At 44.6% G+C, this 72,089-nt stretch overlaps 2 protein-coding genes and 1 long non-coding RNA gene across 3 annotated transcripts; 1 reads left to right on the plus strand and 2 right to left on the minus strand.

Moving 5' to 3' along the window:
* Positions 1–5,028: 5,028 nt before the first annotated feature.
* On the minus strand, positions 5,029–6,977 carry LOC123409069 (12-oxophytodienoate reductase 1-like). Its single transcript, XM_045102057.1, has 2 exons — positions 5,865–6,977; positions 5,029–5,741 (listed from the first exon to the last, which is right to left on the minus strand). The coding sequence occupies exons 1-2, from the start codon at positions 6,355–6,357 to the stop codon at positions 5,203–5,205; spliced, it is 1,032 nt and encodes a 343-aa protein (XP_044957992.1). The 5' UTR covers positions 6,358–6,977; the 3' UTR covers positions 5,029–5,202.
* An 11,834-nt stretch (positions 6,978–18,811) lies between these two features.
* LOC123408745 (aspartyl protease family protein 1-like) lies at positions 18,812–20,978 on the plus strand. Its single transcript, XM_045101791.1, has 4 exons — positions 18,812–19,954; positions 20,025–20,413; positions 20,500–20,571; positions 20,665–20,978. Exons 1-4 carry the CDS (start codon positions 19,023–19,025, stop codon positions 20,883–20,885), a joined length of 1,614 nt encoding a protein of 537 aa, XP_044957726.1. The 5' UTR covers positions 18,812–19,022; the 3' UTR covers positions 20,886–20,978.
* Positions 20,979–57,296: 36,318 nt separating this feature from the next.
* On the minus strand, positions 57,297–60,279 carry LOC123413374. The gene is made up of 3 exons (XR_006613737.1): positions 60,225–60,279; positions 57,585–57,726; positions 57,297–57,481 (listed from the first exon to the last, which is right to left on the minus strand). It is a non-coding gene; the product is annotated as an uncharacterized LOC123413374 (long non-coding RNA).
* Between the last annotated feature and the right edge of the window lie 11,810 nt (positions 60,280–72,089).

A 72,089-nucleotide genomic window follows, 5' to 3' on the forward strand; every position in this document is an offset into this window, starting at 1 on the left:
TAGCCCATAATCTGCCGGTGCTAATTAATTAGTGCGTACCTAGCAAGCATGTTGATGTCGTGGCTAGTCTACGCAAGCTCCGTTGCACTCGGCGGGCGAGGACAAGTGTATGGGCTGGAAGTTGAGGAACATTAGTAGATAAGATGCAATTTACACAGCACATCTCCATCAGTCGGCGCTTCAGGACAAGCACGCATTGATTAACGCCTCCGTCGATCACACGCCGACGACTCATTTGGCCGTGCCTGCTTCCTCCTCGCGTGTCTACCTACTGCATCGATCTGGTCTCGAGAGTGATGGTTCGTGACATGATCATACAAAATAAGAACATCTACATCCATGGCAAATCCGCCCTCTCAATCACCCGCTACGCGTCCGCGTACGTCCATATACACTGATCAGATACGTCTTAAATTATGCTTTTCGGATCTTCTAATCGGACATCATATATTCATACTAGCCGCGAAGACAAGTTGTACGTACTATGAAACGACCGACGCTAGATATGCACATTTCAATCATCAAAAGAACTCCAAAAGCTACTCAAAGTTCTACGATGGACAGTTTCTATTAAGTACTTCCTCCGTAAACTAATATAAAAACGTTTAGATCTCTATTTTAGTGATCTAAACGCTTTTATATTAGTTTACAAAGAAAATACCAAATAACTACAAATTAACGACGGACACGGTGGAGATTCATCACTCCCTCGTCGGGCATTTGCCCTTCCCGTCGACATCGTAGTTGTAGGCATCCACGATGGATGGACGTAATCGTCGGAGGAGTAGGTAGAACCGTCGTCGTCAAAGTCGGAGAGAAGGATCAGCCCCTTCATCCGTCGGACTGCCCTATCATGTCGTCGCTTCAAATTCGCGACCCGAGCCGCCTCCTCCATTGCCTGCTTCGCCACGCGCTCCGACTGCTCAATAGCAAGTAGAAGCGCCTTCGCGTTTTTCACCGGAGCGCCTTTGGGTTCTTCTCCCGTAGGCGGAGAGTGTCCGTCTCCGTTGTAGGCGGAGAGTGTCCATCTCTACATCGTAAGAGACCAGGGATAGACCCATGCAAGGAGCCGCTCGTCCTCGTTGGGCTCTGCCTGCATCCCGCGACGACGGCATGCGGACTGCTCGCCGAGTCCCTCTCCCTTGCCCTTCTCGCGGCTGACGACACGCGCCTCTTATTTCGAAGTGCTCGTGCGAGCCGGCGGCACGGGCAATAGCACCCACCGTTGCCCGCGTGAAGGAGCGGCCGGCGGGTGAAGAGATGAGGTGTGGACAGTGCGGACTGCGTTGTCCTAATAGTTCGAGGCGTCGGATTTTTTTTTTTTAAACAACGATGAGCTCGGTGATGGGTCGGGCCTGTCAGCCACAACGTGGCGGACGCGCTCGGGCATGACTGGACCGTCCATATTGACCCTAGGTTTTAGGCTAGATATGAGGGGCTTTAGATAGACCAGACGTTTGAGCGGTTTAAGATGACAAGATGGATCAAAAAAAAGATTAACCGATCAGTCCGCCCAGACTTCTGAGATTGGTTTAAAACGTCATACTATAGATGCTCTAAGAGCATCCGTGACCATGGTTTACAAATTCGGGACCTCAAACTGTAGAGGCATCCGGGCATGTCCGCATGTACTCACCGGTCAGCCCTCAAATTTGTTCGTACACATTGAACTCTTCTATATTTTATTCCCTAGATCCATACAAAGTCATGCAAAAAAATCATACGTACTACGTATCATCCTACACTTCGTCGGCAGCAGCCGCAGCCTGTGTCGCGTCCGTCGCAACCCACATCGCCTCCATCTGCTGTCGACGAAGAGGCCCAGTGGATGGCGTTTAGGATGGCATGCTGCTCCGCCCACATATCCACGTCCTCCTCCATCGTCGACGCCTCCTCCTCCCTCGCATGCAGTGTTGATGCCTCCTCTGTCAGCTCTTGCTCCTCCTCCCCCACATCCAGCGTCGCCGCCTCCTCCATCGGCTCCTGCTCCTCCTCCTCTTCCTCCTCCACCTCCTCGTCGTCCTCGAAATCTTCCACCGGATCCAGAGGTAGCCCCGCGGCCCGTCAAAGCCACACCCGCTCAAGGAGCCAGAGCCGATGTTGGATCGTGTACTGGCGACGGTGTGGTGGCATGGCTGACGGTTGCGAAGAACGGGAGGAGGAAAATGTGGAGGGTAGGATTTGGATACCGGCGGTTCCGCTTAAATAACCGAGCTAGGATTATGCGGCCCGTTGGTGCGGCGTTCACACTACGATGACCAAGGATGCGTCTCTCTGACTGTTAGGTTTCCGGACAATTTCGTGGGTCCATACAGTCAGGCCAATGTGGCGGGCCCGGTCTTTTCCATATTCGTCGCATATTTAGACTGGATACAAGGAGTGTCAGTCAGTCCAGACGTTTGAGGCCGGTTTAAGAGGCACGATTAAGTTAAAATTTTATGACTGATTAATAATCGTGCGATCTGCCCTGACGTTTCGAGGGGTCTGATTGTAAATGCTCAATCCTCAGATTTATGACGACATCTTGCTCGATCCGTATGATGAAGATGAGCACCTGCTGCTTGCTGGTCTTTGGTCTAGCTTTGCCATTATTAGTGAGACAGATGGAGACTGACGCACCCATCTGCACGCGTGAATCATCACGCCCCTCCGTCGCCTCCTTTCACGTGTGGCTGTGAGACGCACCCTGCTTCCTTCTTTTTTCTTCTTTTTTCCACATGAGTCCTATTTTGTTTTCTACTCCTCTGTGTCTAAATAATTATAGTTAATCTATTTTTTTAACTATAATTGATCTACATACAGAAGGAGTATATTGCTAGCTCTACCGAAACAACACGTGGCAATCCATGCAGAAAACAACTGTCAGAAATAAAATAAAAATAAAAATTTCAGAAAAATAGAAATGCAACATGTGGGAAACAAGTCGATGCTTTGGCTAAGCCTCATTCCGGTTCTCCCTTTTTTTCCTCTTCTACAATTTTAAATACCCCATGTTGCATGAACATTTTCTGTGATGTATCAGAGTTTTCAAATTTGTCTGTTTTCTAGAAACGTGTGCACGTAGGCATTCACATACACATACACACAAGTCTACATATACACGAGCACCTTTAAGAGGCTGCATCGGCAGGTATTCTGAGGTCAACCAAGTCGTCATAGATACATGCATCGTGCACCACCCAAAACTAGGATTCAAATCAAAGTATTCAATATTTACCACAAGGAATCTAACCAACAAAGCCAAGGTCTTTTCGCTAAAAAAAATGCAAAGCCAAGCTGCAGGTACTTCACTCCTTTCAATCATAGATATCCCAAATTATAATAACCAAATTAAGATCTATAGCTTTCTAGTCTGCTAGATGTATGTATATAATGCCTAATGTGGGTACAGATCACATGGGATGACTGAAAACTAACATCATCCATGTCGTTGGCTCATGTTTGTGTGCAGCGCGCGTACAAGAAGCTCAACTCTCGCAATACGCGGATGCGGAAAAGCGGGTCCTGCACGGGCATTCTCGTTTCGGTCATCGCAGTTGTGATCTTTGTCGCTGTGGTCTGGGCTCTGATCAAGTTCTAGCGCACCCAGAAAAGGTCGAGATATAAAAGTTGCAGTGTATAGGGGCAGAAATCGTCCATGTACACTCCAAAACCCACTACCCTTGTTCTAGTCTACGCCAGGTATTAGGTCAAGTGTCGATCTGATCTGTGTGCTGTCCTGCAACTCTCGAATGACTTGTGAATTTTCCCAAGTTTGACTGTGTCAACGCACAAGAATGCTGGACATACGGGTGATTTGCCGATGGACTGAATTTACACACTAACACTTCCCCTGAATTTCACATAGTAGTGGTGTGAGGTTCAGAGTTAATTGAACTGGTAAAAAACAGAAAATGGATTTCAGATAGGAAAGTAGCTGATATGACACGAAGTTTCTAGGGTTCTTAGCCAGTCTCTCAGTCTCAGATGCACGTAAAAGGGGCTAACAGGAACAAGGTAACTAGGGCTTTACTTTACCCAATACAAGGGATATGGTCTCTACCTGCCCAAATGTTTGGACTTAGTTACAGCCATAACAGAAGGAAAGAAAAGTGAAAAAGGCATGAAGTAAACAGTTTCTTGTGCCCAAAATAAAGCTGGACATACAACAATGAATGTTACTGTCAGATTAGGAGTACTGCTTCAAAAATTCTGGGTGGCTGGAAACTCAAGAGTCAAGACTTGAGCTGAAGAAAAATAGTAGGTGGCCTGCAGGTTAATTCAGCGAAACTATAAGGAGGTATTTGCAAAAAGATACAAGCTGACCCGCTAGCACCAGTTGGCAAGCCCTGATTGGATGCGGACCAAATTTGCACATCAGGTACAAGTTATAGGAGTGGATAGGTTCACTTTGCAAGTTTTAGGACTAAAACATCACATTGAGGATAAGTTATAAGACTTGTGCTGCTATCACCCTTTATTAATCTTTGCAGTATTAATATTACAAAATATATTTCTCGATACTACTTTTACTTTCCACGTACCTGCCTTTTATAATATAAAAACATTTTTAACACTATACCAACACGCTATTATAGTAAGAAACAATGGGAGTAACAAATAGATCCACTTACTCGGTCCAGATGTCGATGATAATGTGTACCCGCTATCGTCGAACCCGGCGGGTTAAAACCTATCGGATAAGCCATATGTTTGTAATTTACGAGAACTATACCCATCGGTACGATACAACATATTAGTAGAGCCAACTGCTGGTTAAAAGTCATTGTCATGTTATCTATAGCTTATCTTATAATCAACATGTATAATAATTAATTAAAAAAATGTACTATTTTTTACTCCCTTCGTCCTAAAATTCTTGTCTGAGATTAGTTTAGATATGAATGTATCTAGTCAAGTTTTAATATTTTCCCCGCATAAATACGTAGACGTAGCATTGCTCCCTCACCCACCATCGCGTCGTCACACTCGCATAACACAAATCCCATCTTCCCATCTCGCCTCGCCTGAAATGACCAACAGTGCAAATGTCCAAGATACACTATTTTTGCCCATTCTTGAACAGGGACCGCCGGCCATCATTTACATGGTAAATTAGTAGTGCAAATTGACGAGACGACCAAATTGATTGATGAACATAATCCCCATAAAATTAGCAGCAGCATATATACAACATTCAGGCTAACCAAGGTCGATCATCGATCAGTCGAGGAACGGGTAATCGGTGTATCCGACGGCGGGGTGGACGGCGCCGGCGCCGGCACCGTAGAAGGTGGCGCTGACGCAGTCGTTGAGCGGCGCACCGAGCTCGAACCTCCTCGGCAGGTCCGGGTTCGCCAGGAACAGCCGCCCGTACGCCACCAGGTCGGCGTACCCCTCGCCGACGGCCGCGTCGCCCTCCTCCCGCCCGTACCCGCCGCTGGCGATGAACGTGCCGCCAAACGCCTCCCTGTACGGCAGCAGCCGCCGGGACACCCGCCGCCGGCCTTCCACCTTCGGCTCGATCATGTGGCAGTAGAGCACGCCGAGGTCGTTGAGCCGGCTCACGACGTGGAGCGCCAGCGCGTGCTCGTCCGGCCCGGCGGCGAACTGGTCCAGCCGCAGGCCCAAGCGGTGGCCGCCGATCTCCCGCGCCACGGCCTCCACCACCTCCAGCGCGAACCGGCACCGGCTCTCCGGGTCACCGGCGTCGTCGACGACGAAGTAGCCGTTGGTGCCCTGGAGCTCGACGCCGTCGAAGCCTGCCATGGCGCGGCACGGTTGGTGTTCTTAGTTTCAGAAATGAAATTGGGGAGCTGGGCTCCTTCACTCGGAAAGAGAGAAACTGAAATAACCGTCTCTCACGCACGCACGCACGCACGCACCGGCATCGATGGCGTTCCTGGCGGCGCGTCTGAAGGCTTGGACGACGGCGGGCGCGTCCTTGGCCGCGACCTTCCTCGGCGACGTGAGCTCCTCGCGGCGGCCGTCGAAGCTCATCTGCGGGCTGACCAGCTGCCTGTGCCTGACGGCGTCGCCGTCGCCGGCGGCGGCGTGCCAGAGCTGGCAGAAGAAGACGGCGCCCTCGGCGTGCACGGCGTCGACCACGGGCCTCCAGGCCGCGACCTGGTCCGGCGCCCAGATCCCCGGCATGTCCCTGAACGATTCCGGCTCCTCGTCGTGGCGCGGCGGCGCGACGCGCGTGGCCTCGGAGATGAGGAGGCCGCCGGGGGTGGCGCGCTGGGAGTAGTAGAGGGCGGCGTGCGGCTGCGGCACGCCGCCGTAGGCCCGCTGCCGCGTCATGGGCGCGAGCACCACCCGGTGGGACAGCTCGAACTGGCCCATCTTGTACGGCGTCAGCAGAGGGATGGGCTCCATCTCCGCTCCCCTCGGCTCCTCAGAACTCAGCAGCTGAGCAATGGCGCCTGTGAAGTGATTTACTCCGTCTTGTGTGGTGATCGATCAGTGAGAGATCCAGCGCGGGGCCATTGCTGGAGCAGAGCAAGCTGACGATGCCGGCGGCGATCTCATCTTAATTTCTGGTGTGAAGTATCGGCAGAGACGACCGGCCCAAGACGCGACAAGTACGTGGACATCTTTGTTTTCTGGCAGGGAAGCGAGATTATCCGGCAACCTACTGCGTGTCGTGGTGCAGCGAGGTGGCACGTACGAAAGCTCCGTGGATGCAGCAAGCACCGCACGGCAAGCAACCGCCCTTGCCCGCTGGACTCCTCAAGGGCTTTGTTTGCCAGGTGCGCGTTTGGTCAAATTCCGTGCGTCTGGGGCACATTTCGATCGGATTTCATCAAAATGGATTCAAGTGAAGGAGGTTCATTATGAAAAGGCCAGTGCTCTGCTGCCCAGCGGTGGGTCTGCAAATGCGAACGGGCCAGATTGTCGCGGCCAAGTCATGGTCTACCACTGAAAAAAAGGTTTCCCTCACTTTGTATTACAAAACAAACAACCGATACAATCAACAATAGATGCTAGAACGAAAGCAGCACGGTCACATCAAGTCATGTTCTTTCTTCCCTGCACATGCAAACAGAAAAAAAAATCTCCGCGCGGGCATCCTGTCCGTGCCCGCCCTTTGGTTGTCACATCGCCGCTCGTCGTATGCAGCTCGTTCAGACCAATCAAAAAGAAAAGACCTCCCTAGGTTCGTCGAGCCAGGCATGTCTCCCTCCCCTGGTTGCAGCATCATTGAGTGAGTGTTCCAGCATCGTCGTAACCTGTCACCATACTCGCCATGCGTCCATCACAGCACCGCCATGTAACTTCATCGTCGTCGTTCGTCATTGTTAGCTAGCCGTTCTCCGTTTAAAGCTTTTTCAGCAACGCGTTGTAGCTTTTCTCGATGCAAGTTGCATTTTTTTCGTCGCCGGTAGCAAAAACGACCTCACCGGCTACAGCAAAAGCGCCCTCGTTGGTCGTAACGTGGCTTTATGGTTGTAGCATTTTGTGTCGTCGGTTATAGCAAAAGTGTACGCTGGTAGTAGCAAAATCCATCGTCGTTATCCGACACAGCTCCACCATGATGGATGTAGCAAAATCCATCATGGGGTAGTAGCAAGATCAAACAACGGTTTGCAACAAAAATTCCATCACCGTAGTAGGTCGTAGCTCCGCCGCTATGGATGTAGCAAATTCGACGTCGGTAGTAGCATATGGCGACGATCGCAACAAAAAACTTCGTCGTTTCCAGCAAAGTTCTTGCCGTCGGTTGACTCACTTATTTTGCTTGTACTTCGCCGTCATTGACATGAGGTTGCAACTTTTCTCCACACGATTCCAGCATCATCAACGGTGGGGTGCAGCTTTTCTGCGCTCCTTGTCGGTAGAGCAAAGCTGCAACATCTCACTTGCCGATGGTAGCACTTCGTCGCCGGTGACAGAACTTGCAGTAGTTGCGAGAAGCACGAAGGAAGGTTGCGGTATGTGAAGGACGAGAGCCGCGACAGGCTGTAAGTTAAAGAAAGAGGAAAGGGGAAGGATTGTTTCGCACGTGGACCCACCCATGTACACTTGGCTCACGTGGGGGCAGTTGTTTTGTGGGCGCGTGCGCCAACATGGTGTGCGGGCCGACGGAAAGTTCGGCTAGACTGCTGGCTCGAAATATTTTCCTTATGAAAACGGGCCGTTGCTACTTACTCCCTCCGTTCCTTTATGTAAGATGTATTATTTTTGACACGGTGATCAAAACATATAATTATAGACATGTTCAGACTAAATTATCCTTGATAAATTTGTTGATTAGTGGAAAGTGAATCAATTAGTCCAGAAAAGTGAGAGATACATGCAATCGACAGAAAGGCAGTTTTCTTCTTTTTTTGCTATAAGGAGAGATACACACAATTTGAAAAGAGATATTTTCCTTTTTTAGCAGCGCTAACAAGGGAATTGTGGAGAATTGAAAGAAATGCACCTTTAAATTTTATTAAAAAACAAATACATAGAGGAACCAAAGGAGTAATATGGATTGAAGCGAAAGTACCTTTTTGAGCTCGAGCTCAAATGCACCTACATGAACAGTAAAATTGAAAAAAAAAAGGTTTCTAGAAAATCTAAATTTTCTTTGTGATAAACTCCGACAAATGTTCGAAGTACTTGCAAAGTCTCATCATGAGATCACATTCGTGTAAGGCATGACAAAAAACACAAAATCAGTGTTTCAAAATGCTTTCAAAAATAGCATTTTCGGAGCATCATTTTTGTTTTATTTATCACGCCTTACTCGAATGTGATGTCATAATGAAAATTTGCAAGCACTTAGAACTTTTATCAAAGTTCGTAAAAAAATTCAGAATTGTTTAAATTGGTTTTTTTGTTTCAATTTTACTATTCATTCGAATCCATTTAGGCTCGAGCTCAAATACTCCACGTCCGGATTGGAGCACGTAATTCGGCAAGGATGGACGAAATGTCAGCCCAGTTAGGAAGCGAACAACTGCGCTTTTCACTTTTCGAAAAGCATGTGTTTTTTAATTTTCCGAACCACAACTATGTTTTTCCGTATTTGAGAAGCAAGTCTGTGCTTTTTTACATTGTGTGCTTCACCAGAGAAAACTAAAAGAACAGTTTTTTTTGGTATAACCATACAAAACTTGAAACCCACGAAAAAATGGGTGCATAACTTTTTTAAAACCTGGCATTCCTGATTTTCTATGTGTATGGTGTGTTTGTACGGGTCAAGAGTTTTGTATTATTTCATTATTTAAATACAATCATACTTCCTAAAAAAAACTGTGCTCTGCTGGTGCGCCCAACACGCGTCCTGTGGTGGCGTTGGGGCGCATCATGTGGCACGTTTCCTGTAGTGCTCTTTCTCGTGGGCATTTGGTGTGACCACCCGTTGGGCCAGAGGCCCAGATAATTACATTTTGTGAAAAAATTGTCTTGAACAAAAATGTATATTTGTTTATACAGGAAAGGCACATAAAACATAAAGTTTACAATTGAGATGATCTAATTTATAAAGTTGGCATGATATACTTTACAAAATACGATCCTGTAATTTGTAAATCTCAAATGTGCCGTATTATGTTAAAAAAAGGTACCATGCCCTAATTTATATAAAGAAATAAACTGGTCTGGTGGCAACTATAAAATAAAAAATGTGTATATATATCATAACAAAAAATATAAAAATAAGAGGTGTTTAACATGGCAGACTAAGGAAAAAATTGGTTCCTTTAACAATCGTGGCAAATTTATAAAATTTATGTAGTATTCACATGGCAAAATCTATGTTGCAAAACAAGTTTGTGCTCATGAGAAGACAAAACTTTGCCATGTCAATAAATAAGATAGTATATAAAAACAAGATTTACCATGGTATGTTAATTAAATTTGCCTTTGTAAGTGAAATAAATTGACCATAGTGCAAAACAAAACAAAAAATTCAAAATTCGCCATGGACAAATTAATATAAATGTTATTGTCTAAATCAAAAACTTTTCATGCTAACTACAATGAAACTACCATTGTCTAATTCATAAAGTCGCTATTATCTAGAATTAAAAAATGTCATGGTTTAAATAATGAGTTTGCCATGCTACCCAAATAAACCATCATGGTCTCATTAATAAAATTTCCATGGTCTAAATAATATAACTAACATGCAACCTATAATAATAATTCACACGATAAATTTTGGAATTTTTCTATCATGTGGAAACTTTTGAGAAATTGCAATGGGCACCTGGATATTTTTAGGAATTTTCTTCTTTTAAAACATTCATGGTAGCTTTTGGGAATTTGAAATGGGCACATGGCAACTTTTAGGAGTTTGAAATGGACGCGTGGCAAAGTTAGCGATTTTGTTCTTTAAAAATATAGCAAATATAGGAAGCCATGGACACATGGTAAATTTAAGAAATTTTGTTTTATAAAAAACATTGCACTTTTTTGAAAATTTGTAAATGGGCACATGGAAAATTTAGGAAACTTTTTATTTAACAAAGAGATGGCAAACATAGCGAATTGCCATGGGCACATTGCAAATGTAGGAGATTTGTTTCTTCGAAAAGGATGTCCAAATTAGGAAATTTGCATGGCATGTGCGAGAATTAGGATAGTTGTTCTTTGAAAATATGGTATATTTAGGAATTTGCCCAAGGGAACATGCCAATTTTGGAAATTTTATTATCTAAAAGCATAGCAAATTTAGGGGTTCTGCCCTGGTACAGAAGACAAGTTTGCCACGTGTTGAATAAAGAGTGTGGCCCCATAATATTCAAGTTTAATTTGAATGCCTAAGAAACATAAGCATGCAATCAATCATCTTACTAGTAGAAAACATTTTGTCTTGATGTGGTAAACAAAAGGTTTTCTACATTTCGAAGCATTTAAAAAAATTGTCATATTGTAGACAACACACTTTCCCTAAAATGGCAATGTCATCACTCCAAACAAGTTTTATACAAAAAGAGATGTTGTACGTATCAAAGTTTCCATGCGACTATTACAAATTTTCTACAAACATTGTGATGTAAGAGACAAACTATTTCTAGAATTTTTCGTATGAGCAATCCACACATTCTCTCTTAAAAATTAACCATGTTCGAGAGACCAAGTTTCAATAAATTTACCATTTCACTATTACCAACTTTTGTATTATTTACCATGATGTTGTAGACAAAATTTGCAACATTTATTAGGAGGGCACATTTTATCTAAACATTGCCATATGTCCATAATAAAACCACACAATTGGCAGCTTAATATTGATTTGCTATGCTATATACATTTTTTTGCCATGCGTATTCTCAATGAAATTTTTCATGGTATGTACCATATAATTACCTTGATAAAATAGGAAAAAATATGAGCATGAAAAATTGCCATGGTTTTGTACCAATAGACACATGCCTAGCCAAGAATTGTCATGGTCCATGGTATTTTTTTTGAAATGATCTATAGACAAAGGAAAACTTAATACAAGTTTGTATATTGTAATTTAGTAATTTTATTTATAGAACACATGTCAAAATTTCTCAAAATGTGACATAACACATTGTGTGGAAGTGTGGCAAAATTTTCTATACATGAAATTGCTGAAAATGGTTTAGGTTTGTAGAACACCGACAACAAGGTGACGGGCGGCTAGATCTAGCCGAGGTGGGTGGCTAATGGACTACAGGAACGACCAACATAGGTTTGTGTGGAGGCGCTGGCCAGGAGAGTTTTTTTTTTTTTGAATAACCTGCCATAATGTCGTTAAATAAATTAATAAACCCTTCAAAATGCTCTATGCTATTTGGAAACTCTCGTTCAAGAGGAAATATGTAGGAAGTAAAGAATATTGGGAGCCACTACATAGCGGCGCAACACATGCGTCTTGGCTTTCTTCGTGCATGCAAACTGATACACCAGCATGACATCAGCAAAGATTCCTCTAATGTTAAACTTTAAAAAAGTTTTATCTCTTAAACTATAAATCCAATTGACGATTTGCTTTCACCGTTAACTTTCTCGCATTGAGATCTTCGAAACTAGATCCCATGTTGACATGTTTCGACAATATATTTTTTTCGTCGATAGTTGTCAGAATACTATTATTTACTTGTCACATTATTTGTCAAATAGTAGTACTCACATTAAATTAACCTGGTTATCAGGTTTATGAATGTCGATATACCCCATTAAAAAACTTGATTCATTGTGTTTGTTTTACTTGCTTATTGTTAGTGCCTTAATAACCACTTTTTAGCTCCACATAACATTGTAATACTTAAAAGGTATAAAATTATTGTTCCGGTAACTATGTATAGTTTTTGTGACAACTGCACACCCGTAAAATGACAACTATGATGACATAAATGTGGCAACTAGGAACTACGAAAAAAAATCAACGAAACATGTCAACATGGGATCTTATTTTGAAGGTCTCGTCGAGACGAACCTAACGGTAAAGGCAAATCTTCAATCAAATTATTAATATGTGAGATAAATCATTTTTTTCAACCCGCATACATGCATGCATGCATAGAGCCCATGCTGTTGTGGAGGAGGTTGAAAGCCACGGATGCTTTTTTTAATGCTTGCACGTCCTGTACGCACGGGAAGGACAAGGTGCGCGATGCTAATTAGATTTCCCCAAGAATATTTTGCAAATTACTACAGCCGGCTTTGAAGAAAAATATCTAGGGCTGCCCACCCCGGATGGCAGGATGTCAAAAGGAAAGTTCCAAAATCTGCAAGTTCAACTGACAAAGCGTTTATTTTCTTTTGATGGCCACCCTACTCAAGCAGGGAAAGAAACATTGATTAAAGCCATAGCGCAATCAAACCCCACATATATTATGAGTGTTTTTAAACTTCCCTTGGAAGTGTGCGAGGACCTAAATCGTATGGTAAGGAACTATTTTTGGGGTGCAGAGAATGGGAAGAGAAAGACACACTGGTATGCTTGGAAGAAGATGACACAACCAAAGAAGCAAGGGGGTCTAGGCTTCAAAGATTTCCGGTTGTTCAATCAGGCACTACTAGCACGTCAGGCGTGGCGCATAATTGAGTACCCAAATAGACTATGTGCTAGATTACTCAAGGCAAAATATTTACCAAATGAAAACTTTGTTGACATGGTTTTCGATGGAGATAACGCATCACTTCCTTCCTGTAGACGTGGAGGAAATTAAAAAGATTCGCCTTGCTCCTCGCTTTGGTGATGATTTTATTGCTTGGGCACCGGAGAAAAGCGGGAGGTTTACTAATGATGAGCTAGCGAACGTGGCTCGGTTTCTACTAGCTCCCGGCCTAATGGATCACGCTAAGGTTGGAACGACATTAGGCGTTGTGATGTTCCACCCAAAATTCAGTCCTTTGCATGGCGACTAGCCACTGACTCACTTGCAACCTGGAAGAACAAGCATCGAAGAAATCTGGAGATCTCTGTTGTATGCCCGTTGTGTGGAAGGGAAGATGAAGACTCATATCATGTCTTCTATTCATGCAATCAGGCGGTGTATTTATGGGATGCCATGGCTAGATAATGGACACTGCCTCAGCGAACAAGCATCAAGAAGGTGGGCAACGACTGGTTTTTTCACCTTCTCAATGAGATCGATGATGACAGTCGTGTACGCCGCCTTATGATGTTATTTTGGAGAATATGGTATGTTAGGAATGAACTGGTGCACTCTAAACCATTGCCTCCTGTACATGATCGAGTTAAAGGAAAAGCTTTCCTAGGATCAGAATACAAAGAAAAGTGCATCATTGTTTATTGACCCGGTGCACAGCCGGATCATGGTCAAAACCAACTATTGGAAGGGTAAAGTTAAACACAAATGGTTCTGTGTCACAGTCAAATGCAGGAGCAGGTATGATTCTGAGAGATCACGCTGGATCAATCATCTTTACATCATGCAGGCACCTTTACTCATGCAGCGATATATTGGAAGTTGAGTTGTTGGCTTTGAAAGAAGGAATTTCTTTGGCACTACAATGGAGTAATTTACCCATCGACATCGAAACAGATTGTTTAGAGGCCATCACCATGATAAGAGAAGGAGCTGGAAACAAATCAAAATATGCTTTTGTAGTGAAAGAGACCATTTGATAGTATGAGAGAGAGATTCTTGTATTACTCATTCTCGTCGGAACTGTAATAAGGCTAGTCAATTCATGGCTAATTTTGGTAGGTTGCATTACCGAACTGCTGTTTGGTTACGCTCTGGTCCGGAAAAGGTCCTTGAGATTGTTGAACGAGATGTAAATTAAACTTCGAGTAATGCAAGAATTATTTTCACAGATAAAAGAAATTTAACCACATGACATATGTGGTAAGCTACGTAAATTATTTAAAAAAATATTGAATTAAAATTACGTGCGTGTTGTGTCCTTAGTTCATAGGGTCTTGACATGTTAACCTCTAGCCCTCAAGATCAAAAATGCCAGACCTACGGACCTTTTTTACAGAAGGTTACAGACTGATGCGTTTTCCTTCTCACTAATCTCCCCCCTGATTCTTAGGATGGGGCTGGCCTCATCTAAGTACCAATCAAAACAACTCACTTCAACTTTGCCTGTAATAATCCTGTAAAACGTCCATACTTGTAGCAAAGCTCCCCTCAAGATGCATTTCCTTTTCCTCTAGAAAAAGACCTAGTATATCTCCGTGCCCCACGTCACAGGAATTTGTTCTCTCTCAAATTGGAAGTTCTTCTTCCTTTGACTTTGACCCTCCAATCCTATGCACGCCAGCTAGCCACGTAACTGGGAACGACGCCTGATTTTAATTTCTTTTTCTAGTGAGAAGTTTAATTGGAGAGGCTGGTGCGGGAGGTGACGGAGGCCCTTGCGGTGGTGGACATTGGAGAGGCGGAGTCACATTCTCCGACACCCCATATGGTGCACCAGTACGGGCGTTGCAACTGCCTCGTGGTGGACGTCGGCTTCTTCCAGGAAGGATCCATCATCGATCTCACGTCCACCGACACCGTCCAGATTTCGGGCTCCGACGAGGACGAGTAGGGCCTGGGAGATGGTGTGAGCCGTCTAGTGAACCATGTCCTACTTCACCTCCCTCGCGTCAGGACTGACACTGCGTGGGGGAGGGGCACAACATACCACCGGACATGGGCATGATAGAGCCGGACGAGCTTCGCTTAGTATTAGGTTTGCGTTGCATGTAATAATATGGATTTGAGGTTTTTAATTTTAGGTATTTGGTTTTAAAATGCATTATTTGAGGCCGGACCGGTCAGTGTCCACGTAGATTTGCCAAGTCTGGATGTAGATGCTCTTAGAGCTTGTCTAGCACACCCCTTAAAAGTGGCCGGGTCGGGAAAAAATGACGTTTTCAGTTCTATGGTGTCAAAAAACATCCAAATTGATCCTGTAAAAATGGTCAAACCCGTAAAAAAAATCCAGGCACGGAAAATCCACCCCCATGACCCCTTTATTTACATGTTTGGAGGCAAAATTGAGGGTGCCCTAAAAACTGGTCAACGCTACGCGACAAGGAAATTCCGACGTGCATACATGGGCTCCGGTGACCTTCAATCATGGAACTCGCCGGGATCTTGATCAGCTACGGAAGAGCTAGCTACAGTGACGGCAATGGGAGCTAGCCAGCTCAGCTACGGCGATGAGAGATTCGTACGAGCCGTCCTAGACGTCGGCGGCTCCGTTTATGTCCCCTTCGTCAGTTGTCTGTCGACTTCGTAGGAACCAGCTAACTAACCATAGACACGTGCGAGAGAAAGAAAAAGACGTGGGGAAAAAGTATACGTGTTTTCCAGAAATTGAAAACCGTGTTTTCAGTTCCGCGATTTAAGAGGTTTGCTAAAGATGCTCGAGCATACCTAACCCCTTAAAACGCGAAACTGAAAACGCGAATTTAAGTTCATGAAAAACGAGTTTTAAGGGTCGGTTTGAGCTGCAACCGAACATACCCGTTAAACTTAAACTCTAAAATCAAATATTCGCTTATATTTTTTTCCACATCTTCTTATTCCTCTTGTCAATGTCCATGGTTAGTTAAATTCGTGCACGAAACGGTCAAATATGGAATCGCCGGTGTGAGGACCAACTCGCATGCAGCGCCCGTCGCCGTGGCTAGCTCCCGTCTCCAAATTCATCCACGAGGCTAGCTAGCTAGCTCCGAATCCTCCATAGCCAAATCCATCCACGGGCTAGTTAGTCAGCCATCCATTCAGATCTAGCTAGCTGGTGGATGGATTCGGCGATTTAGCTAACTAGCTCGCTCATCCAAGATGGGGGGGGGGGGGGGGCGGCAACAACTAGGATGGGGCGGGCACCGTGCCGGCGACCAGGATGGACGGGTGGCGGCCGCGGACGAATGGAGCATCGGACGGAGCGAGCCATGAAGGTTCTGATGGTAGTTTCCGACGAGTTTCCGTCGAGTTCCGTTGCGGAAGGTCACCGGAGCCCATGTATGCACGGTGGAATTCCCTTGTCGCGTAGCATTGATCGATTTACAGTTCATCCTCAATTTTGCATCCGAAACAGTAAATATAAAAGTCGCAAGGTGGATTCTCAGGGGCCTGTTAACAGTTTACGGATTTGATCACTTTGAAGGGATCTATTCGAAATGTTTTCTGACACTGTGAAACTGAAAATGTCATATTTTATGAATTAAATCACTTCTAAGGGGTTTGCTAGAGTTAGGTTAGACCTTGTTTGAAGGATCATATAGTAGTAGTGCTACGTGCTAGCTTAGAGGCAAATCAGGAGAATGAGAATAGAGGGAAAGAAGCCCTTTGTCTTGTTTTTATAGGAGAATGAGGAGACTCGAGCCCGAGCCAGCTACAGCAACCTTCGTGCTGTCCATCACTTCACCTAAAAAAACTTTTCAAAAAGAATGAGAACACAAGAGAGACTCCCAGTCTAATTTTTACAAAAGATGAGAAGACTTGAATCCGGATTGACGAGAGCAACCTTTATGCTATCCATCACTCCACCCAAAAGAGTTTCTCCTGCGTGCAGCAAATCAGGTGCTTGGTGGATGTCTTGGGTGATCTACACGTCCATGTACGGATCAATCCAGGCAGGGCCTGGATCGATCGGCCCAAATGCAACGGCAACTGTTGCATATGCATAGCATATCCCTATCCCTAGGACAACGCACTAGCTAGATCGACCTTGTCCTTTTTAATGGTCAACGACTCTGTCTAGATTCGATATGTTATTCTTCTTTTATAAAACTGGAACAACGATATACATACTGTACGTCCGTCCGTCGAGGTCGAGTTGACATTTGCACATATATATTTTTTTTTTCACTTTCGTTGTCTCAGTATTAGATTTCAGTATAAGCATATAGTATTGCTCGATCGGGATATTTTTTATGTTTGTTTTTCCAGGCAGAGCGACCGGTTCAGTGAATGCTCCACCAGCTAGTTCACGAAAGAAAAAGAAAACGCTCCGTCACCGGACAACACTGTTACGTATTTTCACGAATGAAATTGTTTGTAGAAAAGTCAAGCTACGTCATGGATCATTTGGTTTTCATTCTGCTGCACGTTGGGTATAACGTGGTCATGTGGGCCACCACAGACAGACGGCTACTCCGCCCACAGGCCAATAAACTTGGACGGAGGGAGTACAATACAAAGTCATTTTCTTGACCGATATCACAAAATTTAAAAATCCTATCCATCTTATTGGCTTCGGCGTTGATCGCCTTGTAATTTATTTTTCCTTTTCCTTTCGACTTTATACCAACTTCAGATCTTTTCAGTTATTAAATAAATGGTTGTATGCATCATTCGATGCAGAGGCCGGGGCGAGGCCTTCTTTTAAAAAAAAAGATTATATCATACATTAATATCAAATGCATGATATTAATATATGATATTTTTCATATAACCAGCCTAATCATGCTTAATTTAAGCTCACTTGGTCATTAATTGAAACGGGTAGTTTTTTGCAAAAAAATAATCGATTTGTGCGAGAGCTGTAAAGTGGTAGTTCTCGGTGGATTCCCTGAATTGTGATTTTTGTGTGTGTGTGTGTGTGTGTTTTAAATACTCTAGCTAGCTAGATCGGGCCTCGTTATTTTCCATGGTCAACGTGGCTGTCTAGATTCGATCAAAATTATTTGTTTTTTTGGCTGGAACAAGGTTAGGAGTACATATATCCTTTGTTGTACAGTTGACATTCGTACACTATTTTCTTTTATATCTATCTATCCTCTCCCATGACTAGATTTCTCCCCCATTACATAGTACGTGTGCACCTGCATTCCACAACGCCTCTTATATACGCAAAAGAAAGAAAAGGGAAGTCCTCCTATGCATTTTTCCCAGTAATGCTATGCCTACCCCCCAAAAAACCTACAAACGTTTTATTTAAAATTTTCAAATTAATTTTCTCCCTCCCCTAAATAAAATTAATTGGGATGAGCCCCTCACCAACTCTCCATTACCAATCATAATACCCCTGTTCAAGAATGCGTCCGATTAATCAGTTAACTTGTCGATTAATCCCTACTCGTAAGGTCATTGAGTAGTCGATTAACTGATAAATCATTCGATTAATGGATTAAATGATCGATTGACTTATCGATTAGCTTATTAATCCCCTACCCGCTAGGCAAACGAACAGTTACCCGTTAACGATTTTCTCAATAATGCATAATACCCTATATGAACTTATTTGTAAAAAGTTAATGTACCAGACCCTCAAAAAAAAGTTAATTTGACCAGCAGAGCACCAGCACCAGGTAGGTTCGGTCAAGTCTGGCAACCGCGGCTCTGAACCAGACAAGAGACACCAGGGACGTCACGCGGTGATGTGGGCCATCTCCAACCGAGTCCTCAGCCACAAAGACACAAAAGTCAAGTCGTCTCATGGGAAAAAAGCGGGCCGGCACTGTCGAACACTTGAAGTCCAGCCGCGTCGCCGCTCCGCTGCCGTCTCCGGCCATCCACCACCCACCCTTGACGTCGCGCCGGGGTAAACCACACAAGACTTTGACTCTCTCGCCGCCATGCGCGTCCCCCTCTTCCTCTTAAGACCCGTGCACCAACCGTCCGTCCTCCTATTGCCGCCCCCGCACGCCCACTCTGCCCACCATGGCTCGCTCCACCTGTCCGTCCCTCCTCGCCGTCGCCGTGGCCGTCGCCGCGACGCTGGCAGTTCTCGGCGAGGCGTCCGGGATCGGGTTCGACCTGCACCACCGGTCGTCGCCGGTGGTGCGGCGGTGGGCGGAGGCGCGGGGCCACCCGGGGGCCGCGTGGTGGGCCGAGGCCGAGGGCACGCCGGAGTACTACGCCGCGCTGCACCGCCACGACCGCGCCCACCTCGCGCGCCGCGGCCTGGCGGAGGGCGACGGGGAGGGGCTGCTCACCTTCGCCAGCGGCAACCTCACGTTCCGGCTGGAGGGCTCGCTGCACTACGCGGAGGTGGCGGTGGGCACGCCCAACGCGACGTTCCTGGTGGCGCTGGACACCGGCAGCGACCTCTTCTGGGTGCCCTGCGACTGCAAGCAGTGCGCGCCCATCGCCAACGCCTCGGACCTGCGCGGCGGGCCGGACCTCCGCCCGTACAGCCCCGGGAAGTCGTCGACGAGCAAGGCGGTGACCTGCGAGCACGCGCTCTGCGAGCGGCCCAACGCGTGCGCGGCCGCCGGCAACAGCAGCACCAGCTGCCCGTACACCGTCAGGTACGTCTCCGCCAACACCTCCTCCTCCGGCGTGCTGGTCGAGGACGTGCTCCACCTCAGCCGGGAGGCTGCCGGGGGCGCGTCGACGGCGGTGACGGCGCCCGTGGTTCTCGGGTGCGGGCAGGTGCAGACGGGCGCGTTCCTGGACGGCGCCGCCGTCGACGGCCTGCTGGGGCTCGGCATGGACAAGGTGTCGGTGCCGAGCGTGCTGCACGCCGCCGGGCTCGTCGCCTCCGACAGCTTCTCCATGTGCTTCAGCCCCGACGGCTTCGGCCGCATCAACTTCGGCGACTCCGGCCGCCGCGGCCAGGCCGAGACGCCCTTCACCGTCCGGAACACGCAGTAAGTAGTAATCCGACATGTCAGTCGGTGCTAAGGTACGGCTGGACTGATCTTCTTGCCCGTGGTGCAGCCCGACGTACAACATCAGCGTGACGGCGATGAGCGTGTCGGGGAAGGAGGTGGCGGCGGAGTTCGCGGCCATCGTGGACTCCGGCACGTCCTTCACGTACCTCAACGACCCGGCGTACACGGAGCTGGCCACCGGCTTCAACTCGGAGGTGCGCGAGAGGAGGGCCAACCTCAGCGCGTCCATCCCGTTCGAGTACTGCTACGAGCTGGGCCGCGGGCAGACGGAGCTGTTCGTGCCGGAGGTGAGCCTGACGACCAGGGGCGGGGCCGTGTTCCCGGTCACCCGCCCGATCGTGGTCATCTACGGCGAGACCAGCGACGGCCGGATCGTCGCCGCCGGATACTGCCTCGCCGTGCTCAAGAACGACATCACCATCGACATCATCGGCCGTACGCACGCTGCTCCTGCCTCCCAATTCGTTTATCGTCCCATTGCTGATTGCTGATTGCTGGTTACTTGACTGATAAACATGCAGAGAACTTCATGACCGGCCTCAAGGTGGTGTTCGACAGGGAGAGGTCCGTCCTGGGCTGGCACGAGTTCGACTGTAAGCCCATCGATCATACTTATCAGATGAGTTTTAGTGGCCGGTGAATTGTATGTCGATCATTGCTTAATTGTAAGAAGTAATTAACTGCAGGTTACAAGGACGTGGAAACGGAGGAGCTCGGCGCGGCGCCGGGGCCGTCGCCGACGACCCGGCTGAAGCCGCGGCAGAGCGAGGTGGCCAACGGGACGCCGTACCCCGGGGCGGTGCCGGTGACGCCGAGGCAGGCAGGCTCAGGCGGCAACCGACCCTCCTCCTTCTCCCTGGAGGTGCTGCTGCTTCCCCTGCTGGTTGCCGCCGCGGCCGTCGTCTGATCGGCGCGGGAGGAGTGGTGTACATACATACATACAGACAATCTTGTTGAGTCAGAATTTTGATACAGATTCATATACTAGGTCGACCATTTATAGGCTCGGTTTTGCTGACTGGTTTGTAGCGAGGAAGCTCATGTGTACATGCGGCATGGCACATGCAGATGCGAATAAAACACATACAGATGTTTTCATAAAAAAAAAAAGATGTACTCCTTGTGTGTACAAATGTCGCCCTTCTCACTTCGCATAAAAAAAAATGTCACCCTTCTCTTTTTGAGTGAAAATATAGGAATCTCGAAAGTGTTGGTCTGTGAGAAGTAAAATCCAAAACAAATGCGTAGTAAAATAATCTTAAAAAATCTGAAAAACAAGCATTGATGAGTGTTTCATCTGCATACAAAAATTCATGATGGAATGACATTCGTGAAAAATCAGGCGATCAATCTGAATAAAATTTTATGCCCCAATTAGTTTAATGTGACACATTGGACGTAGTGTCGATCCAAATCTACAAATCTAAAACAAGACGAACGCTGGGCGGGCGGCCGATCCAACGGATAAAAAACGAACAAAATCATCGTTCGTTTGGGTCGGTCCATTGAAGTTGCTTTTATACTCAGCGGTTGGCTATATTACTAACTAGGCTCTTACTCTTTGGCCTTTTTTTTAGACAAACTCTTCTTCTAAACTACACAACCGTTCCTTCTTGTTTTAGCCCATCAAATTCGAGATACCAATTCTGCACTCATAGCACCGTTTAGCGATAGCTCTTTCTGCACGGGAACTCCTATTGGGCGCCGTAGGCACCCATTGGAGAAGTGGCGCCTACAGCGCCTAGCTGTGGGCTGTGGCCCATTATGAAAATCCGCTATCCTTTGCTTTCTCTCGACTTGCTGGTTTTTGTTTTGGCCGAGGTACATTATTGGTTTATAAAAAATACAAATCTAAAACAAGACGGACGTTGGACGGGCGGCCGATCCAAGCGGATAAAAAACGAACAAAATCATCGTCCGTTTGGGTCGGCCCTTTGCTATATTACTAACTAGCCTCTTACTCTTTGGCTTTTTTTAGACAAACTCTTCTTCTAAACTATAGAACCGTTCCTTCTTGTTTCAGCCCATCAAAGTCGAGATACCAATTCTGCGCTTATAGCACCGTTTAGCGATAGCTCTTTCTGCCCGGGAGCTCCTATTGGACGATGTAGGCGCCCGTTGGAGAAGTGGCGCCTACAGCGCCTAGCAGTGGGCCATGGCCCATTATGAAAATCCGCTATTCTTTGCTTTCTCTTTTTTTTCCGAACCGGGCTTTCTCCCCTTTCCATTACTTTCATAACGGAAATACAATGTTTTAGGACCAGAAAAGAGAGGGAAAGGGAAAAAAGCGAGCTCGGAGCAATATCAGGAAACCCGCCATTCACGCCTGTCATCGGGAACATGAATCGCGGGACGAAAACCTGATATCACCCTAAAGTACACAGCGAGGAATACAAGTATCAGTACCGCAACATCTAACACCAGACCAGGCGCACCAAAAGAACAACAGAGACCAAACTGAAAAGAAATTTCGAGCACCACCATGGACAACAGGTCACCATCATCGCAAATCAGCATCACCATTCATCCCAGATTTCTTCATCCTCAGCCTGCTCGTTTGCTTTTGCCCGCGGCGGTTCACACAGACGCAGTATATGAGCTGCACTCTTCTTCAGCAGTTGGGCTCCCTTCTTGATATTATCTGCCATCTCCAGTTTCTGCATACCTCCCTAGTAATCCATAAATGTACTTGTTGTGAAAGCAATCTCAAAAGGAGTTTTGATCAATTTCTTCTCAAAGGTAGCCCTATTTCGAGACAACCAAATGGACCAACAAACTGCAGCTAAGCCAACAGTGTATATTTCGCAAAGGCCTGGCAAAAAAGCATATAACCAAGAAAAGACCTGCCAGATTGTTTTCGGAATATAACTAGTACCAACAACAGCACCTACTGTTCTCCATACAATCCTGGCCACAGAACACCCAAAGAAAAGATGCTGTGCTGATTCAAGTTCATTACAAAAAGAACATTTGGGATCTCCCTGCCACTGTCTTTTTTTCATATTATCTCTAGTAAGAATAAAATTTTGGAAAAGCTGCCACAGGAAAATTTGAATTTTCACAGGAATTTTAGGCCCCCAAATCCACTTATAATGCGCCCCCGCAAGATTTCTCTCCAGCCATCTATACATAGACTTAGTAGAGTAATCTCTGGAGTTATCCAACCTCCAGTAAACCTCATCATTTTGATCTGCACAAGTTTTATCCAACACCCATTGCTTCATATCTTCCCATTTTCGAAGCATAGCTGGAGATAACCTCCTCCTAAAGGAAGTAAGATGATTCATACTTTCTAAATTATCTACAGTACAATCCTTATCCAAGCAGATTTCAAAAAGATCAGGATATTTATCTTTCAGCACAAAATTCTCACCCAGATCATCTAGCCAAAGACTAGCAATGTTACCTTTCTTAAGCACCACCCCTCTACCAGCCATATAATATTCTTTAACTTTCAAAATATTTTTCCAACAAGGGGAATCAGAAGCTTTCTGTTTAACTTTAGCTACAGATGTTCTTTTGAGATACTTAGCTTTCACAATATCCTGCCATAATCCTTCCTTCTTCTCCAACTTCCACCACCATTTGGCTAACAAGCTAATATTCTGCTTCCTCGGATCTTTAACCCACAGGCCCCCCTTTGCTTTAGACCTACAAACACGGGTCCATTTCACCATATTATAACCTCTTCTCCCTTTGCGATGCCAAAAGAATTTTCTTCTCGGCTTGTCCCATTTTTCCAGTGTAGATTTTTTAAGCAACGTCATGGACATATAGTATGAGGGGATGTGAGACAGTACCGCATTAACCTTAATAAGTCTACCCCCACTGGATAGAGCCTCACTAATCCAGGATTCCCCATGACTAATGAATTTGTCATCAACAAAAAGCCAGTCACTACATTTAAGTCCGGCATAACTGACAGGCATTCCTAAGCATTTAATAGGAAAAGCCCCAATCTCACAATTGAACATATCAGCATATTTTCTCATAATATCATCATCAGCACCAACCGAGAAAATCTCACTCTTCACAAAATTAATCTTCAAACCAGACATGATCTCAAAGAGATACAGCAGCAGTTTAATATTCAAGGCGTTCTTAATATTGTCTTCAAAACACAGGATAGTATCATCCGCATACTGGAGGATAGCCACTCCGTTTTCCACTAAGTCCGCTGCTAACCCAGTAAATTGTTGGGGAACGTCGCATGGAAACAAAAAAATTCCTACGCGCACGAATACCTATCATGGTGATGTCCATCTACGAGAGGGGATGAGTGATCTACGTACCCTTGTAGACCGTACAGCAGAAGCGTTAGTGAACGCGGTTGATGTAGTGGAACGTCCTCACGTCCCTCGATCCGCCCCGCGAACTATCCCGCGATCAGTCCCACGATCTAGTGCCGAACGGACGGCACCTCTGCGTTCCGCACACGTACAGCTCGACGATGATCTCGGCCTTCTTGATCCAGCAAGAGAGACGGAGAGGTAGAAGAGTTCTCCGGCAGCGTGACAGCGCTCCGGAGGTTGGTGATGACCTTGTCTCAGCAGGGCTCCGCCCGAGCTCCGCAGAAATGCGATCTAGAGGAAAAACCGTGGAGGTATGTGGTCGGGCTGCCGTGGAGAAGTCGTCTCAAATCAGCCCTAAAACCTCCGTATATATAGGTGGGAGAGGGGGGGCCTTGCCTTGGGGCTCAAGGAGCCCCAAGGGGGTTGGCCGAGCCAAGGGGGGAAGGACTCCCCCCCCCAAACCGAGTTGGACTTGGTTTGGTGGGTGGGAGTCCTTCCTTCCCTTCCCACCTCCTCCTTTTTTTTCTTTCTCTTTGATTTTTCTTCCAATGCGCATAGGGCCCTTTCGGGCTGTCCCACCAGCCCACTAAGGTCTGGTGCGCCACCCTCAAGGCCTATGGGCTTCCCCGGGGTGGGTTGCCCCCCCCGGTGAACTCCCGGAAACCATTCGTCATTCCCGGTACATTCCCGGTAACTCCGAAAACCTTCCGGTAATCAAATGAGGTCATCCTATATATCAATCTTCGTTTCTGGACCATTCCGGAAACCCTCGTGACGTCCGTGATGTCATCCGGGACCCCGAACAACGTTCGGTAACCAACCATATAACTCAAATACGCATAAAACAACGTCGAACCTTAAGTGTGCAGACCCTGCGGGTTCGAGAACTATGTAGACATGACCCGAGAGACTCCTCGGTCAATATCCAATAGCGGGACCTGGATGCCCATATTGGATCCTACATATTCTACGAAGATCTTATCGTTTGAACCTCAGTGCCAAGGATTCATATAATCCCGTATGTCATTCCCTTTGTCCTTCGGTATGTTACTTGCCCGAGATTCGATCGTCAGTATCCGCATACCTATTCAATCTCGTTTACCGGCAAGTCTCTTTACTCGTTCCGTAATACAAGATCCCGCAACTTACACTAAGTTACATTGCTTGCAAGGCTTGTGTGTGATGTTGTATTACCGAGTGGGCCCCGAGGTACCTCTCCGTCACACGGAGTGACAAATCCCAGTCTTGATTCATACTAACTCAACGAACACCTTCGGAGATACCTGTAGAGCATCTTTATAGTCACCCAGTTACGTTGCGACTTTTGATACACACAAAGTATTCCTCCGGTGTTAGTGAGTTATACGATCTCATGGTCATAGGAACAAATACTTGACACGCAGAAAACAGTAGCAACAAAATGACACGATCAACATGCTACGTCTATTAGTTTGGGTCTAGTCCATCACGTGATTCTCCTAATGACGTGATCCAGTTATCAAGCAACAACACCTTGTTCATAATCAGAAGACACTGACTATCTTTGATCAACTGGCTAGCCAACTAGAGGCTTGCTAGGGACAGTGTTTTGTCTATGTATCCACACATGTAAATGAGTCTTCATTCAATACAATTATAGCATGGATAATAAACGATTATCTTGATACAGGAATTATAATAATAACTATATTTATTATTGCCTCTAGGGCATAATTCCAACAGTCTCCCACTTGCACTAGAGTCAATAATCTAGCCCTCACATCATCATGCGAATTACATTGTAATAAATCTAACACCCATACAGTTCTGGTGTTGATCATGCTTTGGCCGTGGAAGAGGTTTAGTCAACGGGTCTGCTACATTCAGATCCGTGTTCACTTTGCATATATTTACGTCCTCCCCTTCGACGTAGTCGCGGATGAGGTTGAAGCGTCGTTTGATGTGTCTGGACTGCTTGTGAAACCGTGGTTCCTTTGCTAAGGCAATGGCACCCGTGTTGTCACAGAACAAGGTTATTGGATTCAGTGCGCTTGGCACCACTCCAAGATCCATCATGAACTGCTTCATCCAGACACCCACCTTAGCCGCCTCCGAGGCAGCCATGTACTCCGCTTCACATGTAGAATCTGCTACGACGCTTTGCTTGGAACTGCACCAGCTTACTGCACCCCCATTAAGAATAAATACGTATCCGGTTTGTGACTTAGAGTCGTCCGGATCTGTGTCAAAGCTTGCATCGGCGTAACCTTTTACGGCGAGCTCTTCGTCACCTCCATATACGAGAAACATCTCCTTAGTCCTTTTCAGGTACTTCAGGATATTCTTGACCGCTGTCCAGTGATCCACTCCTGGATTACTCTGGAACCTACCTGCCATACTTATGGCCAGGCTAACGTCCGGTCTAGTGCACAGCATCACATACATGATAGAACCTATGGCTGAAGCATAGGGGACGGAGCGCATATGCTCTCTATCTTCATCAGTTGCTGGGCACTGAGTCTTACTCAATCTCGTACCTTGTAAAACTGGCAAGAACCCTTTCTTGGACTGTTCCATTTTGAACTTCTTTGAAACTTTATCAAGGTATGTGCTTTGTGAAAGTCCTATCACGCGTTTTGATCTATCCCTATAGATCTTAATGCCTAGAATGTAAGCAGCTTCTCCTAGGTCCTTCATAGAGAAACTTTTATTCAAGTAACCTTTTATGCTCTCCAAAAGCTCTATGTTGTTTCCAATCAGTAATATGTCATCCACATATAATATTAGAAACGCCACAGAGCTCCCACTCACTTTCTTGTAAATACAAGATTCTCCAACCACTTGTATAAACCCAAATGCTTTGATCACCTCATCAAAGCGTTTGTTCCAACTCCGAGATGCTTGCACCAGTCCATAAATGGATCGCTGGAGCTTGCACACCTTGTTAGCATTCTTAGGACCGACAAAACCTTCGGGTTGCATCATATACAATTCTTCCTTAAGGAAACCGTTAAGGAACGCCGTTTTGACATCCATCTGCCAGATTTCATAATCGAAAAATGCAGCTATTGCTAACATGATTCTGACGGACTTAAGCATCGCTACGGGTGAGAATGTCTCATCGTAGTCAACTCCTTGAACTTGTGAAAAACCCTTTGCCACAAGTCGAGCTTTATAAACGGTCACATTGCCGTCAGCGCCCGTCTTCCTCTTAAAGATCCATTTGTTCTGAATAGTCTTGCGGCCCTCAGGCAGTACCTCCAAAGTCCACACTTTGTTCTCATACATGGATCCTATCTCGGACTTCATGGCTTCTAGCCATTTGTTGGAATCTAGGCCCACCATTGCTTCTTCATAATTTGCAGGTTCATTGTTGTCCAACAACATGATTGATAAGACGGCATTACCGTACCACTCTGGAGCAGCACGTGGTCTCGTCGACCTGCGTGGTTCGACAGAAACTTGAACCGGAGTTTCATGATCATCATCATTAACTTCCTCCTCAACCGGCGTCGCAACGACAGAGGTTTCCCCTTGCCCTGCGCCGCCATCCAGAGAGATGAGAGGTTCGACAACCTCGTGAAGTTCTATCTTCCTCCCACTCAATTCTCTCGAGAGAAACTCCTTCTCGAGAAAAGCTCCATTTTTAGCAACAAACACTTTGCCCTCGGATTTGAGATAGAAGGTGTACCCAACTGTCTCTTTTGGGTAACCTATGGAGATGCACTTTTCCGCTTTGGGTTCCAGCTTTTCTGGCTGAACCTTTTTGACATAAGCATCACATCCCCAAACTTTAAGAAACGACAACTTTGGCCTTTTGCCATACCACAGTTCGTATGGTGTCGTCTCAACGGATTTTGATGGTGCCCTATTTAAAGTGAATGCAGCTGTTTCTAATGCATAACCCCAAAACAATAACGGCAAATCGGTAAGAGACATCATAGATCGCACCATCTCTAATAAAGTACGATTACGACATTCGGACACACCATTACGCTGTGGTGTTCCAGACGGTGTTAACTGTGAAACAATTCCACATTGTTTTAAGTAAGCACCAAACTCGAAACTCAGATATTCACCCCCACGATCAGACCGTAGGAACTTGATCTTCTTGTTACGATGATTTTCAACTTCACTCTGAAATTGCTTGAACTTTTCAAATGTTTCAGTCTTGTGCTTCATTAAGTAGACATAACCATATCTACTCAAATTGTCAGTGAAGGTGAGAAAATAACGATATCTGCCGCGTGCCTCTATGCTCATCGGACCACACACATTGGTATGTATGATTTCCAACAAGTCACTTGCACGCTCCATTGTTCCGGAGAACGGAGTTTTAGTCATCTTGCCCATGAGGCATGGTTCGCACGTGTCAAGTGAATCAAAGTCAAGTGACTCCAAAAGTCCATCGGCATGGAGTTTCTTCATGCGCTTTAGACCAATATGACCTAAGCGGCAGTGCCACAAAAATATGGCGCTATCATTGTTAACTCTAACTCTTTTGGTCTCAATGTTATGTATGTGTGTATCGCAATCAAGATTCAATATGAACAATCCTCTCACATTGGGTGCATGACCATAAAAGATGTTACTCATAGAAATAGAACAACCATTATTTTGTGACTTAAAAGAGTAACCGTCTCGCAATACACAAGATCCAGATATAATGTTCATGCTCAACGCAGGTACTAAATAACAATGATTCAAGTTCATAACTAATCCTGATGGTAACTGAAGTGAAACTGTGCCAACGGCGATTGCATCAACCTTGGAACCATTTCCTACGCGCATCGTCACTTCATCTTTCGCCAGCCTTCGTCTATTCCGTAGTTCCTGTTTCGAGTTGCAAATATGAGCAACAGAACCGGTATCGAATACCCAGGCACTACTACGAGAGCCGGTTAAGTACACATCAATAACATGTATATCAAATATACCTGATTTTTCTTTGACCGCCTTCTTATCTGCCAGATACTTGGGGCAATTGCGCTTCCAGTGACCCATACCCTTGCAATAGTAACACTCCGTTTCAGGCTTAGGTCCAGCTTTGGGTTTCTTCGTCGGATTGGCAACAGGCTTGCCGCTCTTCTTTGAATTACCCTTCTTGCCTTTGCCGTTTCTCTTGAAACTAGTGGTCTTATTCACCATCAACACTTGATGCTCTTTACGGAGTTCAGACTCTGCGACTTTCAGCATCACAAACAACTCGCCGGGAGACTTGTTCATCCCTTGCATGTTGTAGTTCAACACAAAGCCTTTATAGCTTGGCGGCAGTGATTGAAGGATTCTGTCAGTGATAGCCTCTTGCGGGAGTTCAATCCCCAGCTCAGCTAGACGGTTTGAGTACCCAGACATTTTGAGCACATGTTCACTGACAGACGAGTTTTCCTCCATCTTGCAAGCATAGAATTTATCGGAGGTCTCATACCTCTCGATCCGGGCGTTCTTCTGAAAGATAAACTTCAACTCCTGGAACATCTCAAATGCTCCATGACGCTCAAAGCGACGTTGAAGTCCCGGTTCTAAGCCATACAAGACTGCACATTGAACTACTGAGTAGTCCTCCTTACGTGCTAACCAAGCGCTCTTAACATCCTGATCAGCCGTAGCGGGTGGTTCATCTCCTAGCGCAGCATTAAGGACATAATCCTTCTTCCCAGCTCGTAAGATTAGCTTAAGATTACGAGCCCAGTCTACAAAGTTGCTTCCATCATCTTTCAACTTAGCTTTCTCTAGGAACGTATTAAAATTCAGGGTGACTGTCGCGTGAGCCATGATCTACAACACAAATATATTCAAAGTGGACTTAGACTATGTTCAAGATAATTAGAGTTTAACTTAATCAAATTATTCGCTAAACTCCCACTCAAAAAGTACATCTCTCTAGTCATTTGAGTGGTTCATGATCCACTTACACTAGCTCAAGTCCGATCATCACGTGAGTTGAGTATAGTTTCAGTGGTAAGCATCCCTATGCTAATCATATCATCTATATGATTCATGATCGACCTTTCGGTCTCATGTGTTCCGAGGCCATGTCTGCACATGCTAGGCTCGTCAAGCTTAACCCGAGTGTTCCGCGTGCGCAACTGTTTTGCACCCGTTGTATGTGAACGTTGAGTCTATCACACCCGATCATCACGTGGTGTCTCGAAACACGAACTGTAGCAACGGTGCACGGTCGGGGAGAACACAATTTCGTCTTGAAATTTTAGTGAGAGATCACCTCATAATGCTACCGTCGTTCTAAGCAAAATAAGGTGCATAAAAGGATTAACATCACATGCAATTCATAAGTGACATGATATGGCCATCATCACGTGCTTCTTGATCTCCATCACCAAAGCACCGACACGATCTTCTTGTCACCGGCGCCACACCATGATCTCCATCAACGTGTCGCCATCAGGGTTGTCGTGCTACTCATGCTATTACTACTAAAGCTACATCCTAGCAAAATAGTAAACGCATCTGCAAGCACAAACATTAGTATAAAGACAACCCTATGCCTCCTGCCGGTTGCCGTACCATCGACGTGCACGTCGATATTATCTATTACAACATAATCATCTCATACATCCAATATATCACATCACATCGTTGGCCATATCACATCACAAGCATACCCTGCAAAAACAAGTTAGACGTCCTCTAATTTTGTTGTTGTATGTTTTACGTGGTGACCATGGGTATCTAGTAGGATCGCATCTTACTTACGCAAACACCACAATGGAGATACATGAGTTTCTATTTAACCTCATCCAAGGACCTCCTCGGTCAAATCCGATTCAACTAAAGTTGAAGAAACTGACACTTGCCAGTCATCTTTGAGCAACGGGGTTACTCGTAACAATGAAACCAGTCTCTCGTAAGCGTACGAGTAATGTTGGTCCAAGCCGCTTCAATCCAACAATACCGCGGAATCAAGAAAAGACTAAGGAGGGCAGCAAAACGCACATCACCGCCCACAAAAAATTTTGTGTTCTACTCGAGAAGACATCTACGCATGAACCTAGCTCATGATGCCACTGTTGGGGAACGTCGCATGGGAAACAAAAATTTTCCTACGCGCACGAAGACCTATCATGGTGATGTCCATCTACGAGAGGGGATCAGTGATCTACGTACCCTTGTAGACCGTACAGCAGAAGCGTTAGTGAACGCGGTTGATGTAGTGGAACGTCCTCACGTCCCTCGATCCGCCCCGCGAACTATCCCGCGATCAGTCCCACGATCTAGTGCCGAACGGACGGCACCTCCGCGTTCCGCACACGTACAGCTCGACGATGATATCGGCCTTCTTGATCCAGCAAGAGAGACGGAGAGGTAGAAGAGTTCTCCGGCAGCGTGACGGCGCTCCGGAGGTTGGTGATGACCTTGTCTCAGCAGGGCTCCGCCCGAGCTCCGCAAAAATGCGATCTAGAGGAAAAACCGTGGAGGTATGTGGTCGGGCTGTCGTGGAAAAGTCGTCTCAAATCAGCCCTAAAACCTCCGTATATATAGGTGGGAGAGGGGGGGCCTTGCCAAGGAGCACCAAGGGGGTCGGCCGAGCCAAGGGGGGAAGGTCTCCCCCCCAAACCGAGTTGGACTTGGTTTGGTGGGTGGGAGTCCTTCCTTCCCTTCCCACCTCCTCCTTTTTTTTTTCTTTCTCTTTGATTTTTCTTCCAATGCGCATAGGGCCCTTTTGGGCTGTCCCACTAGCCCACTAAGGGCTGGTGCGCCACCCTCAAGGCCTATGGGCTTCCCCGGGGTGGGTTGCCCCCCCGGTGAACTCCCGGAACCCATTCGTCATTCCCGGTACATTCCCGGTAACTCCGAAAACCTTCCGGTAATCAAATGAGTTCATCCTATATATCAATCTTCGTTTCCGGACCATTCCGGAAACCCTCGTGACGTCTGTGATCTCATCCGGGACTCCGAACAACGTTCGGTAACCAACCATATAACTCAAATACGCATAAAACAACGTCGAACCTTAAGTGTGCAGACCCTGCGGGTTCGAGAACTATGTAGACATGACCCGAGAGACTCCTCGGTCAATATCCAATAGCGGGACCTGGATGCCCATATTGGATCCTACATATTCTACGAAGATCTTATCGTTTGAACCTCAGTGCCAAGGATTCATATAATCCCGTATGTCATTCCCTTTGTCCTTCGGTATGTTACTTGCCCGAGATTCGATCGTCAGTATCCGCATACCTATTTCAATCTCGTTTACCGGCAAGTCTATTTACTCGTTCCGTAATACAAGATCCCGCAACTTACACTAAGTTACATTGCTTGCAAGGCTTGTGTGTGATGTTGTATTACCGAGTGGGCCCCGAGATACCTCTCCGTCACACGGAGTGACAAATCCCAGTCTTGATTCATACTAACTCAACGGACACCTTCGGAGATACGTGTAGGGCATCTTTATAGTCACCCAGTTACGTTGCGACGTTTGATACACACAAAGTATTCCTCCGGTGTTAGTGAGTTATATGATCTCATGGTCATAGGAACAAATACTTGACACGCAGAAAACAGTAGCAACAAAATGACACGGTCAACATGCTACATCTATTAGTTTGGGTCTAGTTCATCACGTGATTCTCCTAATGACGTGATCCAGTTATCAAGCAACAACACCTTGTTCATAATCAGAAGACACTGACTATCTTTGATCAACTGGCTAGCCATCTAGAGGCTTGCTAGGGACAATGTTTTGTCTATGTATCCACACATGTAAATGAGTCTTCATTCAATACAATTATAGCATGGATAATAAACGATTATCTTGATACAAGAATTATAATAATAACTATATTTATTATTGCCTCTAGGGCATAATTCCAACATAAACAGGTCATTCTCCTGTGCTTTCAGGACCATCTTAGTAAGGCAATCAGCAGCAAGATTAAAGAGGAAAGGTGATAAGGGATCCCCTTGTCTCACTCCCTTAGCACTCTGGAAATATTCTCCCACCTCATCATTTAGTTTCACACTGACAGTACCACCCACCAGAATTCTCCTGATCCATTCAATCCAGCGTGAGTTAAAATTTCTTTTACTATGACATTCCAACAGGAAGTCCCAGTTAACTTTATCATACGCTTTCTCAAAGTCAAGTTTAAGGACAATTCCTTTTTTCTTCTGAACATAAGTATGATGCAGGATCTCATGCAGTGACATGATCCCGTCCATAATATCTCTATTTTTAATAAATGCATTCTGGTGTCGACTAAACAAGATGTCTGCATGGGGTTCTAATCTGATAGTTAACACCTTAGTAATCAGCTTGTAAATGCATCTAAGTAAGCAGATAGGTCTGAACTGCTGCATTCTATCAGCTCCAGCAACTTTAGGTAACAATGTTATTATACCATAATTGAGTCTCTCCACATCGAGCTTATTTTCATGAAACCAATGGAAAAGGGACATTACATCACCCTTAACAACATCCCAGCAAGATTGAAAAAATTCTATAGGAATATTATCAGGCCCAGGAGCCTTGTTATGTTTCATTGAAAATAGAGCATTTTTCACTTCTGTATCAGAAAAGGGTCTAAGTAAGAGAAAGTTCTCAATATCACCCAATTTCTCTCTATCACACCACATATTCCCATCAATCTTGCACAAGTTCCCACGGGCAGGACCAAAAAGTTCTTTATAAAATCAGTAGCATGTTTAAGCATGTTCTTATTCCCTTCTATTACCATATCTCCACAGCTAAGAGACACAATCGTGTTTCTTCTTCTCCTCCCATCCACAATCCTATGAAAATACTCAGTATTGCTATCATCTTTTAGCAACCAATTGTCATGTGATTTCTGCAGCCAAGCTACCTCCTCTTCCAGTAGCAAGCTGTTTAGTTCAACCTGCATTTCCACTTTCTTGCAATAAAGCTCAGGACTCAAAACCTCATTTTCTTGCAACTCCTCAATATGTCCTAATTCCTCTCTCAGCCACTTTCTTCTTTTCCTAGCATGACCAAAATTACTCGAGCCCCACCCTTTAAAATACTTCTTGAATCTCTTTAGCTTGATATTCATAATGTCAATAGGATTGCCAGAATAAACAGGTTGCATCCAGATTTTAGCAACCACAGTATGAAAATCAGGCTTGTTTAACCAATTCAGGTCAAATTTGAACTCCCTCTTACCAAAATTAATGGGAACATTATCGTCGGTATTAAGAATCAGGGGACAGCGATCCGAAATTTCTCTAGCAATCTTCCTAACAAAAGTGAAAGGAAACAGATGTTCCCAGGACTTGGACATGAATACTCTGTCCAGTTTCTCCAATGTGGGATTCTGTTGATTATTAGACCAAGTATACATGCCGCCAGTCATATCCACCTCTCGCAAGGAAAGAGCATTAATAATGGAATTAAAAAGTTATGATGAGTGTCCTAATTTCACCTTCTTATTTTTCTCCCCCACAAATCTAAGAATATTAAAATCTCCTCCGACCACGTAGGGACAGGTAATGTGACTGCAAGTAGCCGCCAACTCTGTCAAGAAATCCGTTTTAAATTCTTCATGAGCTGGTCCATACACCACCATAATACAACATTTCATCTTAAGAATCTTGTTCCATAATTCAAAATTCATAAGGTATTTTCCCTCCACACAACTCACAAGATCAAAACGTTGTTTCTAAAGCCTCCCAATATCCCACCTGACTTCCCTTCCGAAGGGATCCACCTCCAACTAAAAGCTTCACCAGGATCCATCTTTCTCAAGAGTTTAGGTGAAAAATCCTTCTTCATAGTTTCTTGAATCCCAATAAAGTCAAGTTTAAAATCCCTGACCAAGTCAGAGATATATGTCCCCATGCCTCTTTTTCCAATCCCTCTACAATTCCAAAAGCTACTAATCATTTTTTCTATTTCTAGTATTGTGGGTTTTGGTGCTAGGTTTGCCAGGAGCCATAGCCTTACCTGCACCATCTCCCACTTTCTGCTTTTGACTTCTAGTCACAGGTTTAGATATAGTAACATTAACTTTTTTCCTTTCTTTTTTCCTGGATCTAACCATAGTGAAATCATCATTATCTAAATCCTCATCTCCTCCCCACTCAGTATCTAAGAGAGATGCTTCCCCAGCAACATTAGTAATCAACAAAACTGTATCATGTCGAACATCATTTTTATCAACTTTTTTAGCAATATTAGCTCTAGAAATCTCAAGTTCTCTAATAATATCTACGGAATCAAAATCATCATCAGGAATATTAACACCCATTTTAACAGCAGCAGATATAATCTCAAGATTTGATAAAATTCAAAAGAGTTACCATGAGATATGCTATTACATTGCAGGTCTCTCTTTTGAGCCAGCCTCTCAGCTCTAAGACCCATATGTTCCACATTGCCTCCCATATTCCTCTTACTACATCTGGTTTGCATTTCCTCCCTCACACGGGGAGTAGGGATCACCTCCACTTTCTCACCAGAGTTTTCAGGGGACTACACCAGATAGGCTTGTTTTTTTGATCATCAGAGATGTCAGTAGGATCCATCTTAGTCACCACAGGTTGACCCATACAGGCATCAAGATATGACAAGAATTTTTTGCTAGGAATAGATACAGAGCTTGGCACAATCTGCAGAAAATTCACAATAATTTCATCATAGGATACCATTCGAGAATCCACATTTCCCCCTTCCTCATTTTTTTGATTTTTCTTAGCCTCTTTCACCATAGTATCAATGAGCAGCTCATTTCCCATTTCCTCACTCTCTTCCTCAGACAACATGTCCTCACTCTCATTTTGTTTTTTTCCTCTTCCATATTTTCTTCCACAGGTTTCATCACCACATTTTTTCCATAACACCCACCAGTTGTTCCCAGGGGAGCCGAAGACTCCCCCATATTCGATGATGATGCAATGTTTCTTTCCCCAGGAGTCTTAGTTGTGAATCTAGCTTTTTTAGCAGCATTACCTTCCTCATTCTCCTGCTATACTCCAATTCTTTCTCTTGGAGGATTTTTAATCAGGATTTTATCAACAGAATAGAAGAAATCATAAAAGTGTCCTCCCAACACCCCTTCTGCTGAAGCAGGGATATCCTCAGCATCTCGACAACCCAACTTAATCCTAACAGATTCAGGTCTATTAATAGTAGATTTATCAATCTCCAAGGTTACTCCCACAAGAGATCCCACATAAGCAATGTTCTTCTCATGTCTCTTATCCAGAGGAATATTGCTCACATTAACCCAAGCAACATTCAGCACCCCTTTAGCCCCCACAGATTCAGACCATTTTCTCAAATTAATAACAGCACCACAACTCTTAACATTCATACTTTCAACAAAGCAAGCTTTATCCACATCTCTAGGAGTGGGAACCTCATGACAAAAGTATTAGGGCCAATAGATCTGGCCGAGCACCTCCAATTAGTATTGATGTAAGAGCTAAAGAATTCCTCCAACTGTCTACCAGATGCACGACCTTCTACCACAGATATCACAATAAATCTGTTTCTATCAGTAGTCTGGCTAGGAGTACTATGATCATGGATATAGAAAAATCCTTTTCCCTCTGCCTGGAACCCACACATGGGTGCTACACACTCCCACGGAAGAACACTATTGCATATCGGAGCCAAATGCCCATGAATCCCACATCTACCACAAATAGCACGCGGACAGCACACAGGCAAGTGCCCAGGATCCTTGCAAGTAACGCAAACCTCGGCGCCTCCCACTAGTGGAGAGGCGTTCCTCTTGCCGGGAGTGGGATGTCGACGATCAGCAGGTTGTTGTTGTGGACGCGTCTCCTGAAGTCGCCCTCCCGCAGATCCGCCTGCAGCGACCTGGGTGCTGTTGTCGCCCCACTTCTCCCCGCGGGTTCCTCCTTGCACCTCCATGGCCGCCGCCTCCCATCTGGCCTTGTCAGAACCGACGTGTCGTGGATCCACGTTGGAGGAGATTTGCCCGCCATCCTCGGCTTGGCGCATCCACACCATGTTGCGGCCGCCTCCGCCTCCGCCACGGCGGCGACCTCCTCCAGGCCCGATCTGGCCACCACCTCCGCCGCGCCCGAATCGACCCTTGCCACCTCCATCTCCGCGGAACCCACGACCACCCATCTCTCGCCCTGCCATGGGTGGATTCCGCGGTGGCGACGTTGTCACCTCAGCGAACGATCTGCTGTCTCCACCCACCTTCCCCTCCCACCAGCCAAATGAAGGTGGAACCCTAGGTGGCGAAACCCTAGCTTTTCCCCAGAAGTGGCCGAGGAGGGAGGAGAGATCGGGGATGGGCGACGCTGCGGGTGCGGGTGGGGATATCGTCGAAGCCCTACCACTGCATCCTGTAGCACGCGGGCCTTCTCCTGGCGGGGCCGTGGCCTCGCTCGACACGGGCCTGGGCCCGAGAATGCCCGACTCGCGTGTGGCTTGCGGCACACGGTCGCTCAGGCTTACATGGACACTGCCCACGGTCACGCTCTCCTGCGTGCCGGCCCGAGTCGCTGTCGATGATGAGCGCCGTCGCGGGTGTGTCGGCGGTGAGGGAGATGAGAGGGATGTGAGGAAAGCCATGAGATCGAGTCTGACGGTCCAAGGGTCTGCTTGCTGGTCATCCTTTGCTTTCTCTCGACTTGCTCGTTTTTATTTTGGCCGAGGTACATTATTGGTTTATAAAAAAGACCCAGTCCGGATTTTGTTAATTTTGAATACGTTTCCTAATAATAAATATTCATAGATTCATTAAGAAAAGAAAAAAAGGGTTCACGTCTTTTAAAAAAAAGTTTACAAATGTGAAAAAAGTTTATCAATTTTGTAAAAGGTTAATTGGATTTGAAAAAAAGTTCAGTGACTTTGAAAAAGTTCATCGAATTTAAAGGAAATTTAATGGATTTTGGAAAACGCTCATCAAACTTTAAAAAAGGTTCAGTCATTTTGGAAAACGTTCATGAAATTTGAAAAGAAGTTAATCGATTTTGTAAAACATCCACCAATTTTCAAAAAATGTTCAGTGATTTTGTAAAACGTTCATCGATTTTTTGAAATAATTAATGATTCTTTGGAAAAAAAAGTTAATCGAATTTATAAAAAGTTAATATTTTCTTAAAAACGTTCATCAAATTTATAAAAGTTCACCGAATTTAGAAAAAGTTCGTAATATTTTAAAAAAGTTCATTGATGTTTGAAAAAGTTCACCGGATTTTAGAAATGTTCATCTAGTTTGAAAAAGAAAATTACCTAATTTAAGTAAAAAAATCATTTTTTCTAAAATGCAATCGATTTTGAAAAAAAAATCATCAATATTGAAAACAGTTCCTCAGTTTTTTTAGAAGGCAAATTAATTCAATTTAGTGAAAAAAACGGAAGAAGTCCTTCGAGAAATAAAAGAAAAGTGAATAAATAGAAAATTGGATATGAGAAGAAAGGAATCTCAGTTGTCGCACAAAGTTTTTTTTGGAAAACAGAAAAAAAAATGGGACGAGGCCAACCAACCCAGCTGCAGGCGCCGGTTAACAGAAACAGGAAAAACCGGCGCCTGCAGCGCTCTAGGAAATGCCCTTTCCACACACGGAACTCACACACTCCCCCCACCAAATGATTTTCTATGGGCCGGCCAATTGAGGAGTTCAGCTGCTGGTTTTAGCAGGCTCCCAGAAGCTTACCAGGCCGGTTTTCGCAAGCTTCCAGCTGTTTTTCCTTCTTTTTTTTTTCTGTTTTTTGTTTTATGGAATTATTTTTTTTTCAAGTTTTTCTTCTTACCTTTTCTTTTCTTAAATGTCCCCCAAAAAACCATTAGGCTTTATTAGATGACTGCAATGGACTAAAACTTCTCTACCATTAGGCTTTATTAGACGACTGTAATGGACTAAACAAGAGATCTGATGGTTGGACTACAAGTGTTTTCTTAAACTAATGTTTGAAAATGAAATATCCTAAATCGGGCATCCACAATACAAACCATTTTGACTGAGTTTCCCTCGTCGAGATCTTCGACACTAAGTACCATATCAATAAATTTCGACGAACTCTGATTTGGGTGCAAAATTGTACTTCAAAGTTGAAAACTAATTACTTGTACCCTCTACGGTAACATACCTACTCTCCATGCACTACCATACTTTTGCTTCGCTTGTGCTTCATCGAGGAGGTTGTGTGTGATGCACGACGCAGCACACTTGGTCTGTGAAACACACTATCCTGCATGACGAAGTACACCCGTGTTGCACGATGGAGCACGTATGTGCTGCACAAATTGAGCACATCTATGTTGCATGACGAAGCACAAGTGTGCATCATGCTACAACTGTATCCCCATGAGAAATAAATACACAGGGAAACCAGGGAAAATAGAAGAAAAGAAGTGGAGGAAACCCACCCGCACGGAGCGGTCGCTCCCCCGGTGCTACGTGGCAGCCCAACGTGGGCCGAAAAATGCCCACCACATAAGTTATCCAATGGGTATCCTTTAGTTGGTCGCTCCTACTTATCCTATATATAGATAACTAAGTAGGTGATCGTTACTGACATATTTATCTCAAAATGCAACTATGTCACCTCAACATGCAAAAATATGCATAGAAAAGGCTCACCTTAAATGGTTGCCCATCCATTGCAGCGGCGGGACAGATTGGCACACAAGTATGCATATCTATGACCACTGGGTCCTATCTGCGGTGTACATCACAAAGAAATAATTGCTGAAATATGGTCTAAGAGCAAGTCTAGTAGAGCCCTCAAACCCTCAAACCCTTAAAAATAGCCGCTTTTTTACAGTTTTCGTCGAAAAAACCCGTAAAAAAAATTAGAGGTCCAACCCTCAAACGCCATCGCAGCCTGTAGAAGTGAGGGTTGGGGGGAGAAACTCCCCCCAACCTGCACTCCTCTTCCTCTCCAGCACGGGAGGGAAGTTTCAGCTCCCTCCCCTCGATCCGCCGCCGCCGCTCCGCTCCGGCCGCCCCGGCCGCCCCTCCGCCGCCGCCGCCGCCCCGCCCCGGCCGTCCCTCCGCAGCGCCGCCCCTGTCGCCCCGTCCGCAGCGCCGCCCCTGCCGCCCCGTCCGCAGCGCCGCCCCGCCCCCGCCGCAGAGCCGCCCCGCCGCAGCCCCGGCCGCCCTCCACAGCGCCGCCCCGTCCGCGCCGGCCCTCCGCAGCGCCGCCGCCCCCGCCGGCCCTCCGCAGCGCCGCCGCCCCCGCCGGCCCTCCGCAGCCCCGGCCTCCCCTCCGCCGCCGCTGGCCGGCCCTCCGCAGCCCCGCCCCGTCCCGGCCGCCCCTCCCAGCGCCGCCGCCCCGGCCGACCCTCCGCAACACCGAAGATTGAGGATTATACCGACGAGTATCTTCGCATTGGGGAAGATACAACCACGGAGTCCGTCCGTAGGTTTGCCAAGTTGGTCATCCGGTTGTATGGTGAGAAGTATCTTCGGGCACCAAACGAGGAAGATACAAAGAGATTAATGGAAATGAATGAAAAAAGGGGATGGCCGGGGATGCTTGGTAGTCTTGATTGCATGCATTGGAGGTGGAAAAATTGCCCAAAGGCATGGCACGGAATGTATTGCGGTAAAAGCCGTGATGCTACCATTGTGCTTGAGGCCGTAGCATCGGAGGACACATGGATTTGGCATGCATTCTTTGGGTTGCCGGGAACACTCAATGATATCAATGTCCTCAATAGATCTCCATTGTTCAAAAGTTTAATTTCTGGGGATGCTCCAGCTTGCAACTACAAAATCATGAACAATGAGTATTCAATGGGATACTATCTCACCGATGGCATCTATCCCGAATGGGCAACTCTTGTGAAGTCCATCAAGGAGAAAAATGGGGTGCCCTTAACAAGAAAAGAGGCTCATTTCACCAAGGCACAAGAGGCAGCCCGCAAAGATATTGAGAGAGCTTTTGGTGTTTTGCAAGCAAGGTTTGCCATAGTTCGGGGTCCAGCTCGGTTTTGGGACAAAAAAACCTTGGTGAACATCATGAAATGTTGTGTGATTCTACACAACATGATCCTAGAGGATGAGAGAGGGTTAAACCTCCCTTGTTTCTATGACAATGTTGGTACCCGTGTGCAACCGGGAAGAAACCCTTCGCGCATACACGCCTTTCTTCAAGCACATCGTGACATTGAGGATGCAACCACTCATGGTCGTCTCCGGGATGATCTAGTAGAGCACCACTGGCAGTTGGATGGGCGGCGTATATGGGGGAACGTCGCATGGGAAACAAAAAATTTCCTACGCGCACGAAGACCTATCATGGTGATGTCCATCTACGAGAGGGGATGAGTGATCTACGTACCCTTGTAGATCGTACAGCAGAAGCGTTAGTGAACGTGGTTGATGTAGTGGAACGTCCTCACGTCCCTCGATCCGCCCCGCGAACAATCCCGCGATCAGTCCCACGATCTAGTACCGAACGGACGGCACCTCCGCGTTCAGCACACGTACAGCTCGACGATGATCTCGGCCTTCTTGATCCAGCAAGAGAGACGGAGAGGTAGAAGAGTTCTCCGGCAGCGTGATGGCGCTACGGAGGTTGGTGATGACCTTGTCTCAGCAGGGCTCCGCCCGAGCTCCGCAGAAACGCGATCTAGAGGAAAAACCGTGGAGGTATGTGGTCGGGCTGCCGTGGAATAGTCGTCTCAAATCAGCCCTAAAACCTCCGTATATATAGGTGGGAGGGAGGGGACCTTGCCTTGGGGCTCAAGGAGCCCCAAGGGGGTCGGCCGAGTCCAAGGGGGAAGGCTCCCCCCCAAACCGAGTTGGACTTGGTTTGGTGGGTGGGAGTCCTTCCTTCCCTTCCCACCTCCTTTTTTTCCTTTTCTCTTTGATTTTCTTTCCTAGGCGCATAGGGCCCTTTTGGGCTGTCCCACCAGCCCACTAAGGGCTGGTGCGCCACCCTCAAGGCCTATGGGCTTCCCCGGGGTGGGTTGCCCCCCCGGTGAACTCCCGGAACCCATTCGTCATTCCCGGTACATTCCCGGTAATTCCGAAAACCTTCCGGTAATCAAATGAGGTCATCCTATATATCAATCTTCGTTTCCGGACCATTCCGGAAACCCTCGTGACGTCCGTGATCTCATCCGGGACTCCGAACAACATTCGGTGACCAACCATATAACTCAAATACGCATAAAACAACGTCGAACCTTAAGTGTGCAGACCCTGCGGGTTCGAGAACTATGTAGACATGACCCGAGAGACTCCTCGGTCAATATCCAATAGCGGGACCTGGATGCCCATATTGGATCCTACATATTCTACGAAGATCTTATCGTTTGAACCTCAGTGCCAAGGATTCATATGATCCCGTATGTCATTCCCTTTGTCCTTCGGTATGTTACTTGCCCGAGATTCGATCGTCAGTATCCGCATACCTATTTCAATCTCGTTCACCGGCAAGTCTCTTTACTCGTTCCGTAATACAAGATCCCGCAACTTTCACTAAGTCACATTGCTTGCAAGGCTTGTGTGTGATGTTGTATTACCGAGTGGGCCCCGAGATACCTTTCCGTCACACGGAGTGACAAATCCCAGTCTTGATCCATACTAACTCAACTAACACCTTCGGAGATACCTGTAGAGCATCTTTATAGTCACCCAGTTACGTTGCGACGTTTGATACACACAAAGCATTCCTCCGGTGTCAGTGAGTTATATGATCTCATGGTCATAGGAATAAATACTTGACACGCAGAAAACAGTAGCAACAAAATGACACGATCAACATGCTACGTCTATTAGTTTGGGTCTAGTCCATCACGTGATTCTCCTAGTGACGTGATCCAGTTATCAAGCAACAACACTTTGTTCATAATCAGAAGACACTGACTATCTTTGATCAACTGGCTAGCCAACTAGAGGCTTGCTAGGGACGGTGTTTTGTCTATGTATCCACACATGTAAATGAGTCTTCATTCAATACAATTATAGCATGGATAATAAACGATTATCTTGATACAGCAATTATAATAATAACTATATTTATTATTGCCTCTAGGGCATTATTCCAACAGCGTATTGGCCCATGATGTATCTTTATTTTACTTTTCTATGTCCTATTTGATTCGAACACTTGTTGTAATTTGCTCAAACATTGTTTTATGTTGTAATTTGCTCAAACATTGTTGTAATAATTTAAATGATTATTGTTTTATTCGGTGTTGTAATAATAACTAGAATGATTATTGTTTTATGTCAAATGTGATTTAATTTGTGATATGTCATATGATGAAATGTGATGAAATGTGTGATATATGAAATGACAGTTTTAAGGTTTGGGGTTGGGACAAAGACTAGAACCCTCAAACCCAACCCTTATAACGGAATATATTCCGTTATAAGGGTTGGGTTTGAGGGTTCTAGTCTTTGCCCCTGTTTTTCAACCCTTAAAAGTGTCAAAAATGGGCAATTCTCAACCCTTAAAACTGATTTTACATTTAAGGGTTTGAGGGTTCTACTAGAGATGCTCTAAGGGGTTCAAACTAGTGATCTGTCCCTATAATGCCAAGTGGCTAACAACTCCACCCGTCGAGCTTATTATCTAGAATTCATAAATAACCTTATCTCTAATAGAACACACTGGTGGAGTTCAGATAGGTTAAATTCTGTGTACCCCATATTCCACATGCTGTTTTTTTTTTCTTTTTTACATTTTCATTTAAAATATGTAAATATTAAAATAATAGTAAAAATTAATTTAGAATATTCTCGATTTATAAATAATATGCATAACATATATATTAAATTAAAAAAGTATTTGTGCCATTTTTAGAAAAAATCACATAATTCAAATAATATATATCAATTAGACAAATGTATGTATAATTTTAAAAGTGTTATTTCGTGGATATATAGTCAAGGGGCACACTAGGCTCCTACTTATTTATAACAAATATTTTTCTATCTAATTTATTCAATATGTCTTTTGAAAAACACAAAAAATTGTTAAAATTCATGAACACTTTCGAAGTATATAATTTTTTAAGTGGTGAATTCTTTATATATCACATGAATATTTCGTTGAAATGATGAACACCTTAAAATTACATGAACATATATATAAATAAATATGTATATATTAAGTTATACTAATATTGTTGTGTTATAAATAATATACATACAAAAATAACCTACTTTAAGAAAATTTTAGGTAATTTTTTTAAAACATTTATGTAATTGAAAAAATATTTAAGAATTATATAAAGGTATCTCTAACTAAAAAGTGTGTGCATTTGAGGATCTATAGTCCGCGGCAAACTAGCTCCTAATTATTTCTCCATACATATTTTCCTGTTTAATTTTATTAAACAATATATCTTTTGGCAATCACACAAACTTTCTTAAAAAATGTGAAGACTTTTGCTAATACAAAAAATAGAAAAGTATGAAATTTTTGATACTACATAAATATTTAATAAAAACTACAATTTTATAAAATTATATGAAGTTTTTATTTAAATATTGCAACTTTTCCCAAGAGTATTATTATATTAATTAAATATGTGGAAACACTGAAAATTATATAATGTTTCATAAAGTTCATATATATTTGTTTGGTTACGTGATTTTTTAAAATTATATTAGAAATACCTTATTTTAACCGTAGTTTCTTTGTTTATAACACAAAGATATTATAAATTTAGTTTTATTACTATAACTATAACTTCCATATTTTTAAAATAAAAAAACTTGCATGTGGAAAAATGGCCGCCTTGATTGTGAACCATTTATAACCACTAGTAGAGTGCCCGTGCGTTGCCACGGGCTCTTATAATATTTTATGAGTAATGCATGTTACTTTTTACATGTTAAGACTATGAGCTCGACTACAAACTGACGACATGTAAATTCATTACAATAATAAAAAAAGTCCACTTCACTTGCCATGTAATTTCAGAATTAAAAAACAAATTGACGACATGTCCATGTAACTAATTGAGCGATGGTCAAACTAAATCCATTACAAATTATTAAGATCTACTTGATGCACTTAATAAATTCTCGCACAATATGAGGAAGGTTGTCTCTAGCTTCATTTCCACAATGTTTGAGCAAGTATAATAAAAAATGTTTCCTCAACTCATACCCATCCTGCACAATAAATATATGTAGTTAGCACAAATATTTAATGTTGGATATCTTAAAAACATGTAATGGACAATACCCACCATGCAAATTGGCTTGATCAGCTCTTTACCGTTCCACGAAAGCATAAAATGAAAAACAAGATAGCCAGACACATCCCTGCAATTTCCTAAATTAATACTATATAAGATAAAGTGATAACAGAAATAAATGTTTATGCTATGAATTCATTACTTCTCTGTGGTCGTTGGAATACCAGACGGAAATAAACGTTGCCATTTAGATATATCTGAATTCCAGCCGGGTTACTTTATTTCGAGTGCATCTTTGAATTCCCTCGCAAAACTTTTTAACTTCAATACATGCCTCAAGATTTTATTCTCCGACGATTGTGATGTGTGAATAGGGTCCATAATGCATACACGGCGTGCCTCTATGTCGATGACATACAAGATGTATAGGCCGATGTATGCATATGGAAGATAAATCTACATCTGGTAGCAATTAGGAGCAACAATAAGCCATGACAATAATAGACAAAATACAATACTTACCATGTTGCATGATGAGATGTTGATGTCCATCCCAGGCCAACCATCAAACAATGATCCCAACGTCTGAATAGTTTCCTTCTCGCAAAACTTCTGACCTCGTGTTGACTCTAGCATAATGGACTGGGTACAAAAATAATTATTGTTTCACCATGTTGATACTAATGGCACTGACAAAGAATATGTCAACTTACAGAAAAGCGCATATCCATGTAGTGTATAGGAGGGTCTGTAAACAATACTCCCTCATCACATGCAAGTATACGCACGGCAATGTTGAAGCAATCATTGTCCATACTTTGCTCCGTGTTAAGTATGCCTTGAATTTTTTTTAGAGTTAAGGACATCGGATCAGGTATCGAGGTTAGGACCCATTCCCTCCTGCAAAATGGATGGTAAGAAGAATAATAAAACATACTTTTATATTACATAATTATAAATATAAATGATTCTTACTCCAAAGATTGAGCATCATCGATCAACATGATGCAGTTGCATAGCCCGGCAAGTAAATCACGTTGATTAGTGGGCATGGTGGGGATTGGGGTAGGACGTTTGTGTTTGATTTTGTCTAGTGGATTATCCAGGATTTCAACATCGGAATTAGGTAAGACAACTTCATCGTCATATTGGTTGTATAACGGGCATCCTTTTAGCTTATTCAGTTCTGAATCAAGCAAAATAACAACTAATTTTTGTCGGAAGTGTTTCATGTCCTCCTGAAAATGTTACAAAAAATCATATTTGATATAATATATTGAATTTTTTTAATGGGATACTATATGAAAATGAATACCTGGGTGAACTCATCAGATAGTGCATCTTTGGTCCAATATTCCATATAATTTAACATGAATAGTCCACATGATGTGCTATAACATTATATAGAATAATGCTTTAGAATATGACCCAGAAAAATCAAATAATCTTGTATCAACTAATATATACAATATGTTATTTTACTATAAATATTTTTCCATTACATGATATCTTTGTGTTCATGAGTACCAAAAATAATAATTTTTAGTTTGTGTCGAACGCTTACCCATCCGTTTGTGTTGCCTCCTGAAAATGTTCTACAACCTTTCATTTTGTAACATTTAGATCAAGCCACTTATGATCTGTGTTGAAGTTTGAACTCTGTTCTCCAAGTTTTAGACGCTTCTCAAGTCCTAGTAACTGTATTATATGTGAAAAAACATTAGGGATTAAGACCATCAAAACTTATATCAAAAGGATCAAGAATAATAGATAGTTACCATAGTGGCAAGTTCACTCCGTTTTTCCTTCGCACCAAGTGAGTCTAGTACTTGAATTTTATGTTTTTTGGCATTAACGACTGCTAGATACCAATGGTACCTTGGGATGTTAACCGAAATGAATAGCTGGTGTAAACATCATATAAGTTACATGCATAATTAGATATAAATTATAATGGAAATGGATTAATTTAAAACAATACATAATTATATGAATGTATATTGAGGCGAGACTAACCATATCTTGTTGTAGATAAGTATTCACATTTTGTACGATGTGACGATATTTTGATGGGCATATGTCTTTTTCTCCGTCTTCTTTCATCTGCCCAGATACAAAGGTACTAATAATATGTACCTTTTCACCCATCCTTTCTCATAGATGGTCATGAGCAAGCATACAATACATATAAGCATTTATCACCTTTAATTCCAAGTTTAGAATTTATTACGGTAATAGATATTACACATGGTTCATATTAATTAGTAATTCCAACGTGATGCAATTGGCCTTACACCGTCGTGCAAGAACATATCATCTCTCATAAGGCATTCTAAATCATCATTTGATAACAATGCATCTCCAATGTCCACGAACTTGGTTTTTTTGGGGGCAGACATGATTGATTCGATGACTGTAATATCTCTACGGGTACAAACATAGTCTGACGTTGCGTAACAACAATGAACCAAATTAGTATAAAATATGAGCCAAAATACTTGAATAAAAACATTGTGAAGAAGGAAATATCGATAATTACACTAACAAATACCTTGTGTGGTAATATTCAAATTGGCATTACTTTTTGGTTTTTTATGAGATATCATTAGTTCCACGTCATTGTTTTGTAAAGAAATTGGTTGATTCTCGGCCCCTTTTAGATATGCCGCATCAGAAGCCATGTCGATGGATTCTTTTTGTGCATCTCCAAAATCCATATCTATGTCTCCTATATTCTGAAAATATTAATATAAACTAATAAATCTTTTGTATTATCATGAGTAACATACATACGAAAAAGGATTAACTATATGCACCTCTTCTCGTGATGCTTCAGTCTGGTCCATCATCGTTACATCAGTAGAACCCATCACTTTCTATCTCCAATGAAATATAAACGATATTTTATATTGCATCATATAAACATATTATATAATAAAACTGAAACTAACACAGCTGTTTTATTTTGTATAAACAAACAATGCTTTTTCATATTATTAAAAAATACATTGCATTTCTATTTCAGCAAACAACCAACTATAATGTTCATATTTAAATAAGCAGTCTTCTGAAATTTCTTAAATCATTTAAATATATTTATATAGGCTAAGCGATACAACATAAACCAAGTATATTCGGCTTATTCTTTCAAAATTGTGTTTTTTGTTGATACTATGAATATATCTAATAAGTATAAAAATTAATTTGTATGATCCAACTATAATATACATGTTTTTTAAAAAACTTTTAATATATATATTTTTCGTAGAGTTTTTTTAGGCATTTTTATTTTTTAAAACATTTTAAGCATTTTTGATATAGCTAAGTTGAAAATTGACTATCCAGCAGGGCCCAACCTTGACCCAGTATACCGCACGGCCCAACCAGCCCGATCTCCCTTAACCTCACTCTCTTCATTTGTCTAAACAAACTCACTCTCTCAGTTTCCAATCGAACTCTATCCACTCCTTGCCTCACTCGACCCACTGCACTCCCTTCGTCTCCCACCACCGTCCCCTCTCATCCCTTCCCCTCCACCCATTCGCCGCCAGCCAAATGCGGACACACCCGACCCCCTCCCCTCCCCTCCCCTCCAATACTCTCCCCATGGTGGCGCCGGCAGCGACGGAGAGGTCTCCATGATTTCCATCTTCCTCCTTCTACTCTGCCGGTGGAAGCCGGTCGATTTCCATGGACTGGCTTCTAGATCCAACCGCCCCTCGTCTCCCTTCCCCTCCAATCCTCTCCCCCACGGTGGCGCCGGCAGCGACAGAGAGGTATCCGTGATTTCCCTCCTCCTCCTCCTACTTTGTCAGTGAAGCACGGTCGATTTCCATGGTCTGGCTTCCAGATCCAACCGCCGCTCGTCTCCCTCCCCCTCCAATCTTCTCCCCCACGGTGGCGCCGGCAGCGACGGAGAGGTATTCGTGATTTCCCTGCTCCTCCTTCTACTCTACCGGTGGAGGCCGGTCGATTTACATGGCCTGGCTTCTAGATGCATCCGCCCCTCGTCTCCCCTCCCCTCCAATCCTCTCCACCACGGTGGCGCCGGCGGCGACGGAGAGGTCACCATCATTTCCCTCCTCCTCCTTCTACTCTACCAGTGGAGGTCGATCGATTTCCATGACCTGGATTCTAGATCCATGCGTGTCTCACGTGCTTTATTGCGTGCCCGTGTCACTACCCCGACCACCACGTCTATCTTGCAGCCGTCAACTATGCCCACTGGACGCCGAGCGCACATGGACTCCAAGCCCGAAGCCCACACGGCAGTCGCGCCGCCGTTGGCGTACCCTCGCATGTCCCCGGAGGACCTGCCGCGGCCACCGACGCCGCCGGTCGTGGCGACCGCGGGCTCCAACACCTAAGTGTTGTCCTCGCCGTCATCCAGACAACCTGCCATCAGTAAGTCACCTACCACTGCCAGCCCATACGTATATCTTGCTGTCCTGGTCTCTGCAGCCTCATAAAATTTGTTCAGAGGCTGAATTCGATATGGTCAGTATTTGTGCTGATGGTTATGAATTGTTTGAGGATTGGTTGCCGCAGGAACCAAGGAGAATCTGATGGAGATGTTCATTCGAAGGTCATCGACATGCTGCTCAATATCTCCTCCTCATGGTTTGTATTCCTCCCCCCTCCATTGCAATTGCCTTCTTCCTTTCCCTGCTGATTGTTCCCACCGCCGCCTTACTCATTAGTCAATGAGATCCAAGCTAATGTATATATTTGTGATAGTTGGCACCTTGTAATATTATTATTTCTAATGAGGCTACTTGGGAATACATATTTTTTGACCTGCCTTGGGAATACATATTGTGAGCTATAACCCACCTAATAGGTTAGCTTGGTTAGGTTTTGATTAGTTGGCAGTATCTCCACTGCCATTGTTCATTTGCAATTTGATAGTGAACCTGAACCAGATGATCATAATCTAATAAATACTCAACTTCTAGAAAAGTGAAAGATCTAGGAAAGTTCATACCTAGAGGAACTCGACTTCTTGATGCTCCTTGATTACGCAATGTACTCCTCCTCAATTTACCATCCAGCCTTGTCTGTTTTGATCCTTTGATATATCCTTTGCTATATGTGATGGGCGAAGGGAGAACAAGGAGGGGGAAGAAGGATGACAAAGGAGGTTATCTATATAGGTAGGCAAAGCGGAGGGCCACTGGGTAGCACATCCTGGCGTATTCAAATTCTACCATATATTCTTGTATGTCGTATCTTTTCCCTTTTTCCAACGATTTCACACCTGTTAATAAATTTGATTCTTGTATGGTGTAGATTTATTTCCTTTTTCCATTGATTGCACACCTGTTAATAACTTAAAAAGATGTCAACGAATCTGAACTTACTATAGAATCAAATTATCATAATTAAATAAAGAACTTCTCATTAATTCCATACATACTAACATATCTCTACTCCTAAAGTGGTATATATAAAGGTGAAATATTTCAGAATTATTTTGACAAATTCCATTCATACTTACGGTATGCAGGTGATATATTTCAGAGTTATTTACTGAGTGATCTATCAGCTTTGGGTCCTTTCAAATTGAAGCTGAAAATTGTTGGCATTTTCAGGTGTCAAGCAATTCTCATGTCAAATTTATACATGGTTCAAATATATAATTGCTTGATCTAGCTATATGGTTCTCAATTGTTTGCTCTTGCATTAGCTATAAACCCTACACACTATGGATTCATTAGAAGCAAAGCTGGTAGATAACTACTTACTATATTTTGTGCCGTGTAGAAAAATAATTTATGTATGCTAAGTATGATACATGAAGTGTGAATGCAAAATTTATCGTAATTGTGTCTTTCTATCTTTTTTTCTTTAATCTCTAATCATTGTTCATACTTTATTACTACAGGAATGGAAGATATATTATCACAGAAAATAAACCGCTCCAACCTGATGCTCCATGGTGTTGTCAGGATACATTTGAATCTAGATGACTCCATTGGTTAGTAATTTATAAATCAACGGTACTTTAAGTAAGCTGACTGGTTGTTCTTTTGCTTTATCATCTCAATATAGTGATTGTAACCTATTTGGGTGGTCTGCAATGTGGCCTTGTACTTGTACATTTCAAGGTATAAAATACCGATGCTTGTTACACTAATATGTCACATAGTGAATGGTGCCTGCGCCTTTCTCACCCATGTCTCTCTATACATAGTTCTCCACTGGTTAGTGACCATCTAATCAATATAACATGTATGATCTGTACATGCTAGCTAGAGCACACCATATTTTCGTGGACGGGGGATAGTAGAGATGCATAGTTAAAACAAAATTTGCAAGTTCTTGTGGCATTATATTCCAAATTTTTAGTCATTATATTCCAGATTTACTTTTGGCATTTGTAGTTGTGATGTGAAGTGGATAGGCATAAGTGAAAGAGCAACATGGACAAGCAAGTGTTAGACTAAAGAACAATGAGAACCAACTGAGTTTTTGCTTTTCTTTTATGGATGCACTTTTAAGTTGCATGGACCGAGCACACACAGAGTTTATTTACTTCTTCCATCGTGTAGCTAGAGGAGTGCAAACTTAGTCATCCGCCCTCTCATATGCGCACTTGTCATCGAGTACATGTGTGTCTCTCCCGTTCTCACCGTTGACTCCCTTTACTGTAAGGGTGTTCATCATTTTGGTAATTGGAGTGAAAGATCTCTAATCTCTAATATGAGGTTGTAAGATTTACTTTGGTATAGGGGTTATATAAGGGGTCTCGTTAGGTCACCTTTTTTATTCTCGCTGCTGTTCGGTCACCGAGTGGAAGTTTCCGTGGACGTTTGAGCAGGATTTGAGGGGACCGGCTATAGGTGCTCTAAGATTATTGTGTTTCATAGTATGATATGTGTTAGCTGATTATAAAAAAAAGATGTGTGTTAGCTTAGTCGGCATTGTTCTTGGTTAACTCAGTTAGTAACATCTTATTTTTTTTCTGAAAGCCCGTGGCAACGCACGGCGTTCAATTTTCTGTGATAACTATTTTTTAAATTTATCAATGCATTTTACATAGTGAAATTGTCCCTAATTATTCCCTGTTGTAATGAAGTGTTTTCTTGTTTGGTTTGGATAGATAGTATTATCTTTGAAAATATGCCATGATCTTAGTGCATTACTAAAGTAAGAAGTGGCTAAAGAGGATGCCAACCATGTCATAGTCAAACGGTAGGTTATTTAGTAACTTAGTTATGCTATAATTCAATTTCAAGCATATGAATTCTACTCTGTTTATACTCTGCCAAGTTATCTCAAGCATATGATTTTACTTTGGTACAGGTTGATTCTATAAATGGATGCATATGCTTAAATCATAAGATAAGTAGTAGAAGGACAAGTTGTATTTATCGAGATTTCTATTATTCTTTATTTTTACATGTTAAATCATAGACCTTCTTTCTCAGGTTTCAAATTTCTCAATCCATACTCCCATGCATATATCAATTTTTAACTTGTTATTCGGTAGCCTCGCACTTGTCCATTTTCTCTCTGTATCATTAGTATTAAACTTCATACATAATACCTTATATTCTTAGGTTATAGAAGGTGTTGGATAATCTAATGGTATTTCTCAAAGTTTTGTCTCGTAATAGTGGTAATAGATAAGTGAAAAACATGCTTCATACATAGAACACAAAATATTGCCTGATCACAATTGTCTTATTAAAAGAATATGTATCTCCTTTATAGTAGCTTAATAATAAATTTCTTCCTCCTCCCTGTTGGTTGATAAATGTTCGTATCATCTTCTACTTTATGTAGTCAAGAATAAAACACATTTTCATTTAATTTGGTTATTCCATTCAGGTCAACGTAAAAGTGAACAATCACGTAGTTGGGAATATCATGATCCTGATATAGATTTTGGATCATGTGCAAACATGTGATGGTACTTGAAGATTAAAGGCAATGCAAGGTACATGACTTACAACCATCATATCTTTAAGTTCAATATTCCGTAGCTTGTATGGGTTGATTTTCGACAAAGTAAACCTTGTATCATATACCAGTGTGTGTATGGATGGAGTTATACGATACGAATCAGTATAGGATGCGAGCCACGATACCAGTGTGTGTACACCGACAACTGGCTGCTCTTGTAGAATCATGTGAACCTGGCATGGTCCAATCCAAAATGAATACGGTTTATGAGTACTACCAAACCGGTTTGGTATAACACCAACCCAATAAAAATTTATAGGTAATACAAAGCTAGTGGATGCCAATACCAATAGCTTCTAAAACATCATACATAGACCAAGACTTGATATTTAGAGTTTTAAATATACCAGTAAAACAAAATGAATAGATAACCAAATATATCAACTAATTATTCGTATTGCCAAATAGATAATTGTGAAGCAGACACTTAAAAAAGATGTATTACAAATTTATTTGCGGCAATTTTTAGACCCATCAGTACATAGTCAGTCCGTTATGACCCTCAAGGCTTCTCTAATTTCAGCCGGGATGTTTCCAGCTGCTTCATTATGTTTGATCGTCAGCATCTGGATCATGAGTTGCTTCCTGAGCTGTATTGAATCCTATAAAAGATGCAAAAAAACATAATGAAATAAATGTCTAGAAAATAAATTGCACACTAAACCTATTTATTATGTACTTACGTCTGTTTTACACCTCATCGACGCCGTTGTACCAGTCTGGTGGGCCATCTGTTGTAACACTTGAAAAGCGGAGTCTTTGCTGTTAAAAACTGTATATATTAAAAACTATATAAATGTGCTCATACTGTAAGTGATCTGCTTTAGTATATTACCGTCTGGCAGTACAAGATATGCCATCAGCAGGCCATTCCATGAGTTGGGTATTCCAATCAGGAATCCTCATATGGAACACATTGTTGAATTCTTCCTTCAACATTGTGATTTCCTTCATCAACTCACTGTTATGAAAACTAATTCCACGCCTATAGATGTCGATGGCTGGATCAAAATGGACAAACCTCCCACGCTCCATATTGACTACAAGTAGTGCGTAGTTTGAATCCACACAAGTAAATGGTAGTAGATACTGTGGAAGATGCAGTAGATAGATACATGTTAACTGCTAATATAATAATAAAATTAAATTTTAAGATAGGAATTACCAACAGTCTCTTACAATTGTAGAGTTGAACACATCATATTTAGGAAACGGCTCGACAATAGCATTGTCAATCAGAGCCGTGGTGCGGGGCCCTTGCTCCGTCCAAGAGTATCTCAGAGCCCGTGCCTGAGAATGGAACCGCAGGTCAAAAAAATGTTTCTTTTCCAAACATCCTTGTGCCTACAGTGGTCTCCACTTCAGCGCTAGCGAGTTTACTAACTGCGATATTGAAGCAATCAGGATGAACTTGTCCATGAAGACAAATTGTTTCCCGGATGACCCGTAGGCTGATCTCGATATGGTATGGTCGTGCGCTTCTTATCCATATTGTGCTACCAAAAATAAGCAGAACAACTTTTAATAAAAAAACATCCACATATCTCTACATCACCATTAGGATATTGTAATGAACTTATTTTAAAAATATAACTTTATCCAAAAATATGATAATCGTGAATAAATAAAGACAATTGATTAAAAGCAAAGATAAGTGAAATAGTCGCTTCCATTGAAAATCTGCTAAATAATGTGTGATAATCTGGTAGCTCTTTTTTTAAAGTAACAATCTATTAGCTGTCTAAAAAAACATGGTCACATGTATCACAGATAAAAAAAATGTACTGTTCTACATTAGGGTACCACAAATAAATCCAAACAATGTTAGCCAATAGGAGAAAATAAACATTCATTAAAAATTTGGTGGATGAACAAACATTACACTGTTTTATACCAAAGTTAGCTTAATGATAATAACATGAAAATAACAGAATTATATAAGTTTTTCTTTTTGAATTCCCATACCTACAATATAGATATACTTTGTTATTTACGAAAGAAGTATATTTGGTATGAAACATTTTCTTCATCAATATTTGTTTGGTGATAGGGGTGTGTCCAGCTTGGCTTATTTTGCTTATTGCTTTGATCTGGTTGTTACAAAGCGCGCTTACAAAAGTATATATAGCACACAACTAAGCACATACTTACGGGTAACAGCTGTGAGCTGGACACATCTAAAATATTGTGGCTAATTCAAACTATCGAATGATTCAACTCACAAAAACAGAACATACATTTAGCCTGTTGTGTAGGAGAGTAATACAGCATGGTCTACAACAAAACATGGAGAAAAGATAACTTACTTTAATGCCTCATCTTCTTGGGCGTATATGATGCATTGAAATATGTAGTCGACAACATCTTCTACGGCATGCACGTTGTATGCATCCGCTAGTGGGGCAGGCAATGCCTCGTGCATTTGGAGCTGAACATCCATTGGTGCGTGGACAGCCTCCTCGGGTGCCGGCACACCATCCATTGGTGAAAATATAGTGTTGTGTGCTCAGAAATTTTGGAGGACAGAGCTGGGCGTTGAAATAGGATCCGAACGGATATTATATGAAGGATTGTGATCCTGATTGACACATAACTTGGAATCGAAATTTATTTGCCTTCCAAATAATAAACAAACTACTGATTGACCTTACCTTAAAATCTAGAGGCATTAAGTATGTCTACTGTAATTGATATCCTTCCTGACATAGATGTTGGGCCAACAATTAATGACATACCACGCAAGTTTCTTTCCTTTTCATCTTCATCGTGATACTCTGCTTCAAAAAAATGAATGCAGTGTAACAAAACCATAGTTCGATTCCAAGTATAAAAGATTTTCATCCTCATCGTGATACTCTGCCTTCCGCAAAATTTGGTTCCGAAATATTGCATGCCCAAAACACCTACTACACACAGATTTGTTTAATTGAATATCGTACATTTATTACACCTGTTTAGGATGTCTATTATCGTTAACTTATTGGTCGACACACGATTAAGAGATAAATCGGCTTATCGTCCGATTTATCGATTTTATCGGTCGATCATTTATAGGCAAGTTTTTTTATCTCAGGTTTTCCCAACCGAAATATTGAATGCACAAAACACCTACCACACAAAGATTTTTTACTAAATATCATACATTTTTATTACGTAAGATTATATTACATAAGATAAGACATGAAGACACTTGGCAACGATATGCCTAACTCACAATTTCGATTGACTTTTTACATCAATGACGAAATGTGCTAATGAGTACACGAAGATAATTCTAGAGTCCATTGTTCCTAGCCATGACAATATTGTTGACGTAGGCACGTGTTTCGTCAAGTGTCATGAGACTGGCTTCATGGATATCTACAAATAAAAATAAGTGTCAGTGATATTAATGACATAGTATTGTACAAGAAAATATAAAGACAAAAAATTGAAATAGTACGCAACACCTGCCTTGTAGATGATGACCCTCATGATCAATATTAGGAGAATAGGTGAACGTGCTCTCCCGCATAGTTTGCAAGCATTGACCCCTCCGATTAAACTGTATGTAAGTAATTGATATTTTTCCGAACTGATTTTCGCTGCGTCGCAAATGGTAAAATTGACGGCCAACGTGCTCGTCATATATGCGTAGGAAAATTATCTGTCGTCTACAGACAAAAACAAATTTTAGTTTATGTTTGCAACAATTAACTCAAAAAAGCATATGTAAATCTCATATTGTAAACGACTCTCACCGAAAGTTCATGAGGCCAATTTCGAGCAAAGGGACATGTCTATCATATATTGGATCCCATAGAGTTTGTATCTTACTAATATAGGCAACAATAGCAATAACATCTGCCAAGATTTAATCAGAATGAGACCCTGAGTTCTATAACAAAATATGCAAGAACAAAGATAAAAAATGCACCAGTTATGCGTTTGTCTTGTAGTGAGTAGATGGCCCCAAATTGTGGGAAACACAATGGACAAATTATCGTTGATATCCTGTGGGCCGAAATCATAACCACAGTCCTACTATCTAGTGTCATGATAAACTCCATGTCTAGATACAAGAAATGTACAACTGCCATTTCAGTGGGGTTAAATCCTACACGAGTGAATTCATAGGACATGCCGGTTTGAAGAATGGTGTTGAAACGAACAGCTTGATTGTTGAACGCAATGGCTTCCATTTTTGTCCCCTAAAGCAATATACGAATCATCAACATAATCAGCAAATAAAATTGTTTATCAAATGTGTACAGCAAAATATATGCTATGAAATAGTGATGATCAATGCCTTACTTCCTGATCCAGTAGTATGCATTGAAGGTATATGTTTCCCATGGAATTCTCTTTGATTTGTGCCTTCCATTGGACCATTGCACGAATGGTCCAACAATTCTGGTATATATGCTCCATCTGGACGCGACGAAATGTCAAGTTCCTGTGTATGGAATAAAACTCATGAACGACAAACAAAATTCAGCGTTGTTGGCAAACTCACGTACAAGCAGCTCAATTTTTTCATGCCTGTTAATTTGGGGGGGTGATGGGACGAGGGATGACAGGAAATGGTGGTGATGCCATCACTCTCCTTGAGGTCGTCAACCTGTATGAGATTACCATAATCGTGGAGGAGAGGGTGTCAAAGAGGAGATGATCCTATGTACAATGATGGAGACTTATATATATAGTGGTGATGGGCATTTTTGGAAGCCTAAAGGACTGCGGGAAAATTCTGTATATATAGAAGTTGCAGATTGTATCAAAATATTGATGCATGCGTTGTTTTGTATATATGATTATGCACCAAAATTGCTATAAGACTTTCCAGTTGTACATCAATGAATGATTTGTATAGATGGAAGCACCAGATTGTATCATTAATTGCATGTTTTAATTAATATCCTTTCTAGATATCATGATAAAATATCTCTGGGACATCCACAATACCATGTGATAAGCAGTCAACGTAGTCTATCATTAATTGTGTGTTTTATATTGAATGCGATATCTCTTTCCAAGTGTAGAAGATTTAATTTTTATGGTACCAGATTCAAACATTTAAAGATTTATTATCCACCTTTAAAAAATAGTTATAGCAGACACTTGAAAATTTATTCAAGCTCCATGAATAAATCGTGATTGTTTTGTCGACGGTGCACACATTGATATATGGTAATGAAGTCGCTTTGTTGCTTCATGTATCCTCTTTGAATTCAATATTTGGTTCAGTAGTGCACACATTTGCGTCCTTCTGCCTGGATGAGACTAACCAGTAATTGATCAGTATTTTCTGTTGCTTTGCAAGGAATTTCTGTAGATTGGCATTTTCTTGGCATCTGTCTATGCTTTTTGGCTGGTCTTATCAGAAGGAATTAATGATTTTGCCATGTGGGAGATCATGCTTATGGTAAGTTGTCTCGCTACAATTTCTCTATTCATACTTCGTTAGAGAATTAAAATCGTTTGTTCTTGATAGTGTATCTCATCGGTCTCGTCCATCTGTCAGACTGTTGCACTCATTAGTGTATTATGCATAGTTGATATATAGTAAAAACAATTGTCCAACATTTTGGGAATGGAATTATTGCATTGTATTCCACTGATGAAAACATCTGGAATTAACCTATGTTCATGTAACTAAAATACGGTAACCGATGAACACAAAGCTGCAAGCGATGTTTGCCAATATTGTGGTGGAAATCTGAAATGAGTGGTGTACTGTATTTTAGTTAGGAAGGTTAATTTGCTCAAGTAACATATCCGACCCATCTTCACGAAACAAGGAAAATAAAATTGATAACCTATCAAGCAATGAAGACTGCATGGCCAATCTCTGTATTCTCCACGTACGATCAGCATCATAAACTGTTATTCTTGCCTTAAGAGTATTATTCATTTAATAAGATGCTCACATATATTTCTATGATTTATTAAATATCACAGTTTATTCATGTTATTAAGGGACAAAGTATTTTAACCATACACAAAATGCTAACCTACTTTCACAAAACTTTGTCCGATGATTGGACTGGATACCACAATCCTCTTTTATATTGCTTGTACGGAAGATTCAAGGCATAAGAGGTTCACACATTCACAAGTTATACATCATTGAAGTTACCTGAGGTAAGGTTGGTCACTCCCAGTCAGTTTCCTTCTCACAACGTGACTACTGTTATATCTTATATGCCTTTGACTTCTTAGTTTACATCCTTCAATGAATTGCTGAGAACGCTGATCGTAACATATTATACATAACATAAGAAATGCATAAAAAACAGTACTCTGAACACCATGGTATAATAGGAAGTACAATTTGCACATGCTACAATAGAAGTTTTTTTCCTTCATATGAACATTCTCCTTCAGAAGTTTTTTTTCTCATGCTTTTGTACTATGAGGTTTTTTGTGGTAAAAACTGTAGGTGTTGAGGTACTGAAATAATAGTTCGCTATGAGATGCCTGAACACGGTGCAAAGTCAGTTTGATGTGCATGCTTGGGTTAAACACATGCGCAGCCTAAGTTATTAGTTTCTTGTGATAAATTATCTATAAGCAAATAACAATTACCGTTGGCTCTATCAGGTCACTCCTCCATTGGGTTCATTACAAAAAAGTCATTTTCGGGAGAAGATATATGCATGGATTCTATAACGATGTAAATTTTCTACACAGGTCACACCTTCTCCCTATCCCTAGTGCATTGGCACTCTTCCGCTTTGACTCGACCATTTTTTGAATTACATGCTCAACCAGAACTATTTAATCACAATTGATAACTTCTTAATCATGAAAGTTAGTGCAGCAGCATACACATTAGATAATTATTGACTAACTTTTTTCATGAATCTAAATGCAATGACTTCCCGGTGAAAATAAAACGGAAAGGAGAAATAAGAGAAAAGCACAGAAACATTAAACGTGCAGATTGATTACCGTGTGGGTTAATGTAATGTCGGCATCTTCTCAGTAGAGTAACATCAATTCTTTCAGCTTCAGGTAGTCCTCTTATTGCACAAGACATTCACATAGTGGTGTTTATGATTATATGGCATGGAATACAATGTTCACATGCAAACATATCCATCAAAAACACATTATGCAAGAACCATAGTGATAGTTTAAGCAACATAACCTTCAAATAGGTTAGTTTATTTCACCAAATGAATTCCATCAACAACAAAGGTACTAACAATTCAAAGAAAACGCAATTTACCTTATCATTAGTTTAAGAGCGTAATAAACGGGGTACATACGATAGGTGTGCATGTCATTCACAACGGCTACAACATGTTAAGCACTTTCACATGATGATACCCAAGCAAGATACTTAAGTTCGATAAGTGTAAACTGCAGCTTGTAAGGACTTCCTTGTAGACGATATTCTTCATCGTCCTTTGTAAGCATAGCGTGGGTCTTTTTCGCTTATTTGATTTATTGGACTGTTTCTTTCCCTTGTCCTTCTCCTTCTCAATGAGGATCTTTATGTTTCTCTTCGCGGTGGCTCGAGACAGCGCGACATAAAGTTGACCATGAGAGAACACCGGGTTAGGTAGGTACACGCCGACAATCGGGATGGTCTGTCCTTGCGTCTTGTTAATTGTCATAGCAAAGCTAAGCCTTAAAGGAAATTGCTTCCTCTTGAACTTGAATGGAAACATGTCGTTGTTAGATGGGCATAGGGGTATCCGAGGAAGGAATACCCTCCTACCAGCATGTTGTCCAATCATGATTTCTGCATCAATGGCGTTCCTCTCGAAACCTCGAACAACAAGCCTCGTGCCATTACCTAGTCCATTAGCCGGATCAATGTTCCTCAAAAGTATGACAGGGCAGTTCAGCTTCAATTTGAGTGCATGTGGAGGAAGACCGTTGGGGGTCAATCCGTTCAGGAACTCAGGAGCGTAGTAGCCATACGGGTCGTCCTCTGCATTATCAAAGCTATGGTATATTACTTCTTCACCCTTAAAACGATCTGTCATGCGTAAGTTTATCTTGTCAACATTGTCGTTTGTGGTGGAGAGGATTGCACGACAAGTCATGTAATTGGGATCAGACATGTTTTCATCTAGACCAGGAAACACATGGTCAATCAACTTCTCTATGTCGTTCATCTCGCCTGTAGAGGGCACACAAATATCTTCAGGGAGCTGTATGTTGCCATGATCGTCAGCTTCCTCGGTGTCATTGCCTACCCTAAGCAAGTAATCCGCAAACCATGTGTCATTATGAGCCCTCATGTTGGTGACGAGCCTTAGCTGTCGCATACCCTTCCAGAGGTGAGAACTTCGAAGGGTTGCATCGATTATCTGACCGCGGGACCCCCTCCTGACGACCGGCAGCACCTGCCTGAAGTCGCCGCCGAAAACAACTGTCTTTCCTCCGAAGAGTCGATCCCGTCTTCCCATGATGTCGCGCATGCTATTGTCAAGTGCCTCAACCGCCTGTCGCTTAGTCATGGTGGCCTCATCCCATAGTATCAACGAAACCATCCTTAGTAGCTTTGCGGTCCGTGATGGGGTTATAGTCCTAGGGTAGGGTCATAGGCCTGCCCTAGAGGTCCAACCCAAGGACTACCCCTCACAAGGGACAAGGCCCTTAGCCAGTTCCGACTGAACTAAGGAGTTCCATTCATCCAGTCGGTAACAGATCCTCGACCATCCAGTCGGAGATTAGCATTCGGGGTTTATCAAACTAACCGACTGGATTCCACTCTGCGCATCGTAACCCCCCTGGAGGGAAACGGTCATACGTTTCCATATGCCTTAATTAGCATTTAGGACATACGTTACCTGTAACGCAAACATTTATTCGCCACTACTCCATCCTTGTGCACCGAACCGTTGTGGAGGGCAGCGCACACTATATAAGCCACCCTCCCCCTCTGGTGCAGGGGTTAGCAATTCACTGTATTCGATATTCCACTCGACAACAAGCTCCCTGAGCACTGAGACGTAGGGCTATTACCTCCACCGTAGAGGGGCCTGAACTCATACAACCTCGCCGTAGCTAAGGCTCTGCCCGTTCCTTTCGTACCCTACACATCTACTGTCAGGCTTATACCCACGACAGTTCGCGCCCACCATGGGGCAGGCGTCTAAGCGACTTCCGGCGAGTTTGCGACTACATCGCTTCGTCATGTCGTCCAGTGGAGATTCGAGCATGGGTCACGAGATCCTCTTCGGCGCTCTCTCCTTCATCGTCAACGATTCGGCATGGCTTCGGGACGCCCCTCTCGACGTCGAGGCGCTTCCCCGTCGCGGGGCTACGCACTTCCGTGCAGGCGCCCGCGGCATTCTTCTTCTCCAGCAGTCGGTTCCGGTGTCGACCTACACCGCCGTCACGCGCCGCAACAAGTGGTCCCGCCGTCCGCGGCTCCAGCGTTGGGTGCAACACGCCCAGGCACGCCAGAACGCGTCTTCACAAGTGGCGGTTCTAGAGTCAGTTGTGGTTGCCCCGCCGTCCCAGCGCTTGGGCTCGGTTCCGACTGAGTTTCCTTCCGAGTACGCGGGTCGCGGGCCTGCAGCAGAAGTGCACATGGCCAATTCCCATGAAGATCCCCGTCAAGCTGGCCGGAACGAGCACGAGATCGGCGAAACGTCCGGCGCGCGTCGTCCGCCTCGCCGTTCTGCCAGTCGGCACACTCGACGGAGCAACGTGGAGCTGTTCCGCACACCTCTCCTCAACTTGGCCGCGGCTGCCAAGATAGCCGATTCCCTTCAGCCGACTGATTCAGAGGTTGGCAGGGGAATCGAGCAAATCCGCGCCCTGTTGCACACGGCGCAGCAGCAAAATTCGACGGTCTCCTAGTCGCACAACAGGATCTACAATAGTTCTGTTCATGCGAATACGCATCGGTCAGTTCATAGCCCTGGTTCTCATCAGCGACACAGAGGAGGCAGTCGTTCCATAAATCCCGAAGATCGTCGCCGTTCACGCACCCTTCCGCGGGGTGGGCCCTACGGGCCCCGACATCATGATGATCAGCGTTCAGTCGGCGGCACTTACGACCCAAGGCCCGACGCAAGAGGGCATACCACCCAGCGGAGGGTCGACAGGGGCCGAGCCCACCGCGATGGTTACGATATTGACCGTCCGAGTGGAAGCAGGACCATCGTTTCTGGTCCCGAGTGTTTCAGTCGAGCCATCCGTTCGGCTGACATCCCTCCCAACTTCCGATTGGCGACAGGAATTAGCAAGTTTACAGGGGAGTCCAAGCCAGAAACGTGGTTGGATGATTACTGAGTAGCAGTCCAGATCGGAGGAGGAGACGACCATGTCGCCATGAAGCACCTCCCTCTGATGCTCGACGGCTCGGTGCGAGCGTGGCTGAACCAGTTGGCCCCCTCAAGCATCTACAGCTGGGCAGATCTGGCCCGAGTGTTCATCAGGACCTTCGAAGGGACGTGCAAGCGCCCTGCTGGCCTCGTGGAGCTCCAGCACTGCGTCCAGAAACAGAATGAGCCCCTGCGAGATTTCATTCAGCGTTGGACAACTCTCTACCACACGGTGGAGAACGTCACGGAGCATCAAGCAGTCTGCGCCTTCAAGGCAGGCGTGCGGTACAGGGATCTGTACATGAAGTTCAGCCGAATAGGCGACATCTCCATGAGCAAGATGATGGAGATAGCAACACGCTATGCAAATGGCGAAGAAGAAGACCGCATCCGAAGCGGCAAGCACAAAACAGTCGCTGATGGAGATGGGGGCAACACTCGGAAGCAGAAGCAGAAAGCACCGACCGCTCCGCAAGCAGAAGCTGCAGCCGTAACCAATGCCAAGTTCAAGGGCAAAGGGAAGGCTCAGTTCACCCCCAAGAAGAAGTAGTTCAATAACCCCATCCTGGACCAGCCATGTCCGGTTCATACGAAGATGGATGAAGAGGGCAACCCCATATAGGCGAAGCATACCACTCGACAGTGTCGCCTCCTGATCCAGGGGTTCAGCGAAGGGCAACCGAGTGAGAAGGACCATGAACAGGATGAGGAGGATAAGGAGGATCCGTTCCCCCAAGTCCATGCAACTCTGATGATTTTTGCTGACGTTGAGAGCAAGAGTCGACTGAAGCTGGTGAACAGAGAGGTGAACATGGCCACCCCTACCAACCCCAAGTCCCTCAAATGGTCTCAGACTGCGATCACCTTTGACCAGTCAGATCATCCAGCACACGTACCCACCCCAGGGAGACAGGCTCTGGTCGTCGACCCGGTGGTGGAAGGAGTCCGACTGCGCAAAGTCCTCATGGACGGCGGCAGTGGCTTGAACATCATGTATGCCGACACTCTCAAGGGGATGGGCATTCCGATGTCCAAACTCAGCAAGAGCAGCATGCAGTTCCATGGAGTCGTCCCTGGACGAAAGGCTAAGTCACTCGGCCAGATCGCGTTGGACTTCGTTTTCGGCTCCGACAAGAACTTCCGCAAGGAAAAGCTGACGTTCGAAGTGGTCGACTTCCAGAGCACTTATCACGCAATTCTGGGCCGCCCAGCGTATGCACGTTTCATGGCTCGCCCATGTTACGTATACCTGAAGCTGAAGATGCCAGGCCCGAAGGGTGTGATCACCATCACAGGCAATCGGCAGCGGGCCGAAGAGTGTCTGCAGCAGGGATCAAGAATCGCCGATCAGCAGATGGCCGTCCTCGAGCTTGACGAGTACAAGAAAGCAGTCGACCCCGCTGACTTGATGCGTTCGAAGAAGCCAGCTTCAGAGTCTGCATTCCAGTCGGCGGGAGAGATGAAGAAGGTCAGCATCCACTCGACGGACGCCACTGCTACCCCGACGAACATCTCCACCACCCTCGATCCTAAATAGGAAGCCGAGCTCACCCGATTCCTCCGTGAGAACTGGGACATCTTCGCATGGAAACCCTCTGACATGCCAGGTGTACCCAAGGAGTTGGCTGAGCACCGACTGCATGTGGATCCCACCGCTCGGCCTGTCCGAGAACGCCTGCGTCGGTCCGCCGCGCATAAGAGGAAGGCAATCAGAGAAGAGGTGGCCAAGTTGTTGGCGGCCAACTTCATTCGCGAGGTTCACCACTCCGAGTGGCTCGCCAATGTTGTCATGGTGCCCAAGAAGGACAAGTCGCTCCGAATGTGCATCGACTTCAAGCACCTCAATAAGGTCTGCCCGAAAGACCATTTTCTGCTCCCCCGCATCGATCAAATCGTCGATTCGACTGCGGGTTGCGAGCGTTTGTCATTTCTTGATGCCTATTCGGGCTATCATCAGATTCGTCTGTATGGCCCCGATGAATTAAAAACAGCCTTCATCACCCCATTCGGGTGCTTCTGCTACATCACTATGCCATTCGGTTTGAAGAATGCAGGAGCTACCTTTATGCGCATGATCCAAAAATGTCTCCTCGACCAGATCGGTCGGAATGTGGAGGCGTATATGGATGATATCGTAGTCAAGTCACGCAAAGGTTCCGACCTGTTGACTGACTTGGCAGAAACATTCGCTAACCTTCGTAGGTACGATATCAAGCTCAACCCCGCCAAATGTTCATTCGGTGTTCCCAGCGAAAAGTTACTCGGTTTCTTCGTTTCCGAACGAGGGATCAATGTCAACCCCGAAAAGATCGGGACCATCGCCCGAATGGAGAGGCCGGTCAGAATACATGATGTTCAACGGGTCACAGGTTGCCTAGCGGCTTTGAGCAGGTTCATCAGTCGACTCGGCGAGAAAGCACTTCCTCTGTACCGACTCATGAAGAAATCAGATACTTTTGAGTGGACAGATGAAGCCCAAGTCGCATTCGACGACCTCAAAGTCCTACTTTCCACCCAGCCGGTTCTTACTGCTCCGCTCAGTAAAGAACTCCTTCTTCTGTATATCGCGGCTACAAATCAAGTCGTCAGTACTGTTCTTACAATTGAGCGAGAAGAAGAAGGCAAAGCATACAAAGTTCATCGGCCAGTGTATTACGTCTCCGAAGTCCTGCTCCTTCCAAGAAGAGGTATCCCCACTATCAAAAACTCATCTATGGGATTTACATGACTGCGAAGAAGGTGGCACATTACTTCCAAGACCACTCGGTGTCTGTCGTTTCTGATGCTCCGTTGTCGGAAATCCTCCACAATCGAGACGCATCAGGCCGAGTGGCGAAGTGGGCAATGGAGATGTTGTACTGCGATATCAAGTTCGAGGCCAAGAAAGCTATTAAGTCTCAAGCTCTGGCTGACTTCATAGCAGAATGGGTAGAACAACAGCAACCGACCCACATCTACTCGGCTCATTGGACAATGTTCTTCGATGGGTCCAAGATGTTGAATGGCTCCGGCGCTGGCGTTGTGATCGTATCGCCAAAGGGCGACAAACTCAAATATGTGTTGCAGATACACTTCGATTCCTCCAACAATGAGGCAGAGTATGAAGCTCTCCTTTATGGACTGGTCTATGGCGATTCAGATTTGGTGGTTAATCAAGTGATGAAAGAGTGGGACGTCAGGAACCCCACCATGACCACATACTGCAATGCAGTGAGGAAGCTTGAGAAGAAGTTTGAAGGTCTAGAACTCCACCATGTTCCGCGACTGAAGAACCAAGCAGCTGACGAGTTGGCAAAACTCGGATCCACTCGGAGACCAGTCCCGAGTGACGTCTGCCTCGAGCACCTCCACCTTCCCTCAGTCAAAGAAGATCCTTTCTCAGAGGAACCAGCACAACCAAAGAGCTCGTCTGATCCGACTGAAGTCGACGTACCTGCTGTGGTTGATCTGATCATGGAGATTCTTGCCGTCATCCCCGATTGGACTGTGCCGATCATTGCATATATCCTAAGGCAAGAATTACCAGAAGACGAAGTCCAGGCCCGGCAGATAGTCCGCAGGTCGAAGTCGTTCACTGTCATTGGTGGCCAGTTGTACAAAGAAAACATTTCAGGCGTTCTTCAACGATGCATCTCCCCAGAGGAGGGACAGTTAATCCTGGAAGATATTCACTCGGGAACCTGCGGTATCACGCCTCTTCAAGGGCAATCGTCGCCAAAGCGTTCAGAGCTGGTTTCTTCTGGTTGCAGGCAAACGAAATGGCTAAAGATATGGTCGATCGATGTGAGGGCTGTCAGTTCTACTCTAACAAGTCCCACAAGCCAACATCTGCATTGAAGACAATCCCTCTTGTGTGGCCATTTGCAGTATGGGGATTAGATACAGTCGGTCCATTCAGGACAGGCCAAGGAGGATACACACATTTGCTGGTGGCAGTCGACAAGTTCACAAAATGGATTGAAGCCAAGCCCATCAAGAAGCTCGACGCCCTAACAGCCATCAAGTTTGTCAGGGACATCATCTCCAGATTCGGTGTACCTCACAGCTTAATCGCGGACAACGGGACAAACTTTGACTCGGACAGATTCAAAGGTTTCTGTGCAAGCCAAGGTATCCGAGTGGATTTTGCTTCCGTGGCGCATCCTCAACCCAACGGACAAGCAGAGCGGGCGAATGGACTTATTCTGCAAGGTTTGAAGCCCCGACTCCTGTGAGAGGTGGGACATGCCGCTGGTGCATGGGTCACCGAACTACCTTCAGTGCTTTGGGGTCTCCGCGCAACCCCGAACAGATCTATAGGGCGATCATCGTTCTTCCTCGTTTACGGAGTAGAAGCAGTCCTTCCGAGTGACTTGCTTCACAATGCTCCACGAGTCGAACTCTTCTCCGAAGCTGAAGCAGAACAAGCAAGGCAAGATGGAGTGGACCTTCTAGAGGAGGAGCGTGAGATGGCACTGACTCGCTCAACCGTTTATCAACAAGATCTGCGGCGCTTTCACGCACGCCACGTCAGGAGTCGCACGTTCCAAGCAGGCGACCTGATGCTCCGAGTCGATCAGCAACGACCTCACAAGCTGGCTCCTGCCTGGGAAGGACCCTTCATCATCTCCAAGGTGCTGAACAATGGAGCATACATACTCTACAACATCAACAGGAAGACAGACGAGCCGCGAGCATGGAACGGAGATCTCCTGAAGCGCTTCTACACATGACCGTCGACTGAAGCGATGTAAAAAGCAAGTATTGACGAAATAATATAAAGCAGATTGAGCTTTTGCAGATTCAGAATTCTTCCGTGGTCACAGACTGCGGTATCAAAAAAAAAACTTAGCTGCGATCCAGAATCGCCTAAGTACTAACTTTCTCCGAGTACGCACTAAACATCGCACTCGGGGGCTTAGCTGCGATCCAGAATCGCCTAAGTACTAACTTTCTCCGAGTGTGCACTAAACGTCACACTCGGAGACTTAGCTCCGATCCAGAATCGCCTAAGTAATACTTTCTCCGAGTGCGCACTAAACGTCGCACTCGGGGGCTTAGCTGCGATCCAGAATCGCCTAAGTACTAACTTTCTCCGAGTGTGCACTAAACGTCGCACTCGGGGGCTTAGCTGCGATCCAGAATCGCCTAAGTACTAACTTTCTCCGAGTGCGCACTAAACGGCGCACTCGGGGGCTTAGCTGCGATCCAGAATCGCCTAATCACTAACTTTCTCTGAGCGTACACTACTCGTCACACTCGGGGACTTAGCTGCGATCCAGAATCGCCTAAGTAATACCTTTCTCCGAGCGTGCACTGAACGTCGCACCCGGGGACTTAGCTGCGATCAAGAATCACCTAAGTACTAACTTTCTCCGAGTGTGCACTAAACGTCACACTCGGGGATTTAACTGCGATCCAGAATCGCCTAAGTATCAACAATCGCCGAAATGAGAAAGCTTCCCGCGACTGTATCCTACAGATACACTCGGAGACTCAGCAGACCCTCATTGAGACTCATGTGGATGTCAAGACAACTGACAATTACATGAGTAGCAGACCCTCATTGAGGCTCATGTGGATGTCAAGACAACTGGCAATTACATGAGTAACAACTCGCTCCGAGTGCAGCATGTCCGTCGCACTCGGGGACTTAGCTGCGATCAAGAATCGCCTAAGTACTCTATTACCTTCGAGTGTATCCTATAGATCCACTCGGGGACTCAGCAGACCCTCATTGAGGCTCATGTGGATGTCAAGACAACTGACAATTACATGAGTAACAACTCTCTCCAAGTGCGGCATATCTGTCGCACTCGAAGACTTAGCCGCGATCATGAATCGCCTAAGTACTCTATTACCCTCGAGTGTATCCTACAGATCCACTCGGTGAGTTGACAGACCCTCCGAAAGGTTCACACAGATGTCAAGCAAACTGCCAGTTACATGCTCCGCATGTTTGCCATTGGCTTAACCAAGAAACGCCAAACAAAACTCGAGCCAAAATCGCAATAGAAGAGCAAACGATTTGATTCAAATTCGAAGTTCACCTAAATATGGTTCACTCGGTGCGGATCAAGCTTACCCGCACCGAACCAAGAATGTGACGGCCAACAGAAGTGGCCAAGGTTTCTTACAACCAACACTCGGCATACCGAGGTAAAAGTTTTCTTACGCGTCGTACGGATTGACGCCAGGACTGGAGGGCTCCACGAATGTGTCCAGGTCGATCCCGTCGGCGATGCGGGTGGCACTCTCAAGGAAGGTTTCCATGAAGTCTTCGAATCGAAGTTTCTTCGTGTTGGCGACCTTCAACGCTTTCAGCTTCTCCTCGCGCACCTCCTTGCAATGCACTCGGACCAGGGACAGAGCAACGTCTGCACCACAGTGAGCCGCAGATTTCTTCCAAGACTGCACCCGGTTTGGGACCTCCTCCAGTCGAGTCATCAAGTTTTCCATCTCATGTCGCGACTCATCTTCCGGCCAAAGCTCCTTGTCGATCCGGCCGACGACTTCTCTCAGTCGACCGATGAAAGGACCAACTTTGCCCACGCGAATGTGCGCTGCGAGCAGGTCTCGATTGGCGTCCTCGCCGAGTGGAGTGTTCTCGCGAATCGACCACTCCACGTCAGCTGCTTCAGCTTCAGCGCCCATGCAAAAATGTGCAAACACAGGACAACCAAACAATTAGCGCCGAGTGTAACGCACGTACCACAAGCACTCAGAAAAACACGACTTACCACCCAGACGCGTCATCATCTGCCGAGCCCAGTCACTGACGTATTTCTCCTGCGCTATACACCGTTTGTTCAGCACAGCCATTTGTCCCATTAGTGCAGACCTTTGTTTCCCCATATTCTCAACTTCAGCAGTCAGTGCCTTGTTCGCTTCACGAGCCTGCTCCAACGACTTCTCTCGCTCCACCAGAACCTCCTTCATACCAGCCATTGCAATCAGTGTCGCATCCAGCTCACCGGCAAATTGAACCTTCTCCGCCCTAAGAGTCTCGTATGCTGCCCCCATCTCACAAGTTTTCTGCCAGCTAGCAACAAGAGACGATCATACAAACCCAACACTACAAAGTCTAAGTTCTTCAGACCCCTGCCGGCGCAAGCAGTCGACAGCGGTCTCGGGGACTACACCCAGTGGGTTCACTGAGAGTGACCCCACTGGCATGAAACTCAAACAGGCCCGCCCTATTGAGATACATGACAACACCTACGCCCACAAGGCTAATACTACCCGACCTGAGTAAAATTACTCTCGGGGACTCTTACAGTAGGTGCACTCCGAGCGCCCCAACTGTTAGCAGTCGACCATATTATTTATGGATCTGACCAAGGCAAAGACAATATGCGTAAAGACAACTGCCGGTGCAAGCACTCGACAGAAGTCTCGGGGACTACACCCACTGGGTTCACTCAGAGTGAACCCATTGCAAACATCATGCGGTATCCGAGCACACCAAGTGGGTTACAAGAGAAAAGTAAATACTTACTAGCCCACTTACTCGGATATCGTCCCGCAGCTCCAAGCTTCGCTGGTACAAGGATGCGATGGAGTCGTACGCCTTCTTGGCTTCTCCCGCCATCAGCTCCGCCTGCACCATGGCCCCCTTGGCCGCTCCCACCTGATCCTCCGGGAGGCGCTGGACGTTGAACCCGACATTTGAGCTATAGCATTCGGGGGAAAGTGGTGAAGCTGCGTCCCGAAGTGGTTCATGATGCCTTTGAAGAAAGGATGCGGGGGCAGAGAGAAACCTCGATATACGTGGCTGAGCAGCAGGACGCACTCCCCCTCCCGAGGCGCCGGCTCGATCTCATCCTCCGCCGGCAGCCTCCACGACTTGTGCACGATCATCTCGTGCTCCACCAGCTGCAGCAGATCCCCCTCCGTCACCGTGGAGGGGAGGAAGTCTCCCTGGATCCACCCCGCCGGCAACGCTCGCTGCCGCCGCCGAGCAGGAGCCGCCGCCTTCCCCTTCTTCTTCTTCGCCTCCAGCTTGCTGGTCTGTCCCTTGGTCATGGAGGAAGCTGCGGGTCCGCGAAGGAGAAGGAAAAGGAGGAAGCTTGGGTGCGCAGGGGAAGGCGAGAGGAGCGGAGCAAGCAAAGGCAAGATATCCGGCGAGCGTAACGAGAAAACCCTCGCCGCTGGGGTTTAAGTAAGGTTCCGACTGTGTCACTAGCGGGTGGCCCCGAAACCTTATCCCCCGACCAACCGCGGCGATATCAGTGGAGAAGATGAAGGCGCAAGAATCGAGGCGTCAGGCGCTACTCGAGCGCGATGGTGTCATCCCTGCTGAGCGCGCGGTAACCGAAATTTGAGGATCCCGGAAAATCCGCCGCTGTCAGTTGACTGGTCACGTCAGAAGATACCGCGGAAGCACTCGGTTTCCGACAGTTTGTTTCGCAGCTACTTCCACTCGGATCATTGATCAGAGAAGATAAAATGGATCGAGGCAAACAACGCCAAAGTCACATCCGTTCCAGTCGGATCCAAACTTCGAGCATCGCTTCGTCGTTCCAACCCCAATCCATTCGGGGAC

The sequence above is a fragment of the Hordeum vulgare genome, chromosome 7H, assembly GCF_904849725.1.
Source record: "Hordeum vulgare subsp. vulgare chromosome 7H, MorexV3_pseudomolecules_assembly, whole genome shotgun sequence".
Classification (NCBI taxonomy): Eukaryota; Viridiplantae; Streptophyta; class Magnoliopsida; order Poales; family Poaceae; genus Hordeum; species Hordeum vulgare.

Coding starts and splice junctions, on each gene's coding strand:
- LOC123409069 (XM_045102057.1), bottom strand. CDS start 6,357: ATGGAGCCCATCCCTCTGCTGACGCCGTACAAGATGGGCCAGTTCGAG. Junction 5,742..5,864: donor CAGGAACGCCATCGATGCCG/GTGCGTGCGTGC, acceptor GCGCCATGGCAG/GCTTCGACGGCGTCGAGCTC.
- LOC123408745 (XM_045101791.1), top strand. CDS start 19,023: ATGGCTCGCTCCACCTGTCCGTCCCTCCTCGCCGTCGCCGTGGCCGTC. Junction 19,955..20,024: donor TTCACCGTCCGGAACACGCA/GTAAGTAGTAAT, acceptor CCCGTGGTGCAG/CCCGACGTACAACATCAGCG. Junction 20,414..20,499: donor CACCATCGACATCATCGGCC/GTACGCACGCTG, acceptor ATAAACATGCAG/AGAACTTCATGACCGGCCTC.